Source organism: Trichomycterus rosablanca, chromosome 1 (assembly GCF_030014385.1).
Source record: "Trichomycterus rosablanca isolate fTriRos1 chromosome 1, fTriRos1.hap1, whole genome shotgun sequence".
Taxonomy (NCBI): domain Eukaryota; kingdom Metazoa; phylum Chordata; class Actinopteri; order Siluriformes; family Trichomycteridae; genus Trichomycterus; species Trichomycterus rosablanca.
In genome coordinates, this window is record NC_085988.1 from 8,856,950 (window position 1) to 8,929,038 (window position 72,089).

The window sequence follows — 72,089 nt, forward strand, 5'->3', positions numbered from 1 at the left end:
TAATAGCAGTGGTAATAATAACAGTAGTAGTAGTAGTAGTAATAGAAGTAGTAATAATAGTGATGGTAATAATAACAGTAGTAGTAGTAGTAATAGAAGTAGTAATAATAGTGATGGTAATAATAACAGTAGTAGTAGTAGTAATAGAAGTAGTAATAATAGTGATGGTAATAATAACAGTAGTAGTAGTAGTAGTAATAGAAGTAGTAATAATAGCAGTGGTAATAATAACAGTAGTAGTAGTAGTAGTAATAGAAGTAGTAATAATAGTGATGGTAATAATAACAGTAGTAGTAGTAGTAGTAATAGAAGTAGTAATAATAGTGATGGTAATAATAACAGTAGTAGTAGTAGTAATAGAAGTAGTAATAGTAACAGTGGTAATAAAAACAGTAGTAGTAGTAGTAATAGAAGTAGTAATAATAGTGATGGTAATAATAAGAGTAGTAGTAGTAGTAGTAATAGAAGTAGTAATAATAGCAGTGGTAATAATAACAGTAGTAGTAGTAGTAGTAATAGAAGTAGTAATAATAGTGATGGTAATAATAACAGTAGTAGTAGTAGTAGTAATAGAAGTAGTAATAATAACAGTGGTAATAATAACAGTAGTAGTAGTAGTAATAGAAGTAGTAATAATAGCAGTGGTAATAATAACAGTAGTAGTAGTAGTAGTAATAGAAGTAGTAATAATAACAGTGGTAATAATAACAGTAGTAGTAGTAGTAATAGAAGTAGTAATAATAGTGATGGTAATAATAACAGTAGTAGTAGTAGTAGTAATAGAAGTAGTAATAATAGCAGTGGTAATAATAACAGTAGTAGTAGTAGTAATAGAAGTAGTAATAGTAACAGTGGTAATAAAAACAGTAGTAGTAGTAGTAATAGAAGTAGTAATAATAGTGATGGTAATAATAACAGTAGTAGTAGTAGTAGTAATAGAAGTAGTAATAATAGTGATGGTAATAATAACAGTAGTAGTAGTAGTAGGGTTTTATACTGTTTCTCCACTTTTTGTTGAGCTGCATTAAACCACCACATTGTTGTTTATATTACACGTTCCATCATGCTTAATTCTTTACAGAACATGTTACTCTCTTCTCTTTTAGATACCACAACTTCAACCATAACAACAAACGGTAAATCCCAGAACCATTTCTTATTCAAACAACCAGATCATTTGTACAGTTGAACATCAGAAACACATTCAGAACTTGATTCCTGCAACACACTCAAAAGAAGCATGACAGGGGCATTACTGATACTTTTAATGGTTTTTTTTGCAAGTGAATTGTTTGTTACTCATCATACTGACCTGAAACAGGAATAATAAAATCTATTTTGTTTCTGAATGTGAATGATTTCAGGAGCTTTTAAACATTATTTTCTTAATTTTTTATTTTTCTTTTCTCTTTCAGCTATCACACCTTCAGTTCCAAAAGGTAAAAAAGTTTAAATCCCATCTCTAAAATTAGGTAGAAATATTGACAAAATAGAATCACATCAGAACGTATTATCCAGAGAAAAAAATAGAAAGAAACACTAAAACAGCTCTGCATGGATGGAGCTAAATCTGGACTATAAGCGTCTCTAAGTATCTCAGACACGACCGATTACTCCTCCTCCACCCTTACTGATTATAACCAAAATATAAAAGTGAGGAAACTTATTGAAGATCTCTCGTATATTAATATGTACGCCAAATTAAATTAAAGTTTTCATGCACCATCAACCAGTCTGGAAAGGAGGGTTACAAAGCATTGCTAAGCATGAACCTGTTCACACTGCTCAATACATTACGGGTGGTTAATCATTTAAAGAAGGATGATCACACCTGAGTAATGAATCGATCTGATACTGTATCCTCAAGGGTGCCAAATATTCTGAAAACATGTTTAAATAAATATTCAGCGGTATGACATTAAACTAGAAACAGGAACCAGAGTAACAGCTCTGGAGAATCAGTTCACTACTGTGAGTACAGCAGTACAGTGATCACAAGTCAGTGACTATAGTAATAGTAATAGCAGTAGTGGTGGTGGTAGTAACAGTAGGACTAGTAGTCATAGTAAAAGTACTAGTAATGGTAGTAGTGGTGGTAGTAACAGTAGGACTAGCAGTCATAGTAAAAGTGCTAGTAATGGTAGTAGTGGTGGTAGTAACAGTAGGACTAGTAGTCATAGTAAAAGTGCTAGTAATAGTAGTAGTGGTTGCAGCAGTAGTAGTAGTAGGATTAGTAAAATAAGTAGTAGTAATAGAAGTAGTAATAATAGTGATGGTAATAATAACAGTAGTAGTAGTAGTTGGATTAGTAAAATAAGTAGTAGTAATAGAAGTAGTAATAATACTGATGGTAATAATAACAGTAGTAGCAGTAGGATTAGTAAAATAAGTAGTAGTATTAGAAGTAGTAATAATAGTGATGGTAATAATAACAGTAGTAGTAGTAGTAGGATTAGTAAAATAAGTAGTAGTAATACCTAGAAGTAGTAATAATAGTGATGGTAATAATAACAGTAGTAGTAGTAGGATTAGTAAAATAAGTAGTAGTATTAGAAGTAGTAATAATAGTGATGGTAATAATAACAGTAGTAGTAATAGGATAAGTAAAACAAGTAGTAGTATTAGAAGTAGTAATAATAGTAATGGTAATAATAATAGTAGTAGTAGGATTAGTAAAATAAGTAGTAGTAATAGAAGTAGTAATAATAGTGATGGTAATAATAACAGTAGTAGTAGGATTAGTAAAATAAGTAGTAGTAATATAAATAGTAATAATAGTGATGGTAATAATAACAGTAGTAGTAGTAGTAGGATTAGTAAAATAAGTAGTAGTAATATAAGTAGTAATAATAGTGATGGTAATAATAACAGTAGTAGTAGTAGTAGGATTTGTAAAATAAGTAGTAGTAATATAAGTAGTAATAATAGTGATGGTTATAATAACAGTAGTAGTAGTAGTAGGATTTGTAAAATAAGTAGTAGTAATACCTAGAAGTAGTAATAATAGTGATGGTAATAATAACAGTAGTAGTAGTAGTAGGATTAGTAAAATAATTAGTAGTAATAGAAGTAGTAATAATAGCAGTGTTAATAATAACAGTAGTAGTAGTAGTGGACTAGTAGTCATGGTAAAAGTGCTAGTAATAGTAGTAGTGGTTGCAGCAGTAGTAGTAGGATTAGTAAAATAAGTAGTAGTAATAGAATAATAACAGTAGTAGTAGTAGTAGGATTAGTAAAATAAGTAGTAGTAATAGAATAATAACAGTAGTAGTAGTAGTAATAGAATAATAACAGTAGTAGTAGTAGTAGTAGGGTTTTATACACATTGTTGTTTATATTACACGTTCCATCATGCTTAATTCTTTACAGAACATGTTACTCTCTTCTCTTTTAGATACCACAACTTCAACCATAACAACAAACGGTATGGACTAAAGTCCAAAATTATTCCTCATTTAAACAGCCAGACAATTTCTACAGTCGACCATCAGAAACAAATAGAAACACATTCAGAACTTGATTCCTGCGACACAAGAGGCATGACAGGGGCATTACTGACACTTTTAATGGTTTTTTGCAGTGAATTGTTTGTTATTGGGGCAGTTGTAGCCTAGCGGTTAAGGTACTGGACTAATAAGCAGAAGGCTGCTGGTTCAAACCCCACCACTGCCAGGTTACCACTGTTGGGTCCTTGAGCAAGGCCGTTAACCCTCAGTTACTTAGACTATATACTGTAAGTGCTGACTGTCTGACTGCTAAGTGCTGAAAATGTAAATGTAATTCATATATACTCAATTATTGTGCAGGGCAGTGATAGCTCAGTGGTTAAGGTACTGGAGTAGTAATCAATCAATAAAGTTGTTACTGTTGGGTCCCTGAGCAAGGCCCTTAACCCTCAATTGCTCAAAATCGTGTTCAGTCATAATTGTAACTTGCTTTGGATAAAAGCGTCTGCTAAATGCTGAAAATGTAAATGTTAATTCTTGCTTGATCCGAGACTTCAGCAGCTCAACAGTCCTACTCCAGAACCCATGTGGCTATATTTCCTGCAGTTCCATCTGAGAGCTCAAAGGTCAAGTTTATTCAAAGGAGCTTTCCGGTCTTTCTGACCTTGCCCTACACTGACTGAGATTTTTCATAATTTTCAGAATGTTTGAATGTAAAATACCTGAATTATTTGCAATGTTGTGTTAAGAAACGTTTCTTTTAAACTGACAATTATTTTATGAAGTTTGGCAAAAACTGCTGAGCCACAACCCATCACTGCTTGTACTGATCCTTTAGTGGATCCTCCTTTGAGATCTATTCCTGAGTCACTCACCTGTTAGTAATTCACCCGCTTATTGTGGAATGTTTCTAAGCGGTGTTACCTGAATAGTCTATTGTAACAAATATGGGCTAGGACAAGACCAGAGAGGTGGATACACGCAGAGACGTTATTTAAACATTTATGTATAAGAACAACACACAAGACACAACAAGACAAACCAGACATCCCAAGTGTCCCAGAAGTTCCGGGAGTCTCCCGCATATACATAGCGGCTCCCTGATGGCCGCAAGTCAGATCAAATCTCCCGGAATCTATAACGAGCGGCCAAGAGCGACACGCACGCACGCACGCACGCACGCACGCACGCACGCACGCACGCACGCACGCACACACACACACACACACACACACACACACACACACACACACACACACAGGCGACACAGACTTTATTCCCTGATCGCTTATTAAATCCGTTTTCTGATATACAATCTAGTGCACTGTGTAGGGAACATAAATCAAGTGTCTAATATACTGTCTAGTGCACTAAGTAGTGAACATGAATCTATGATCGAATATACAAACTAGTGCACTATGTAGGGAACATAATTAATTATGTAATACACTATCTAGTGCACTATGTAAGGAACACAAATCATCATCCAATTATAATTTCTAGTGCACTATGTAGTGAACATGAATGCGTTATCTAGTACACTATCTAGTGCACTATGTAGGGAACATAAATCCACAATCTAGTGCACTATGTAAGGAACACAAATCCATGATCTGATATACAATCTAGTGCACTGTGTAGGGAACAAAAATCAAGTGTCTAATATACTGTCTAGTGCACTAAGTAGTGAACATGAATCTATGATCGAATATACAAACTAGTGCACTATGTAGGGAACATAATTAATTATGTAATACACTATCTAGTGCACTATGTAAGGAACACAAATCATCATCTAGTTATACTTTCTAGTGCACTATGTAGTGAACATGAATGCGTTATCTAATACACTATCTAGTGCACTATGTAGGGAACATAAATCCGTGATCTGATATACAATCTAGTGCACTGTGTAGGGAACATAAACCAATTGTCTAATTCACTATCTAGTGCACTATGTAGGGAACATAAATTCATATCTAAAATACTATCTAGTGCACTATGTAGGGAACATAAATCCGTTAACTAATACGCTACCTAAAGCATTATGTAAGAAACATAAGTCTATTATCTAGTACACTATCTAGTGCACTAAGTAAGGAACATAAATTATTTTTTAATATACAGTCTAGTGCACTATGTAGGGAACATAAATCTATTATCTTTCACACTATCTAGTGCACTATGTAGGGAACATAAATCTATTATCTTTCACACCATCTAGTGCACTATGTAGGGAACATTAATGTGTTTGTGACACGAACAGTTAGCACAGTAGCTCAGTTAGCAGCTCCTAAAAGTTCTGTTATCACCCATAATCCTTTGGTGTGTGCGAGAGGCGAGAGGTTTTTGAGCTTTCTTTCTTTTTTAAGGGGGAAGGGGGATTTCGGTGTCCGGGTCCGGGGGTACCTCCCTGAAATGAGTTTTTGCAACTTGGGATGTCTGACAAACCCCAAGACCTACTCAAGACCTAGGCTAAAAGCTAATCTAAATGCTAAAGGCTAATGCTCATCTAAACACAAACAATGCTAATGCTAACTAAATGTATGCTAACCGCTAATCTACACACATAACATGACTAAACTATCCTGAACCTAAGCTAACAATGCTAAACATGAACTAAGACAAAACACCTAACAAGACTTCTAGACAAAAACAGGATAATCAGACAAACCAGACAAACCTGAGCATTACATGAGAGAGAAAACCAGAAGCACGACAAAACCAAACCAACATAGCCTCCACCAACTGATCCACAGCTGCACCCTTATATACCATGAGATTTTCCCCTGAAATGTAGACAATCATTGCCTTCAGACTGAGAGCAAACTGAGTGCTCTCGGAGAGGTGGGCGTGGCAGGTGCACATAATGAATTCATAACATCTGTACACTTTTCACTATTATTTTGCTTCTTGTTTTGCAAGCATCAAATTTAACATTTGCTTATTTTTACAAAATACAATAAAGTTGATCAGTGAAAACTTACTTTTATCAATAAAATAAAACACATTAAATCAAAGATTCTTCTTCTTACTGCAATACAAAATGTCCCAACCTTTCTGAAAATTGGGTTTATACATTAATATTGTATAATAACAACATATTATATTCTTGATTTGTCTTTACAAATCACTGCTTTGTTTGTGCTTTATTAGTGAAACACAGCCGACTCATTTATTCACATTTAATCTCTGTTACTCATCATACTCACCTGAAACAGGGATGATCAAATCTATTTTGTTTCTGAATGTGAATGATTTCAGGAGCTTTTAAACATGTTTTTCTTTATCTGATTCTATTTCTCTTTTCTCTTTCAGCCACCGTACCTTCAGTTTCAAAAGACAAAGGTAAAAAAGTCTAAATCCCATCCTCAAAATTAGGTAGACATGTTGACAAACCAGAATCACATCAGAATTTACCATCCTGAGAAAACATCTGAGTTACAGCTGACTGGGAAAGTCCAACATCTAACAGATCCCTCACACTCACATGCACCAGTGTTACCAGATAGGTGTCACCATGCACAGTTTGGGGGTGGTTTCAATGTTTTGGCTCATCAGTGTATGTGGCCTATAGTTCTTCAGCTGTTCTTCAAACATGTTGTTATATAATAACATGATTGTTTTAAGACCTGTATAGGAAGTTTAATTTACAGATATTCTATAACATGAATATTTTATTTTATTTTATTTAGATAATTTAAATGATTCAGATGTTTTAGAGAAAAAAGGTTTGGATTACATATATCTATTACGTTATTAAGAATATACATTTATTTGAATCCAGAATAAGTGTTTTGTGTGACGTGATGTTGTGTTTCAGAACTGTTGATTGGTGCTGTAGTAGGAGGGATCTGCCTGGTTGTGATGGTGATGGTTCTGTTTATATGGAGATGTTTCTTCAGGAGGAAAGGTGATCCATGTCTCCTAATCTAAATCAGTTTTCTGTATTATTACCCTGTTTTATTTATTCTGATCATGTGATGCTGCACATTTTATGTATTCTTCTGTATCTCAGCAGTTACACAACATCAGAACAACTACTATGATTTCATTATGGAGGATCAATTCAGACCACAACCTGGTAGGTTCATTGTTAATACAAACTTTATCATTAACTATGTTAATCTAAGCATGAAAGTCTAATGTCAGCGATTACAAACACTAAAATTAGTGTTTTTGATCATTCAACAAACTTTACAGTCTTATATTGCATATGTTGGAACTTTTTTTTGGAATTTGAATTGCAAAAATCAATAAATTATAAGTTGATGAGGTGAAAAGACATTCCTGTAAAACACAGCTTATAAATCACTACTCTCTTTATTTGTACTTTATCTACTGTTCCATTTTGCACTAGATATTGGAGATGATTTTTGTTGATGGCTGTAAAACACTGAGGGAAAAGGCAGCAAAACGTCTTTTAAGCAAAAAATCACTATTACTGAGAGCTCTATCACAGCACCTGAGAGTAAAATCACATAATACCACTGATTCTAAATAACACTTAAATTGTTCTGATTGGACCAGGTCAGCAGCAGAGAGTGAATGAGGACGTTTATACCCTGGCACAAACTCCAACACCCCAAAACAACAACACAGGTACAATAAATCTAAAAGTCTATATATGTAAGTGAAAATGAAAATGATTGATTTAATAAAAACCGATCAGCCATAACATTAAAACCACCTTGTTTCTACACTCACTGTCCATTTTATCAGCTCCACTTACCATATAGAAGCACTTTGTAGTTCTACAATTACTGACTGTAGTCCATCTGTTTCTCTACATGCTTTTTTAACCTGTTTTCACCCTGTTCTTCAATGGTCAGGACCCCCACAGGACCACCACAGAGCAGGTATTATTTAGGTGGTGGATGATTCTCAGCACTGCAGTGACACTGACATGGTGGTGGTGTGTTAGTGTGTGTTGTGCTGGTATGAGTGGATCAGACACAGCAGCACTGCTGGAGTTTTTAAACACCGTGTCCACTCACTGTCCACTCTATGAGACACTCCTACCTAGTTGGTGCACCGTGTAGATGTAAAGTCGGAGACGATCGCTCATCTATTGCTGCTGTTTGAGTCGGTCATCTTCTAGACCTTCATCAGTGGTCACAGGACACTGCCTACGAGGCGATGTTGGCTGGATGTTTTTGGTTGGTGGACTATTCTCAGTCCAGCAGTGACAGTGATGTGTTTAAAAACTCCAGCAGCGCTGCTGTGTCTGATCTACTCATACCAGCACAACACACACTAACACACCACCACCATGTCAGTGTCACTGCAGTGTTGAGAATGATCCACCACCTAAATAATACCTGCTCTGTGGTGGTCCTGTGGGGGTCCTGACCATTAAAGAACAGCATGAAAGGGGGTAACAAAGCATGTAGAGAAACAGATGGACTACAGTCAGTAATTGTAGAACTACAGAGTGCTTCTATATGGTAAGTGGAGCTGAGAAAATGGACAGTGAGTGTAGAAACAAGGAGGTGGTTTTAATGTTATGGCTGATCAGTGTACATTATTGTTACCTAGTACTGCATTAATATGGTAGTTGGCACATAAATGTAAAATGTCTCTGATGTGATCAGGTCAGCAGCAAAAGCCGAATGAGAACGTTTATACCCTGGCACAAGCTCCATCACCTCAAAACAACAACAACAACAACACAGGTACATTCACCCTTTCACCATTAGTTTTACCCCTGCATGATCCTCATCCCATAGTTACACTACTACCACAAAGGGTGGCACCATTGCACAGCTGCTAAGAAGTGTTCTGCACAAGATACACTATATATAATATAACTAAAGTATGTGGACACCTGACCATGCTGTTGGATGTTTGCTAACATACTGTAAAAGACCAAATGTATCAAAGTTTGTAGTTTATTGTACACAATAAAGCCCAAATTGAACCCCCTGAACCTCAAACTGTTTTTCGATGTAGTTTTGTTAGTTCCTAATAAATATAAATTAAAACCAAGATTAAATGATGAAATAAAATGAACTGTAAACAAAACAAGCAGCAAATTTCTACACCCAATTTCAAATGTAGCTACATCAATAATGCTTCACCCTGGATTTAGGAATTGTTTTACTATGTCACTATCTAATACATTTGCTGCTAACAGTGATGTAGATTTCAGTCATCTGAATGCAAAAGACTCAAAGATCTTCTCCTTTTTTCAGACCAAGTCCAAATGGAGCTGCTTTACGCCAAGATCCAGAAACCCAGATAATAAGAGAAAAGATTTCCAATGCTGCTCACACTGCTTTGGATAAAGTCAAGTCAACTTTACTTATATAGCGCTTTTTACAATAGACATTGTCTCAAAGCAACTTTACAAGATCCAGGACCAGCAGATACAAAAACCCCTGTTGAGCAAGCCGAGGGCGACAGTGGCAGGAAAAACTCCCTGAAAATTACAATTAAGTACAAGGATTAAAGGACTCAGAACTTATAATTAGTGGTGCACTAGCTCACATTATTGGTCAGTCTGAGATGACACCTATACTCAGTGTAGAGTTTTACTTTAAATCCAGAGTGAATGGTATATTTTTGTTGTTCATGTTGTTTATTACTTTTTAGGCACTAATAACATTAATATATTCTGTAAAATTCTGTTATATTAAAAGGCTCACACACATGTTCCTCAGTGATCAAACAGCCAGCCAAGCTCTGGCTGTAAATAACAGAATAAACAAATGAAAAAATTAGGGAAAAATCGAGTTTTGAACCTGTTGTCTACCTCATATTGACAATAATGATCATGTGATGCAGTAAGAGACCAAAACTGAACCTCTGACATCTTTCTAATGACTTTTATTATTATTTATTCTGTTTTCCTTCCATTCCTATCAGTGATCCTCTTCTTCCTGCTTTTCCTTCTTTTTTATGATTCTCAATCATCTTGATCATCTACATGCTGATGGATCCTGTTTAGAGAGGAACAGTTTAGATCTACAGTTCTCTGTGCTTTATTTAGAAACTGATTGAAATTTCTGCATTAAAAAACCTGATATTTTTATTCTCACCTCTCTGTTCCTCTAAAGCACCTGAACACGTCTCACTTCTATTAGGAGACCTACGGTAGCTGGTGAATGCACCCCGAGTTCCCAGCGAAGTAGGTCTTACAGAGCAAGGCAAACAAAGGCCTTAAGTGGCAGGAGGACCAATTAGGGCTGATCACCCGCAGCTGTCGAGCTGGCTATTTAAGCCAGCTCTGCACAGCAGCGGGTGTCGCACCTTTGGTTTATTTCCCTGATCTTACGTGGCAGCTCGTCCACACTCTTTTAGGTTAGACGGTATCCCCTGGTGGCATGTGCCATTCGGGTGTGTAGACTGCAAGGTCGAGGTAACCGGTCTTCATTTTACCTATTAGGATTAGCGTGGTGCGACGCCGTGCAGCCCTCGCGCTGCTTTGTTTATGCGTTAGCATTAGCGGTGCTACTACACAACAAGCGTGTCCGCTTGGTACGGCATCCACGCAACCTCTTAGATTCAACCCTTAATTGGAGTCCTGAACCGCTGGGTGGCGACACCGCTAAGCTTTCGGTTCTCGCGCTGCATTCACCGGTTCGAATCCGCACTCTCAGCCTGTTGAATCTAAACCTGATATTTCTCTTTTTCAGATCGGCGAACTTCTTCAGCTGCGACTCTCAGCAAAGCAGACGCCGATCGCGTTCTATCCTAGCCTTCCGCTGTGCTGGGGCTAGTGATTGCCGGGAGTTATCTCCTCCCGTGTTTCAACACTGTAGCGCCTTAAGCGCTCTCCGTCTCTTATTCACCCGCGCCACAATAGCGCGGAGACAACGCACCCGGTTCGTACCGAGAATCTGGATCTCCGACTGTAGGACCTTGGTGAGTCCCAGTGAGCTTTTTCCTTCCAGATCCGCCTTTTTCTTCTCCTCCTCCTCTCTCACTTTCTTTTCTGCTTTTCTCTGGGCTCGTTTCTCCTCCCATGCTCTCCAGTGGTCCTCCAGCTCCTGCCTCATGTCCTCCCTCTTCTGCAGTCTCTCTCTTTTTAACTGCTGGTACCTCACCTCGGTGATCAGCATACCGGTGGACTCTGTTTGGAGAGGAAGATCTCAGATCTGATCGTTTTGTACGTTTTTGTGTCTTATTTACATGGAGAACGTGTTAAAGTCACGTGAGGTTCTGAGCAAAGTGCACGTTAATGATCTTACGGATTAATAAAACCTTGTGACCGTGTTGCTCCTCCTTCTGAATGCTTCTGGCCATCGCTTTCTGATGACTCTCCTTCACTTGCTTATTGATCCAGCCAATGATTCTTCTCCTCCTGCTCCTGTATTTTGGTTTCTTTGAACCTGTGTTTTGCTGGTTGTCCTGACTGGCCTCGTCCTCCATCTGCTCCTCTGTCTCATCATGAACATCTTCTGATCCATCAGTGAAAGAAGGAGCCTCCAGAACAAGATTCTCCAGAGTCTGAGGTTCAGATTCTTCAGAGATGTTGGAGCTCTCATCTCTCACACTCTTCTTCATCTCCTGGTCGTCCGTGTCCTGCTGGTCCTGATTAACTGACCCACCGGTCCAGTTTCCTTTAAATCTTGGGCGATCATCTTTCTTTTTCTGACAGGCAGTGCTCTCTCTCGGACCGAACAGCTTCATCCACCACTCTCTCTTACGCTCTTGTTGTCTTTCATAGTGCTTCTTTCTGGCCTCCTGTATCTTCTGGATCTCCATCAGTCTCTCACTCTTCACTTCTTCTTGATCTCTCTGGTTCTCCATTTTCTGAATCATCTCTTCCTTCAATGTTCTACAAATTTCCTGTTGATGTTCATGAACTTTATGAAACTGAAACTTTATAAAGATCTTTTACAATTAATCTCTTTAATGAATAAATAATAAAATGTGATGACACTCACCTGTGAGAATTAAACGTGTTTCTACTCTATTGTTCTCTGTGTAGAAATGTGAACTGATGCTGCTGGTTGTGTGTGTGTTAGATAATTCTACCTTCTCTCTCCTCTCACTTTATTTAAGCCTTTACTTTTCTTGGAAGGGCTTTTACAAGGTTTTTGAGTGCGTCTGTGTGAATTTGTGTCCACTTAGTCAAGAAAGTAATTGTCACTGATGTTGGAAGATAATTCCAATTTATCCCAAAGCTGTTCAGTGGATTTGAGGTCACGCCAAATATAACCAGGTGTTTATGAATTTGGCTTTGTGCAATGTGCACAATGACACAATCATGCAGGAGAAACAATGTTCTCCCTAAACTTTTGCCACAAAGTTTTAAGCATAATATCTAAGCATAATATTTAAACATAAAGGGTACGGACTCAAGAGGAAAGAAACGAGGACCTGGACATCTAAGACATCTAAAACAAACAGGGGAGCTGCAACACCACCCATGTACAATATTTAGGAACATTTAGGATGCCCTCTACAGCTACAGCACAGAAATAAAAGAATAGAATAGAATAGAAATAAAAAGCGCCTGCACGAGAGCAGATTCAGGTAGATAAACCCAGGTACGCTCATAAAGGGTACGCCCAGTTATAATGAGTAATGTACGATGAGGTGCAGGGAATGCTTTGCAATAACATTAAAAACATTAAAACCACCTCCTGTCCATTTTATTAGCTCCACTTACCATATAGAAGCACTTTGTAGTTCTACAATTACTGACTGTAGTCAATCTGTTTCTCTGCATGCTTTGTTACCCCCTTTCACCCTGTTCTTCAATGGTCAGGACCCCCACAGGACCACCACAGAGCAGGTATTATTTAGGTGGTGGATGATTCTCAGCACTGCAGTGACACTAACATGGTGGTGGTGTGTTAGTGTGCGTTGTGCTGGTATGATTGGATCAGACACAGCAGCGCTACTGGAGTTTTTAAATAGCGTGTCCACTCACTGTCCACTCTATTAGACACTCCTACCTAGTTGGTCCACCTTGTAGATGTAAAGTCAGAGACGATCGCTCATCTACTGCTGCTGTTTGAGTCGGTCATCTTCTAGACCTTCATCACTGGTCACAGGACGCTGCCCACGGGGCGCTGTTGGCTGGATACTTTTGGTTGGTGGACGATTCTCAGTCCAACAGGCACAGTGAGGTGTTTAAAAACTCCAGCAGCGCTGCTGTGTCTGATCCACTCATACCAGCACAACACACACTAACACACCACCACCATGTCAGTGTCACTGCAGTGCTGAGAATCATCCACCACCTAAATAATACCGGCTCTGTGGTGGTCTTGTGGGGGTCCTGACCATTGAAGAACAGGGTGAAAGGGGAGAACAACGCATATAGAGAAACATACAGTAAATAGACTACAGTCAGTAATTGTAGAACTACAAAGTGCTTCTATATGGTAAGTGGAGGTGGTTTTAATGTTATGGCTGATCTGCACTATTAATGCTGGAGGTACAATTTTTTTATAAACTGTTCAAATGGCTCCAGAAGCTCCTAGTTCATTTTAAGAACCGATGTGGAACCTTTCTGTGGGGGCCGAATGCCCCACCATTCCACATTAGTGTGGGAGGGAAGGGTTCAAGTGATGACGCCACCCCAAACAGCCAGGAGAGAGAGAGAGGGGAAAATCTAATGCCCATGGAGGATGCAGTGGGCAGTGATGGCTAATCTAATTTCCCCAACAAATCAATATTACAGATGCAGGTGCACTTGCTCCTTGTTGATGCTCCCCAGTTTAGAAATGACACCATCATGAATACCAGGTTTCTCATATGTTGCTTCTTTCTGGCCCTGAATAGAAAAAGTTAATGAGGGCAGAAAAGAAGGTATGAAACAGAAAACTGAAACAGAAACTTACCAGTCAGTCTGTCGGTCTGGATGCAGAACTTCCTCTTGTTGGTTTGTACTGAAAAACTCACAACCGTTTTCTTCACATCAGTTTCACATGAACATCAGATTGAGGTGAAAATCAGACGATGAAGCTTCTGATCTGTTTTCTGATCTCCGTACACACAGCTCAGTATGGTGAATACATGAATACTGATGTTTGTTTATATATGATGTATAAAATGATCCGTGCAGGTAAAATCTTGTAGGTTTTTGTGCTTTTTGAGATCTTCCCACTTCCAGCAGTGGTCAGTAGTCTGAATATGTTTATCTCTTAAGGCATTAAGATGAAATATGGGAATGTCTAAATGTGGTGGAGGGTTTATTGTTCAGCCATCACCAGAGGAGAGTTAACCTGCCTGTGGACCCAGGGGCTACGGCTGCTTGTGGGCCCCCACAGTAGTTTTCATAAAATCAGTACACAATGCAAGACAACAGAGTTCAGTGGCGTAACTAGGAGCTATATATATATATATATATATATATATACAGTGTATCACAAAAGTGAGTACACCCCTCACATTTCTGCAAATATTTCATTATATCTTTTCATGGGACAACACTATAGACATGAAACTTGGATATAAGTTAGAGTAGTCAGTGTACAGCTTGTATAGCAGTGTAGATTTACTGTCTTCTGAAAATAACTCAACACACAGCCATTAATGTCTAAATAGCTGGCAACATAAGTGAGTACACCCCACAGTGAACATGTCCAAATTGTGCCCAAATGTGTCGTTGTCCCTCCCTGGTGTCATGTGTCAAGGTCCCAGGTGTAAATGGGGAGCAGGGCTGTTAAATTTGGTGTTTTGGGTACAATTCTCTCATACTGGCCACGGGATATTCAACATGGCACCTCATGGCAAATAACTCTCTGAGGATGTGAGAAATAGAATTGTTGCTCTCCACAAAGATGGCCTGGGCTATAAGAAGATTGCTAACACCCTGAAACTGAGCTACAGCATGGTGGCCAAGGTCATACAGCGGTTTTCCAGGACAGGTTCCACTCGGAACAGGCTTCGCCAGGGTCGACCAAAGAAGTTAAGTCCACGTGTTCGGCGTCATATCCAGAGGTTGGCTTTAAAAAATAGACACATGAGTGCTGCCAGCATTGCTGCAGAGGTTGAAGACGTGGGAGGTCAGCCTGTCAGTGCTCAGACCATACGCCACACACTGCATCAACTCGGTCTGCATGGTCGTCATCCCAGAAGGAAGCTGACGCACAAGAAAGCCCGCAAACAGTTTGCTGAAGACAAGCAGTCCAAGAACATGGATTACTGGAATGCCCTGTGGTCTGACGAGACCAAGATAAACTTGTTTGGCTCAGATGGTGTCCAGCATGTGTGGCGGCGCCCTGGTGAGAAGTACCAAGACAACTGTATCTTGCCTACAGTCAAGCATGGTGGTGGTAGCATCATGGTCTTGGGCTGCATGAGTGTTGCTGGCACTGGGGAGCTGCAGTTCATTGAGGGAAACATGAATTCCAACATGTACTGTGACATTCTGAAACAGAGCATGATCCCCTCCCTTCGAAAACTGGGCCTCATGGCAGTTTTCCAACAGGATAACGACCCCAAACACAACCTCCAAGATGACAACTGCCTTGCTGAGGAAGCTGAAGGTAAAGGTGATGGACTAAACCCAATTGAGCACCTGTGGCGCATCCTCAAGTGGAAGGTGGAGGAGTTCAAGGTGTCTAACATCCACCAGCTCCGTGATGTCATCATGGAGGAGTGAAGAGGATTCCAGTAGCGACCTGTGCAGCTCTGGTGAATTCCATGCCCAGGAGGGTTAAGGCAGTGCTGGATAATAATGGTGGTCACACAAAATATTGACACTTTGGGCACAATTTGGACATGTTCACTGTGGGGTGTACTCACTTATGTTGCCAGCTATTTAGACATTAATGGCTGTGTGTTGAGTTATTTTCAGAAGACAGTAAATCTACACTGCTATACAAGCTGTACACTGACTACTCTAAGTTATATCCAAGTTTTATTTCTATAGTGTTGTCCCATGAAAAGATATAATAAAATATCTGCAGAAATGTGAGGGGTGTACTCACTTTTGTGATACACTGTATATATATATATATATATATATAGTCTAGTAACGTTAAGCAGGTTACAAATATTCCCAAAATCATTTGCTGTGCACTCACTTTGTAGTGTGATTACATGTATTCTGATATTTTATTGTCTTTTAGTTGCGGCACTTAGCATTAGTAACTTGCTACCGTAGAGGGTCGGCTCACCTAGCCGCTGTCCGGTGGGGATGTTACGGGTCTTTTGCTCCGTGCGGTGGTTGAGGTGTGGGAATAAAGACACACGACAGGGTCGAGTCACTTTAACTGTTTAGTCAGGACTTTAATGAGCATTACAGCACTTTACACCGTCTTGTTCCAGAACCCGAACTTCAATGCTGGGACCACAAAGCGAGACTCATATACAAAACTAACTGCAAAACGTCCAAACGCACATGTATAAACCTGGTGCTGCGTTCTGATTGGCTGAGCTGAATGTCACTCACATACTAGCTCTAACGTTCATGTTGCTTAACTGAAACCACCAATCAGAATTACAGCAGCTCGTTTATCTGGCCAATCAACTGTCAGAAATATGAATAACGCGTAAATGATTTACAAAATCATTGGTTTGTAAGCTTCCCCATTCTTATTAACCAAAATAACTAACAAAATAAAAAAAAAAATAGCCAATCCGGGGCCCCTGGGCCCGTACATTAAATCGCCCCTGGTCATCAGTATTGTAAACGATTCACTTTATCGCTGAGTGGAACCAAGCCGCCGGATGGTAGAGCTGAGATTCAATACAACATATTAGAGATCCCAGCTCTGGTTTGCTAGCGTATTTTAGTGGCTATGATGCAAATTCTTAAAGAATGGGAAAAAAAAGAGGGAACTCAGTGCAAACCAGGTTCGACTATTAAAAAAAGAGTGGCACCTACTCCACCAAACTAATGCAACCTGCATCTAGCAAGAATCCATTTGTTGGGCGTATTCATGAGAACTGTCATGCCGCCTGTAGAGGCAACCCATCAACTGTAGTTCCATAGTGTCATCACACAGAAGAAAGATAAAGATTGGTGATATGCACACCCCAGTCGCCTCATGGTTTTAGAAAAGATTGACAAAGCAGGTTACATTTACATTTTCAGCATTTAGTATATGCCTTTATCCAAAGCGACTTACAGTACTATTACATTATACAATCTGAGGGCCTTGCTCAAGAAAGGATCATCTGCACTTTCATGCCCCTTTTGCTGGCCAAAACATACATTGACTCGGCAGGTGGGCATGATACTGTAGAACCCCCCCCCCCCCCCCCCCCCCCCCCCCCCTTCCCCACCTGAGCTATATGGCAAATGGGCCTGTTACAGACAACCCCCTGAAAAAATGGCTTCCAAAGTTTCAAGATTTATATTAATATTAAATATCAGAAGCCTAATGCACCACCAATTTAAGGTGGGGAGAGAGGAGACGGACCAGCTGTCATTTTCCCTTGTGGATTTCTCTTCACTTACTGATGATAAAAATAATAATTTGTCTTTAATTCACTAAATAAAGTTGATTTTGTCATGTTGTGTGACTTTCATACTTTCTTCTGTTATTAGGAATACACAACCAGAGAGGAACAGTGGGGGGTGATATATCTCTCACCTGTGAAACTAGAGGGAACAAGTACTGGAGTAAAGGTGAAGCCAGAGGAAGAATGCTGATACTCATTGGTCGAAAAATTAATGGTCGAGAAATTTCTGACAGATACAGTTTATTACCTGATTTCACACTTCACATAAAGAATCTTACTCTATCAGACTCTGGGATTTATTCATGTAATGCTGATTCAGTGGTGAATCTCACTGTTACTCCATTACAAGGTGGGTGAACATCTAACTCTCTCTCTCTCTCTCTCTCTCTCTCTCTCTATCTCTCTCTCTCTGTGTGTGTGTGTGTGTGTGTGTTGTTATAAGCTGGTAGTTCTCTTTTTCTAACTGGACTGTGAGAGTCAACATGTATTAGTAAGTGAAGAAAGTTTGTAGTTTAATAGGTGTCCAAACACATTTGACCATATAGTGAACCCAGTGTTGTGTAGTTTTGGCCCTTACAAATGAACCACCCTGGTGAATTGCCTCAAATGTGGCATGACATCCCATTTCTGTGGTGAACCCCACCCGTAAATCCATGTTTTGTGTGGGCTGCACCAGTTAGTTGTGGTGGCAGTCGGCTGGAGAAGGAGTCGATTCAGGTGGAGGGTTTTCTATATATCACGGCTTCTCTCTGGCTTCTTTGCCAGCTCCTTTGTTGGCTCACTTGCATTTCTCTGAAGTCGTGGGGCTGAACCGCTCTGTCCAGTCTGGTTTTCCACTAATGAGGGTTGTCAACATTCTTTTGTGTTCTGGAAACTCGTCCCAGTTTTATGGTATGTTGGGCCCAGTGGTCTATAGTAAGAAGTAACAATACTACATAGAGCAGCTCAGTTTGTTGTGTATGGGGCTGCAAAAAGTGAGGTGGTCAAAATGTTATGCCTAATCGATGTAATTATGTTTTCTAAAATCTTATATTTAATATTTTTATGAAACTGGTCAGAAAAACATCCCGCATACAGGCGTAATAAATATTAGTTGGTAATAAGATGAGTTACCCAGATCAGTCTGATGAAGCCGGGATTTAAGGATCACCTCTGGCTGCAGCATTTTCAGTCACCTGCGCATTCATGCCCATTACCCGCTCATAATGGCATGGCAGCTGGGCATAATAATGTAATTTGTGCCCCCTGCTGGTGTATATGGCAGGTGATTAATAGAAACTGATGCAACACATTGGGTGTGTTTGAAAACCTAGTGATCTCTCTACATAGATGCATTTTACATCATCCTGTCTGTGCTCCCAAGAAGGAGACTGTTCAAAATCCTAGCTTCCCTAACATCCTCACCAGTAAGGTATCTCAAAATTTTAACGATATTTTGCCTTAGCGGCGAAAGCAATCCCAGCATTCATTGCAACACAACTTTTCTCACAGGAAAAAAAAAATATGGTGGACGGTGCAGAGAACCAAAGAGTTATTTTCAAATGTAAATAAATGATTATTGATTTTGTAGATGTCTGTGTAGACAGTAAGACAGCAAGGCAGCTCACTAGGTTTTCCAACACATTCTCACAGTCTTACGTGCTTCTGTCCCAACTCATTTATTTCACTAAATACAGTGTAGTCTGAACTTTGATAATGTTTCTGTACTTTTGTCAGTCGAAAAAAAGGTTCATGAGAATGAAGAGATAACAGACGTGGTGATGAAATAACGATTACTCCAGATTTAACTGAGCCACATCAAACCTACCAACTGTTCATTATTTCCTTATAACAGCTCAACACTTTATTCTTTCCTGTTTTAGATAAGACTCCACCCACAACACCAACAACGACAACACCACCAACAACAACACCAACAACAACACCAACAACAGGTAACATAAATACATGCTTTTTAAAAGAAATTATAACTGACTGTAGAAAACAGTTTCATTGTATCTAGATGTGAAGCGCGGTTAAGAGTTTTTTTAAACTAAATTTGTGTGAGCTTATAAAATAAATACATTTATATCAATTATAAGGATAAATATAATAATATTATAAACACAGCTCACAAACCTGATGCTCTGTCTTCATATTTGTCTCCTAGTTTCTTCTAAATGATTGATATTTATTTAATGTAAGTAAATTCATTATTATTTTATGGTGCCTCTAGAAGCTTTTAGACAACAAAAAATCCAAAAACACACTGACAGGTAAGGAGTAAATCCCACTACAGTATTTAATAAGAACAATATTAATAAAACAGAATTGTGACTTATGAATGGTTTATGAAGCTCATATGCTATGTGATCTGTAGAATTTAATGTGAATAAAACATTAGTGGAGATCATGAATACAGTGAGCATCATCTGTTTGCTCTACAATACAAGTCAGAAACAGTTAGAACAGAATGGAAAATGCAAATAAAATGCAATAAGAAAAAAAGAGAAAAGAAAAAACACAGGATAAAACCCAAGATATTTATATTCTTACTTTTTATACTATTATATTATAAATTACATTTTATATCTTACTTGTATTACATTTCTGTCTTAAATTTTTATTCTTTTCTTTACCTCATTGTTTGTTTATTTATTAGGATTTTAACGTCATGTTTTACACTTTGGTTACATTCATGACGTAGTTACTCATTACACAAGATTCATCAGTTCACAAGGTTATATCACACACAGTCATGGACAATTTAGTGTCTCCAATTCACCTCACTTCCATGTCTTTGGACTGTGGGAGGAAACCGGAGCACCTGGTGGAAACCCACGCACACACGGGGAGAACATGCAAACTCCACACAGAAAGGACCCGGACCTCCCCGCCTGGGGATCGAACCCAGGACCTTCTTGCTGTGAGGCGACAGTGCTACCCACTTAGCCACCGTGCCGCCCCCTTTACCTCATTGAAATGTCGTTGTGTGATGTTTGTAATAATTGTAATTGCTGCTGTGACACTGCAATTTCCCTTCAGGGATCAATAAAGTAATCATTCAATCAATCAATCAATATTTCATAATTTGTCTGGGCAACTTTTACCCATTGCTGCATTTCAGGCCTGTAACACTTGTGTTCTTGTACACAGTGTGTTCTAGAATCTTAATGTGTGATCATTGATTTTCATTTCAGTTATTATTGTGACTCTTGTATGTGTTTTGGCTGGAGTCGTGCTCATCATAATCATCTTCATCGCTCTGTGGAGGTGTCTCCCAACTAAAAGTGAGCGGCCATGTCTGGTCAACTTCATTTTATTTCTTAATAAACATCCATTTGTGCATTTTTCAGGATTTTCCATAATGCCCCAACTTGGAATTATTTGGGGTTGTTTATTATTAGTAGTAGTATTAGTAGTAGTATGAATATGAGTAGTAATAGTAATAATAATAATATTAATAATAATAGCAACAATAATAATAAGTTATCAAGCAGTAAATAACTTTCTGTACTAGAACCTACAGCCCAAAAAAAAAAAAAAAAAAAAAAACACGCCTGAAATAATCAGTGCTTAACGTTTTGACAGGTCGACATAAATTGGCTTTCTTTATTGGCTGGTCTTAGCGTGGAACCAGCACGATTGTAGCCCAAAGCTCATTATTGAAATCGAGTTAAGCTGATGTGTGTATATTTTAACCTACAATATAAAAAAAACCAATAAACTATTGACGTGTATGTGTTTTTAAGCATCTGCAAGAATCACTGAGGTTCCAGGACTCACTGTGTTGTTGTTCTATCATTTATTTTAGCTCAGAAGAACCAGACTGAAGTTTCCTCATCAATACCAAACACACAACCACCTAAAGACTGGGTAAATTCAATCCTCTTACATTCAATTACATTTTTTACTTCTACTAAACTTCAAACTTCTGCATTATATGGACAAAAGTATTGGGACGCCCCTTCTCATTTTTTAATTCATGTGTTTCAACCACAACAGTTACTGACAGGTGTAATAAATCAGTTATTCAAACAAAATGACATGATTCCAACTTTGCAGCAACAGTTTAGGGAATCTTTTGAAAGGATGGGTACAAATTCCCATAGACATACTTCAAAGTCCTTATGAAAAGCTTTCTCATTAGAGGCTGTAGTTCTGGCTGAAAAGATCACACAGAGGTCACTCAATGATGTCCAACAAGCTCTTGGTCAGGTGTCCAAACACTTTTGGCCATACAGTGTATATATGTTTTAGTTGCTAGTGGAAGTCTGAACAGGTGACATATCAGGACGTCCTTATATTTTAGAAGTAAGATTTGAGATTGGAGATACATCCAAGTGTTAGAAACCAGTAATAATAAAATAAGTAATAATTAAAATATTAGTAGTAGCAATAATAGTAATATTGCTAATAAGAATAGTAATAACAGTACTAATACTACTACTACTACTACTAATAATAATAATAATAGTAATGAGAAGAAGTAGTAGAAGAAAAATAAGTAATAATAAAAAATAAGTAATAAAAATATTAGTAGTAGCAGTTGTAGTACTATTATTATTATTATTATTATTATTATTATTATTATTATTATTATTACTATTATTACTACTACTACTACTACTACTAATACTAAATAAGTAATAAAAATATTAGTAGTAGCAGTTGTATTATTATATTATTATTATTATTATTATTACTACTACTAATAAAAGTAATAATAATAATAAAATATTAACAATAATAATATAACAGTAATACGAAAAAGTACAAGAAGAAAAAAAGGTAATAATAAAAAATAAGTAATAATTAAAATATTAGTAGTAGCAGCTGTAGTAGTATTATTATAAACAATAAAAATAATAATAACAGTAATAATAATAATAATAATAATAAAATAATAATAATGATAATATAACAGTAATACTAAGAAGAAGAAGTAGAAGAAAAGGTAATAAAAATAATAATAAAAAAGTAATAATTAAAATATTAGTAGTACCAGTTGTAGTACTATTACTACTACTACTACTACTAATAATAAAAGTAATAATAAAAATAATTATAACAGTAATAAAAGAGGTAATAATAATAAAAATAAGTAATAATTAAAATATTAGTAGTAGCAGTTGTAGTAGTATTATTACTACTAATAATAATAATAGTAATAATAAAAATAACTATAACAGTAATAATAATAATAATAATAATAATAAAATATTAACAATGATAATATAACAGTAATACTAAGAAGAAGAAGTAAAAAAGAGGTAATAATAAAAAAGTAATAATAAAAATATTAGTTGTAGTACTATGATTATTATTTTAATTACTACTACTAATATAAATAGTAATAACAGTATTAATAAAAATAATAATAACAGCAATAATAATAATAATAACATTCATAAAAACATTAATATTATTAATAATAACAATAAAAAAAAATGTTCTTCTCTGTACTTCAGGTGGAGGTGTATTACACAATACAACCAGACAATGTGACACCAGCTGATATCCATCAAACTCAGTGCTGAAGACACTGTCATAATTTCAGCCTCTGTGTGCTCCTGCTGAAGCGTCTATGTGCCACACCCCTCTCTCACTCTGCCCCCTCTTTGATAATTGGGTTTCTCTTTGCTAATTGGCTCCAGCTGTCCCTCATCTGAGGGTATTTAAGAGGGGTCATTGGAGACTATTTCCTGTAACTCTGTCGGTTTGGCTTGTATTTTAGTCTGTTTAGCCTGTTTACCCTGTCTGGTCCTGTTTAGCCTTTGTCCCTCATTTTATTTATTAATAAACATCCATTCCAAAAACTGGGATGGAGGCAATTTAGGGCTAGTAATGAGGTGAAAAAACTAAATAATGATGTGATTATAAACAGGTGATTGTAATCATGGTTTGGTACAAAAGCAGCTGTCCCAACCTTTTTTGGAATGTGTTGCAGGCCTGAAATACAGGAATGGATGTTTATTAATAAATGAAATGAAGTTGAGCAGATAAAACATGAAATATATCAGCTTCATCCCGTCTGACATCAAATAAAAGTCAAAGTAAATGTAAGACACTGTGTTTTTATTATTGTTTGTATTTTCTATGCTGTTCCAGCTTTTCCTAATTTGGGGTTGTGTATTCCTGTAAAACACAGCTTATAAATCACTACTCTCTTTTATTTGAATTTTATCTACTGTTCCATTTTGCACTAGATATTAGACATCAGATTTTTGTTGACTGCTGTAAAACACTGAGGGAACTCTGTTTAACATCACTATTACTGAGAGCTCTATCACAGCACCTGAGAGTAAAATCACATAATGTCTCTGATTCTAAATAACACTTACATTGTTCTGTAAATGTAATCGGGGGTGAATGAGGACGTTCATACCCTGGCACAACCTCCAACCCCCCAAAACAACAACACCGGTACAATAAATCTAAAAAGAAACTGAAAAATAAGACTTCAAATATCAAAATATACATGTAAGTAAAAATTGAAAGTAATTATTTATTGAAAAAAGGTTTCAGAATTGAACTGATTATATTTAATGCTAAGTCAAATTTCAAGTAAGTTGCTAAGTACATCATAGAAGCAGAGCTTTTTGTTGTTGCTGATACAATCACACACTTTACAAAACTACACGCTTTAATTTTAAGGTTTATTCACTAAAAACAATCATTTGGGAACATTTTGTCACAGAAAGGATAAATATATTTTATAAGTGTAGCATCCAGACCAAGAATAAAGCTAATCAATCAAAACCCACTTTTATCTGAATGTGATCTACAGAACCATCAGCAGTTTTACAAATATGTTGTTGTTGCTGACTCTCAAAATCTGTATAAATACACAATCTGTTTTATTTGGCTTTAGACATCGAATTTAGAGCTCATTTGAAAACAAATATATAAGAAGCATAATAAATGAAGTGAAAAGTATGATAGAAGTGTACCTGCAATAATTTGATTAAAGTATAACATGAATATATTTGACCATGTTTGATAAAAGTCCAGACTTTCTGTATGCTAGGTTATTTATAGAGAGAAATCTCAGTATATTTTAAATACACTTAAGTGCATTTTTTCACTAGGGCAGTGTACCAATAAGTCCCTTTCTAAACGAAATACACTTCATCAGAATCAGAATATCGTTATCGTCTCTATACCAGGTATAACGAAATTAGGGTGCAATACTCTCTAGTGTTATAAACAATACATTTATAATAAAAAAAAAAAACTAGAATTTACAAAATACCAGAAATTTGCATTTACAAAAAATGAACAGAATTACAATAACAAAAATGATAATAATGATAATGAATATTTTATATATATATATATATATATATATATATATATATATATACAGTATATATATATATATATAGATAGATAGATAGATAGATAGATAGATAGATAGATAGATAGATAGATAGATAGATAGATAGATAGATAGATAGATACACACACACAGTACCAGTCAAAAGTTTGGACACACCTTCTATTCAATGTTTTTTTTTTTATTTTATTTTTTTTATTTTCTACATTGTAGATTAATACTGAAGACATCCAAACTATGAAGGAACACATATGGAATTATGCAGTGAACAAAAAAAAAAAATGTTAAACAAACCAGAATATGTTTTATATTTTACCAACTCTACCTCTGCACAACACAACTAATGCTCTCAAACACATTAAAAAAGCAACAAATTCCAGAAATTGACTCTTGACAAGGCACAAACGTTAATTGAAAACCATTCCAGGTGAATACCTAATAAAGCTGGTTGAAAAAATGCCAAAAAGTGTGCAAAGCTGTCATCACAGCAAAATATGGCTACTCTGGTTTGTTTAACATTTTTTTTTGTTCACTACATAATTCCATATGTGTTCCTTCATAGTTTGGACGTCTTCAGTATTAATCTACAATGTAGAAAATTACATAAAAAATCAAGAGAAACCACAGGAATGAGAAAGTGTGTCCAAACTTTTGACTGGTACTGTATATATATATATACATATATATATATATATATATATATATATATATATATATATATATATATATATATATATATATATAACATTATTATTATTATTATGTGTTAGTATAATCTTGAGATAATGCTTATAAATGTGAGCATTTGGTGTTACTTAATGAATTTACTTTGTTTAAATAAATTGTCAGGTAAATTTGTGATGTTTGATTTGAGATAATGATGCACTACAAATACATTGTAATATAATTAAGCTGAAGTTGCTAATAAACTAATAAACAAAAGTAAACGTAACCTGATGCATAAAAATGAGTTGTTTTAACTTAAATAAATTAAGTTTAACTAAATTTATACTGAAGCATAATTAACATGATTAAGTATTGTAAATTTGTTTTTACTCAAAAACCACGTGTTTGTGACAATTTACATCATTTCATTAAGTTTGATGGACCTGGTTAAATTAGGGTAAAATGAGATATTTTGAAGTAAATAAAACATAATGAGGCTGAAATCGATTATAATGATGTTGTGTATAAAAGTGTTTACATCAGGATCTGATCCTGCAGTTTTATGTGTTTTTGAATGTTTATTAGTCGAGAACGAGACGAAAGAAACTGGAATATCCGATCTAAAACTAACTTTACCAGGTGAATCTGAAGAAGAGTAAGCAGGTGTAGGTGTGGGTTTGGTTTTATGCTGCTGATCTGGGTCGCGGTGCGCTTTCACTTTGCACTGATACCAAAAACATGATTAAACGTTTAACTTTTTCTGAATTTTTTATGCTCATTTATTTGAAGTAAAACGGACAGAATAAATAAATAAACTGTCAATATTAATACGAATGCAGCTGAATAATAATAGAAAATATAAACACTTTAATTCTGTGGGAATTTAGCAGAGCTACAGTATTTTGTGTTTTTAAGAGAACTTATAAACAAAATAAACTAGAATTATTTACATTACTAGAAAGTAGACATTTTAAATGGTACTTGTCTTTATTATTTATACTTTTATATTCAAATACATTTATATGTTCTGTACATGTTCGTTTTACATTTTTATATCCTAAATTCTGTGCTACCATGTATGAAAGCTTTCTTTATCTACTTTTAATCTCCATGTGAGCTCCCTGAAACCACATCTGCTTCTGCTGTACACTTGTGTATAATGAATGAGAATAAAGTCGAAGTCTTATTTAGCACTAAGGGACATGATGACGATAAGAAAACCTACAGATATCAGTCAGTTCTTGTTCATTTTAGAGCCGAGGGGAGCAAAGAGCTTCTCTTTTCTTCCTCTGTAAGTACTTTCTTTAGCGCCTAGGGGCTCCGGACACTCCGCGACACTGATACCAGTGCAGGGGTAATGTATTATTGGGCAGAAATACAGGAGATGAACTGGTCAGTAGAGCTTTGTTTTATTGCATCCTCACACTGAAACCACGCATGCGTATACGGCATCAGGCGGAACTCCAGACTCTGTGTTTAACCCTTTAACGTCTTAAAGGCAAATTACAACAAGGGCTTCGTCACTGAATTAGGATGACGTCAGGCCAGCGGGGTGACGTCAGGCAGGTGGAGGCTTTATGACGTAGTGAGGATTCCCCTGGCTAGAGTATAAATAGGACAGAGGGAGCGATTCTCCACCAGTCGCTTAAAGACACTCAGAGGAGACACAAGCAGTGATTGACTCTCTTGTATTTCACAGGCAGTGATTGACTCTCTTGTATTTCACAGGCAGTGATTGACTCTCTTGTATTTCACAGGCAGTGATTGACTCTCTTGTATTTCACAGGCAGTGATTGATTATCTTGTATTTCACAGGCAGTGATTCTTTTGTATTTCACAGGCAGTGATTGATTCTCTTGAGTTTTTCCAATAGGCTATGCCGATTATCGATTTTGCGTGCGAGGGCAGCATGCTCTCTGTAACCGTTGAGCTCGGTATTACAGCCGTTGCCACCGCCGCCGCCGGTTATCTGCTGTTTCAGAAGTGGAAAGAAGCACAGAAGCGCGCCCGAGATGTAGCGGAGCCAACCAACCCGGAGCAAGAAAGCACCAGCAGAGAACAGGACACTTCAGCTGCTCCTCCATCATCTACTGGTGGTCAGGGCACCGGTACTGGGGAGGGGAGCTGGGGACGAGTTCCCACGGTTGCTACCATCATTGGTGGCTTTTTCCGGGCCTTGAACATGGTCAACAATGCACTGCGTTATACAGTGTAGCTGTGGAGAGACACCTTGAAAATCATAAAAAAAAATAATTATAAATATAAATAAATATTTACATATTATGTCGGAACAAAGAATTTAAAACTAAAAATTGTGATCAGATCAAACTTCTGAAAAAAAAAGAAAAAGAAATGAAATGAAAACAGACAATCTTCATTGCTCAGGGGCCAAACAGTGGCAACTTTGCAGCAGTGGGACTTGAATCAGCAACCTTCCGATTACTAATAAAAACAAAAGAACAGACTGTGTTTAAGTCAATGCTCAGGGGCCCAACAGTGGCAACTTTGCAGCAGTGAGGCTTAAACCAGCAACCTTCTGATTACTGATAAAAAAAAAAAAGAACAGACAGTGTCATTGCTCAGGGGCCCAACAGTGGCAACTTTGCAGCAGTGAGGCTTAAACCAGCATCTGATCACTAATTAAAAAAAATAATAATTCAGATGATCTAATTGTGGTGACCCCTGTAAAAGGGGGGGTGGTGGAGAGGCCAAAAATATAATTTTGGTCCGGGACTAAAAAACTAAAATTGTAATTAAATGAAAGAGAACTGACAGTTCAGGAAATGTAAACAGTAATGAAACAGTGTAAAGACTGCAGACAGGGCAGAGAGGGGTCAGACGCAGAGGAGAGGATGTGACCTGACCGCTCAGCTGAACTTTGAAATCATGAATCTAAAAGGCAGCTGACTGACACCTGACAGAGAATACAACAAACCACAAGACAAGGCTTCGGCTCTAGTCTGGCGAATACGCTGCAGATGAGACGCCTACAGCAAATAACCTAAAGTATTGAGGCAAGGTGATGATGGATGCTTCATGCAACTAATAAATCCCCCTCACAGAGCCCATACGTGTGTTATGGAGATGATCTGTCTCATGGGTTACCAACAATGAGGATGTGACTGGTAAAGGAAGTGGTTTGTAAAAAGTTCAAACCACACTGTTATGGTGCATAATTAATGAGTGTACAACGTTCAAATATATTCGCATGTTTTAGCTTCAAAACCACAATGTATTATTAACTCAATGCTTACCCCGCCTATGAGGCTATAAAAAGGAATGTTCAGGAGTATACTTTGTCTTTAATTTCTTTGATTGCTAAGAGCATAGAATTATTGACCATTATATGTTCATTGCTTGAGATATATTGCTTATAGGGACATAGATATTGTTAGCCTATTTCTTAGCAACAGAGTGTGTAATAGAGTAAAATTCTCAGAGGAGACTTTAAGTTTTATTTTCAAGAATGGTTGTAATCAGTGTTTTATTTGTAACTGTTTATTGTATTACTTGAGAAAATAAAGCGAATGAGAGATTGCCTCTTAGATGCGATAAAAGAAAACTTCTGACTTAGTGTGAGTTTCTTACTCGTCTCAAAAAAACACACAGACCTAGAAGAAGCGGGATCAACCACTAACGCAGATCTTCAACTCCTCCTATAAAGGCATCTTGCCTTAAGGTAAGAGCTGTAATCAGTACAGGTGATTGGTATTGAAGGGACAGTTGATTTGTGTCTTTGAAAACAAGAGACAAGCACAAAACTAGTGAACAGTGTGTTTAGGGTGACCAGGTGGTCACCACCAATTACAATTGTTAACCAGCACACATTTTTATAGCACAAACAACAAAGATAAATCACACACTGAACATGCTAACAATAAGATAGAAATGAATGATGATGAGTGGAAGGACTTGGGTCCGCTCTGGATAAGAGCGTCTGCTAAATGCTGAAAATGTAAATGGAGTGATTTGGGTTCTTGAATGCTGGACCTGTTGTTGAACAGACATTGTGAATACTGATTGAGAATAAACGAACGTCTGATTACTGTATGAAGTTGAACTGGGTCTCTCATGTGGAGAGGAAAGTTGAGTTGTGTCCAGATGTGTACAAAGGACATGGTTGTTAGTGTCTCAAAGGTCTTGGTGGATGATTTTGTTTGTAGGAGCAACATAAGAGTGACAGAATAGTGAAAGTTTTAAAAAGACAATTTGTACAACTTGAAGTTAAATTCTTAGGTCAACTGGTTTCTGATGAAGGTAAAATATTAGAAAACAGTAGAAAAGAACTGATTCCCAAGCCAAAAAAAAGCAACGTTCATCCTTAAATATAAAGTTCTTAAGGCTCCTTTAAGCAGAATTGCTGATAGGAAGGGCCTGCAGGCCCAAAGTGCACTTAGTTGGAACACTAAAGCAGACAAGGCCTTTGAAACATCAGAAAGAGCTCTGCAGACAACACCAACACTGGGAATCCCAGATCCAAACAGACCATTCATCCAGATGGTGAATGAAAAAGGAGGATGTACATATGATGTTGTTGTTACTCCAGGGTCATGGAGTTATTTTATTATTTTTATTATATTATTATTTTTCAGGTAAATTAGAACTTGTAGTAGCAGGTCTCCCAGTGTGTTGGTAAGCTGAGCCAGCTGAAAGGAAAAAAAAATGACTGAGGGCAACGATAGAACAAACATGACTGAAAAGGCAGCAGCCAACGGCCAGTAGATAAAGATTTTATGTTGTGCAAAAAATGACATTTCTGTTTCAGTTCACCTAACAGCCATCCAATCCTTCACTTAGGCAGGAGAAAAGGCTGTGTGGAGGAAAGCAGGCTGCTCCATACGTGACGAGGTTTGGGTGGGACCAAACTGTAAGCCTCGTCTCCCCAAACATCTTTTTCCTTATTATGCTGAGTTGGCACATGAATTACACTATGTGTCCAAAGAGGAGATGCTATCTTCTATTGCACAACAGTGGTTTACAAAAGGTTTCACTAATTTTGCCCAGAAATGATGAGAAATGCACGATTTGTGCCACCAATAACGTTGGTAAAATAGTAAAAACCACTCCTGGGGCACACCCTCAATCTTACAGACCATTTCAGAATCAGAATATCTTCATTGTCATTATACCAGGTATAACTCTCAAGTGTTATGAACAATATTTAAGGAAAGAAAAATTAGAAATTACAAAATATCAGAATTTACAGAATTTACAATGACAATAACAATAACACACAAAAAATAGACTTTCTGTTCAGTAGCAAGCTGGAGGAAATTTGCACGTAACCCTTGTAAACAGTGAATTTGCCTGAAAATTGCACATTACCCTTCCCAAGTTGACTCACCTACCAATCAGATGGGTAAATTAATAGGTCAGGGGTTCAAGAAATGATGGTCAACAACAAATTGCCATGGTAACTTGACCCAATCAGGCAGCCACAGTGGCACCAAAACAGTCAATAAATTACCATGGTGGAAAGGACTATGATACTCCTTAAGTGGTACAGTACCAAAGTAGCCTGTAAGCATTAGCATTTTAATAATAATAGAATTATATTTTGTTGTTGTTTTGCTTACAAGAAAATATCAGAGGACTCATAGGATCCGGGTTAATAGAGATCTCGGACTCATGCTTCTTGATTCAGTACAAAGATTCAAATCATTAACCCGGGGGATTCAGGAACCGCCCAGCTCTAGCCAGTATACAAAACATTTGGTAGTAAATAATATGCTAAACCCTCTATGAGGAATATCTTATAATGTTTGTGTAGTATATTAGAATTGTATTTGGTGATATCTAACTGTAAGTTAGTTAACGGTCAGAAGGTGGCAGTAAATACTTAATGACTATATAAGATAACGATGATAGATTTAATTAGCATGACTGTGTGTGTATGTGTGTGTTGAGAGGAATTGTGCATAGTTAAACAGATTCTCTCTCTGCCTTCATCCAATATATCACAGTTTTGCCTTTGTGATTGATCAAACCCTGTTGGATAAGATCCCAGTGAACAAACTATAGATCACACAGATCTTTTCTATAGCTACAAACACATGGAATAAAGAACACATAATTAGAACTGAACTGACAACGGGAAAGCAACTAAATCGTTTTACATATACAAACAGCTAAGTAGAATAGAAGAGAATCTTTATTGTCACTATACACAGGTACAATTACTTTTTGTATGGCATCTCTCCAATAGAGGTAATAGCAGCAGTAAAGAAAATAGTAGCAGTAACAAACAATCACAAAAAATATTTACAGTCTTAAAGATTAAAAAAGTAAGAAATTTACACTCAATGTACATGTGCATTCATAAATATGAAATATTGTATTTGTGCAAATGCTGCATAGTCCGCATGTGAAGCATGGTGTGTGTGTGTGTGTGTCTTTCTCAGTCCTGCAGAACTTGTACCGATTGGCCAGACAGAGCAACAGATCTTATATGGATATACAGCAGGTTAGAATGATACAGGATACAGATGGAAATGTGCTGACAAAAGAGGAGAGTGTACTGAGAAGGTGGAAAGAGTATTTTGAGTAGCTGCTTGAATGAAGAAAATGAGACTGCCCTGTGGGCAGCGTCCTGTGACCACTGATGAAGGTCTAGAAGTTGACGACACTTTAGACCTTCATTCATAATCAAATGTACTTTTTAAAATATTTTCTTTATGAATTTTCTCCCTTTTTAGCGCATACAATTGCCCCATTGCATCATGCTTCCCCTCCACCAATGCCGATCCCTGCTCTGATTGAGGAGAATGAAGCTAACCCACGCCCCCTCCGACACGTGGGCAGCAGCTGTATGCATCTTATCACCCACACCTTGACGAGTGCAGTGCAGCTTAGCTGCGTGTACGAAGGGACTCACCCTAAGAGCACTCTTTTCCCATCTCTGTGCAGGCACCATCAATCAGCCAGCAGAGGTCATAATTACACCAGTTATGAAACAGAGAGACCCTATCCGGCTTAGACCCTCCCATATGAGCTACAGGCCAATCGTTGTTCATGTGGCCGCTCAGCCTCGGCCGACAAGGCAGAGCTGAGATTCGATACGATGTATTCGAGATCTCAGCTCTGGTTCCAGCGTGTGTTTTTACATGAACAAATGAAAATCGGTAGTGGGTTAAGTTTATGGCCAAATAAAGCCTGCTTGACTGTAAACACTTACAAAAGAAGACCAGATCCAGGTCCAGATACTTTGTAAAAGGGTGCAGTGAAATCAGGCCCAGTAAACTGGAAGCCAGGTATATCCAAGCCATGGGCAATGCCACAGTGTTAAACAATTCCACAGAATCTTCTGCACCATCTAAGTTGGTGTGTGATCAGCAACAAACTTCAGTGGAGCTTTAAGGTGTCAATAGGCAGGGGGAGCTTAGTGGTTAAGGTACAGGGCTAGTAATCAAAAGGTTGCTGGTTCAAGACCCACATCTCTCGGGTTGCCACTGTTAGAGCCACTTTGTATACAGTACAATTGTAAGTCTTTTTTGGATAAAAAGCGTCTGCCAAATGCCAAAAATGTACATTGTGGTTAAATTAATCAAGAGCCATTGGCTGATCTGCCCCAGCCACCCTGCCCCGCCCCACCCCGGATGATAGGAGGAAGAAAAACAGCCCTGTAGAATAAGCAGCAGTTTATTTACATGGATAATCTTTATATCTTCTATATAATAGTGTCATTCAGTCAAACACAGCCATGAAAACTTCAAGAGATTGAAATAATATTGAGAAAGCAAAGGAACCCGGGGCATTGTGAAATGGCTGAACCCTTCATTTACTTCATTTCCTGACCTGCACCCCGAACGTCTTCCTCATGGCTCTGACAAATGGGTGACAGTATCCAGGAAAATGAAACATAAAAACAGGCGCATCCAGATGGCTTGTACTGCAGGACACGTTTCAAATCCCATCATGCTTTGTGCTACGAATGAATCCCTTACTTTGAATCAGGGCGGTACGCAGAATGGATCTCGGTGACCTCGGTAAAAAAGGGGTTCTCTCGCAGAGACTTTTGTTTTCAGGTACCAAGAGAACAGCGAAAGCCTAAACTCTTGACCCGCTAGAGTAACACAGTTACGCTACAAGCATTTGTCCTTTTTTCCTGCTAAAGAGGACTCACTGTGACCTAGTAGTTAAGGTATTGGACTAGTAATCAGAAGGTTGCTGGTTCAAGGCCCTTACCCCTAAATTGCTCAGACTGTATACTGTAACTATAATGTAAGTTGCTTTGTCTGCTAAATGCTAAAAATGTAAATTCAAATCCATGCAAATCAGCAGCACGAGGTTATCCTGATGGATCGCTGTCCTGATGGGTGTGGTCTCTTCCAGTATGAAAAATGCTGTAAAACACGCCAGATCTCAACACTTGGATTTTGGTGTCTTGTGCACCATCATAAACACACCAGACAAGGGAAAATCTTTCAGACGACCAGTGTTCCATCAGTCCAGAACTGGTCCAGAGACTCGAATCGAAGCCCTGCTGGACTGAAGCTCATATTGATCCAATACCTCATAATGTCACATTTTCCTCTAATAATTAAAATCCTGTAACGTTTTGCTTACAGCTCAGTCAGTTTATTGATTGCCCCCCCCCCCCCCCCCCCAGCGATAGAAGCCGTCCAATCAGAGAAAACTATCCAGATGACATCACTTCTTCCAGACCAGTTGGCCAGTGATGTATATTTCTTTAACTGCCAGTGTGTCTTCCAGTATGATGAAATCTGCACACATTACTTCCATAATTCTTTACTCCAGCAGACTAGACTAGATAATAGATTCCATTGCAATACTAGTGGAACAGACAGTGTGGGTGCTGCAAAGCATCATGATCCCAGGGATGTGGGTTTGAACCAGTCACTGTCTGAGGGAAGTTTGGCATGTTTTCCCCACATTTCTTTGGCTTTAGCACAAACTGCGGCAAACAGTTCTTTTCACCTGCTGGTGCCTAAATCTTGGCAGAGAGACCACTGTTCCATCTACTTCTGTTATTAAAACTGCTCAGTTATGGTCAATCATGATCATTGTCACCGCTTTGGTGGGTCAGATTTACTGTACAGCAGTGCTACAGGACAGTCGGGCGTCTACACACAGACATATTTGACTATGTCTAAGAGAAGAGGACGGCCAAAGCCCTTTGAAGGATTAGCGTCCTGTCTGGAATGTGTGATGCTGGGGAAACTGGACCCACAGCAACCCTGACCAGGATAAAGTGCTGGTAAAACATAAAGGGGTGATTCTTCAATTGAGGGAACTTTTACGTCCCTAGGTTATAAATTTGTGTTTAAATACTTTATTACAAAACAAATATTTTAGGTATTAAAAAGATCATTCATTGCATTACTAAAAAAATGTATATACCAAAATAATTATGATTTTCATTTTTTATGATGATTTAAACATCAATATTTTGCTACTTTGGCCTTGTCCCCAACCCAGACTTTTAAACTTCTCTGCTCTAATAAAATGCTTAAAAAGAAATTTTTACAACATATTTGTACAACCTATGCATATTTTTGAGCAATATATTACTGTCCCCGGCATTATCGTCATTACCGCAACAGTGTACGGTTTCTGTAGGGAATCATTTGAAGGTAACACTTGTTTATGTTGTAACCATGGAAACATAGATTTGCAAGGAAGCACATGTCAGCCATGAGAGAAGATTAACATTTTAATGTCTGGAAATGTGAGTAATTTAATCATGTATTCCTCCTGATCATAAAGTATATTTATTCAGCGTCATTACCATTTACATCAATATGGCCGTACTTTACCAAAAAAAAAAAGAAAAAAAGAAATGTAAACATTATTTATATGTATTTAAAGTGCATCTTGTACTAGCTGTTGACTAGCTTTAGCAAATCAATGGCCTAGCTAGTTTTTTTCTTTAAAAAAGTAAAAATTGTCATTACCGCAACACATCATTACCAACACATAGATTTTGCTATGCCACTTCACAAATAAATATGAAATATTAAAATTCAATTGTAGCCATCATTAAGTCTTTGCTCTAAAGCATGTCAGCATTATCTTGACATAATTAAAACTAATTATTACTAATTTTATTTTTCAAAAGTTAAGATGGTCAAAAGAGCCCGCAATTGAAGAATCACCCAAAGATGAAATGAAATAAAATAAAATTAAGTGCCCAAGCACCACAGGTACACAAACCACCTTTCATTAGGGTTTATCTTAACACTAAACGAAGCTGTAAGTGTCTGAGGAGACAGCTGGATACACAGAGACAGAAGAGGTGTAAATGAGCCAATCACCGGTGTAGACAATGTCAAGTTGACCAATAGATGATGTTACTGATTTTACTGGCTGTACAGATAAATGTATAATGATTTATGTAAATATTCTTGTGTTTATTGCACTAAACATTCATCATTTTAAATATGTTTATTAATAATTGCTGCATAACTCCACTGGGGATTAGAACCGTGGAGCACAGAGGTAATAGTGGGCATGTGTAATTTACTGCTGAACCATCTGAGCACCTTATTATAATTATTACTTCAGTGGTTCCCAAATTTTTTCTGTCCCCCCCCCCTCCTTGGAAGATGAAAATCTGTCAACCTGCAAGTATATACTGGAAAGCCACCTGGAGATGAATCTCTGAGCACGAGAGAGGACATGAAGCCACAAATGATCCTGGATTACAACTCCACCAAAGGAGGAGTTGACAATCTTGACAAAGTCATAGCAACATATAGCTGCCAGCGCAAGACTGCCCGTTGGCCCTTGGTGGTTTTCTACAACATTGTGGACGTGTCTGCTTACAATGCCTATGTGCTGTGGATTGAGATCAACCAGCAGTGGAATGCCAGCAAACTGTACCGACGTCGACTTTTCCTGGAAAAACTAGGCAAAGCACTCGTCACTCCCAAGATCCAGAACCGGGCCAGGCCAGCTCGATCCCCAGCAGCTGCAGCTGTCATCGCAAAAGTCCAGGGCAGGGCATCTGACCAACCAACAATGGATCCTTTGGATATAGGTGCAAAGAAACGCAAAAGATGTCAAGTCTGTCCCTCCCGAGATGACAGTAAAACAAGTACCTGCTGTGTGAGGTGTAAGAAATACATCTGCAGAAAGCACACAGTCACATTCTGTCCATCATGTGGGGAACACTGAAAATGTTGAACATTGAAAACCCAAAAAAAGGGTTCGTGAAGAGGGAAAAATTTAAATCAGTTCTTTTCAGTTTGTGTCTTCTTAAATTGAAATTGAGTTATTTAATATAGAGTTGAAATTATATATCTCTTCTTCTCGTTTCTTCTAAATGTTTGTATAATTTAAAATAAAGTTCTTATTGGTTTAACTTCATTTTTGACTGTGTTGAGTGGATTTACACAATACGGGTAAAAATGACCCGCAACATAATCAATGTATTTTTTTCTCACCATAATACAAGGGCTAGAATCCACATCTTGGACTAAAGTTTTCTTCCCTGGACTGTAAAGATAAAACAAGGAATTACTGTTACTGCTGTAGAAATGTATATACAAGACTGGAGACTATGACAGTTTTGTTTATTCCTAACCTCCCATTAGAGATATCACATTAATAAACACATTCTACTATTAAAGATGTGCTGTTTAAAATTCTTACCTGTTTTGGGGCTCTGTTTTGCTTTGGTCCACTTCAGTAGGCTACTTACACATGCCTCACGGTAACTAGAAAAAAACGAGTGATGAGTTTCACCACATAGAACATGGAGCTACAGCACAGCCACATATACACACAAATGTTACGAACAGTGTTGTTACTCCTACATTCATTCAACTGATGGCGTTATCAACTAAATATCACCAGATAACAAAATATCATGTACAAATAGCTTACTTTGGTAATGTTATGAACGCTGGCTCTCTAGTGTATTACTTTTGGCTAGACCATTAGCTAGTTGTTTATCAACTGGCCGATTAGTTCTATGTTTAGCGAGCTAGCTCGCTTTCTGTCTTAATAGCGTTTTAAAAGAGTATCAAGTAATATCAAGTAATTCTAATTTCTGTACCTGTTACTGATGATATAAAGACGTCTTTCTGTCTGAGTGATAAAAAACTAGTATTTGTGTTAGATATAATGCAAACTGTACTATTACCAAAGACGGATTATTGTTTAAACTGACAGAAAAAGAAAAATCCCTCTTAAATTTACCGTATTGTGATTCACAGCAGAAATATGCTTACTGTAGAATTCACCCACCACTGAATCTTGACCATGATCCTTTGCAGATCTACAGTAAAATGCTGTGTACAGGTTCTACAGTAAGAATTTTATCATTCTACAGTAGTAATACTGTAAAAACTACAGAAATTTGTTACAGTGAAGGACAAAATGTTCACTTACTGCCTAATATATCCCCCCCACTAACAGAGAGGTGCCGTGATGAAGAGATAATCAGTGTTATTCACCTCACCTGATAGTGGTCATAATGTTATGCCTTGTCAGTGTATGTCATGTGTATGTCTGTTTGTATGTATATGTGTTATTTTGTGTGAACTATGCGTATACATTATTGTTACTTGGTACGGCATTAATATGGTAGTAGGCACATTTGTTTATCACATTTACCATCTTTATCCTGTTGTAATGTGACAACAAACCTATTTTATTGTATTTTTTAAAAATGTAAAATTGCTCTGCTGTGATCAGGTGAGCTGCAAAGGGTGAATGAGGACGTTTATACCCTGGCACAAGCTCCATCACCTCAAAACAACAACAACAACAACACAGGTACATGTTGAAACCCCAGTCTGCTTTAAATCTTTGCTTTGGAGAGACCTTGCCATGATGTATGACCTCACCATTGTAGCATAGTTTGACAACATCTGCAACATCTGACAGTCCCTCCTGAACGAAACAGGGTCCTTACACAATGTCAACGACCCGCCTCCAAGCAGACTAGTGGTTAATTTTGTTTGTTACAGGCTAACCAGTAGCACTGTGAGAGTTCAGAATCCCAGCGCTGAAGTGGCAGCAGAATATCACACTGCACCACCTGGGTGCCCAACTCAGGTGTTTAGTTTTTTTGTTGGCACTTGGGATAAGATGGTATCAACTGTAACCCTTCAAAAAAGCATGTAGGTGTGTACTACAGGACTACACTACATCATTCTCATTTATTTTCTTTTATTCTTTTCCCTTCCTTATTCTTTCCATTCCAATCAGTGATTCTCTTCTTCTTGCTTTTTCTTGTTTTCTGTGCTTGATTTGATCATCCTCACGCTGAAGGGGGGAAGGGGGGTTGGTGGGCGGCACTGTCGCCTTAAAGCAAGAAGGTCCTGGGTTCGATACCCAGGGTGGTCCGGGTCCTTTCCGTGTGGAGTTTGCATGTTCTCCCTGTGTCTGCGTTGGTTTCCTCTGGGGGCTCCGGTTTCCTCCCACAGTCCAAAGACAAGCAAGTGAGGTGAATTGGAGATACTAAATTGTCCATGACTGTGGGTGTGTTCGAAAAGCTACTGCTCTCTCTACATAGACGCATTTTACGTCATCCCATGCGCGATCCCGAGAAGGAGGATGTTTGAAATCCTAGATGCCTTAATATTCTCACTACTGAGGTATCTTAATATTTTAATGTTATTTTGACTCAGAAACGACGCTGAGCATCCGACGCTACCTTAGTGATCAAGGCAATCCCAGAATTTATTGCGGGTCGGGTGCTCTTCTCTCACAGAAAAATAAACATGGCTGACGGTGCGGACAAACTTGTATAAACTTGTACGGAGTGTTTTTATTTGCAAGTTCGAGCTTGTCAGGAAGTGTAACCGTTATCGGTACAAGAAGGGAGGCTATACTGACATGTTAGCGTGCTGTGCTACCTCAATCTATTGGTTTTAATAGCAAGATGCTAAATGCTAAACCAGATGGAATCGCTGTCTAAGTGGTGCGTTCGAATAATCTGACTTATAAGTCATTGACTTATTAGAATCCTCTCTACTGAGGCAGCTGCCTGTGTAGACAGTAAGACAGCAAGGCAGCTCACTAGGTTTTCGAACACACCCTGTGTTTGATATAACCATGTGAACTGATGAATCTTGTGTAATAAGTAACTACCGTTCCTGTCATGAATGTAACCAAAATGTAAAAACATGACGTTAACATCCTAATAAACAAACAAACAAACAAACATGCTGATGGATCTGTTTAGAGATGAACAGTTTTTTTTTATTAGAAACTGATTGAAATTTCTGCATTAAAAACCTGATATCTTTGTTTCTCTAAAACACCTGAACACGTCTCACTTCCTCTAACAGTCGGAGGTTTTTCTGGGGCTGAACCTCACTCTACCCCTCTGTGTTACGCTGCTGTTGTTGATCGCTCTGAATAAGCGCATCTGCTAAATGCTGAAAATGTAAATGTGAATGTGTGCAGGGATTGATGGGGCTTGTAGTTGTTACAGGTTCAAACACAGCAAAGTGAAAGCCAAATGTTATCAGCATACAGAAATGTTGTTGACTAGGTTCAACTAATCTGAGATATGAAATAATGGTTGTTGTGGCATGAGCACCTTGTGACAGAGGCACCAGATCTAACCCTGTACCTGCAACGTTTAAAGGTGAACCTAACCAAGGAAGAGCAAAACTGTCACTAAACCTAGCTGGGTTCAGGTAGTCCTTCTCAAAAAGTCCATGGTCATCCAACAGCTGTAAAGTTAGAAGGTGATCTTCAAGCAAGTCTGGAAACAAATGTACAAACATAAATCCACCAGCTACTCAATCCACCACAGTGACAACCCAAAACTTACCAAAAAACAAACAGGGCAGCAGAAACACCACACCCATACTAAATTTACAGTAACAACATGAATGATGCCTTTGACAGCTACAACACAGGTTCACTGACTGAGTCCCTGAAAACCAAAAATAAAAAGCGCCTGCACAAGAGCTAGTAAAAGAAGACGGTCAGGTAAACAAACCCAGGCCCGCTTATAAAGGGTACTCCCAGCTGTAGTGAGTAACGTCCGATAAGATACAGGAAAAGCTTGGTATGGTATAGGGGCACGTTGGTGACAATGACAGGGTAACTTGCACATACACTGATCAGCCATAACATTAAAACCACTCCCTTGTTTCTACACTCACTGTCCATTTTATCAGCTCCACTTACCATATAGAAGCACTTTGTAGTTCTACAATTACTGACTGTAGTCCATCTGTCTCTCTGAATACTTTTTAGCCTGCTTTCATGCTGTTCTTCAATGGTCAGGACCCCCACAGGACCACCACAGAGCAGGTATTATTCAGGTGGTGGATCATTCTCAGCACTGCAGTGACACTGACATGGTGGTGGTGGTGTGTTAGTGTGTGTTGTGCTGGTGTGAACTACTGGAGTTTTTAAATACAGTGTCCACTCACTGTCCACTCTATTATACACTCCTACCTAGTTGATCCACCTTGTAGATGTAAGGTCACAGCTGCTGTGTGAGTCGGTCATCTTCTAGACCTTCATCAGTGGTCACAGGATGCTGCCCACGGGGCGCTGTTGGCTGGATATTTTTGGTTGGTGGACTATTCTCAGTCCAGCAGTGACAGTAAGGTGTTTAAAAACTTCAGCAGCACTGCTGTGTCTGATCCACTCATACCAGCACAACACACACTAACACACCACCACCATGTCAGTGTCACTGCAGTGCTGAGAATCATCCACCACCTAAATAATACCTGCTCTGTGGGGGTCCTGACCATTAAAGAACAGGGTGAAAGGGGGCTAACAAGGCATGTAGAGAAACAGATGGACTACTAAACAGTCATTTCTGTTGATGCTCCTCAGTTTAGAAATGACACCATCATGGACACCAGGTTTCTCATATGTTGTTCATCATCTGTAAAGGGTTTAGAATCACATACTCATGAGAAAAGTCCAGTCTCTGTCGGCCCTGAATAGAAATACTTAATGAGGAAAGAAAAGAAGGTATGAAAGTGTGTTTCAGGGACAGAACTGAAACAGGAACTTACCAATCAGTCTGTCGGTCTGGGTGCAGAACTTCCTCTTGTTGGTTTGTACTGCAAAACCTCACATCAGTTTGACATGAACATCAGTTTGAGGTGAACATCAGACGATGAAGCTTCTGATCTGTTTTCTGATCTCCGTACACACAGCTCAGTGTGGTGAGTACATGAATACTGATGTTTATTTATATATGAGGTATAAAATGATAAAATCTTCCCACTTCCAGCAGTACTGAGGAATCATTATATCCAGATGTAGTGTGTATATGTTCCTCTGTTGATGCATTATGGTGGAATATATTAATGATTAAATCTGGTTGTTCAGCCATCAGTATTGTTAATGATTCTCTTTATCACTGAGTGGAACCTAGTTTGTTCAGGTTTATAAAAAAAAGCTTGGAATGCCACATGGTCCCAGGTTTGATCTTAGGCTCAGCTCAGTTTGGTATGTGCATTTGGCATTTATTCAATGTCAGTCTTTATATTTCCGTGGTCTCTACAACTGTTTTCATGTAATGAACTGATTGGAGCGTTCATTTACAGTCTGTTTGTGGTGGGTCTGATTTATTTGGTGACAGACCCTGGACAGGTCACCAGTCCATCACATGCCAAACAAACATCCACACTCACACTCAGCGCTTTAGTAGCTTCAGTTAACCTGACTGCATGTCTTGGTACTTGTGGGGGGAATTCGGAGCACCCGGGGAAAACACATGAAGACAAGAGGGAGAACATGCAAACTCCACACAGAATGGACTGGTCGGGGAATAGAACACAGGCCCTTCTTACTGTGAGGCGACAGCATTACCAACTGTACCGTACTCTGTCCACAGCAAAAACTACTTTTACTTCTCTTATAGGTCTAGTTTTGGCTTGAGAGTCTAAAATGTGACTCTGTGCCCATATAAACAGAGCTAAACAATGCATACCTTATGCTAAGAGGATATTTGTGTCTTACATGAATTAGATGCTACTACTGGCCACAGTGGCTCAGTGGGTAGCACCGTCGCCTCACAGCAAGAAGGTCCTGGGTTCGATCCCCAGTCGGGGCGGTCCGGGTCCTTTGTTTGTGGAGTTTGCATGTTCTCCCCGTGTCTGCGTGGGTTTCCTCCGGGAGCTCCGGTTTCCTCCCACAGTCCAAAAACATGCAGTCGGGTTAATTGGAAACACTGAATTGCCCTATAGGTGAATGTGTGTGTGTGTGTGTGTGTCTGCCCTGCGATGGACTGGCGCCGTGTCCAGGGTGTTACTGTGTGCCTTATGCTTATTGAAAAGCTGGGATAGAACCTCCAGCAGAACCTCCACCCCCTTGACCCTGATTGGATAAGCGGTTAAGACAGTTAATGAGTGAGTGAGTGAGTACTGTCCACAGTTACCAAAGTAACCAAAGTGTAAAACGTAATGTTAAAATCCTAATAAATAAACAGACAACAACAAGAGGAGCCTCTACTTAATGAATTAATGCTCATTGAGACACAGGTGACTGCTGGTCAAGAGAAAGTGGCACAGGCGGCAGGTGGGCATGATACTGTAGAACACACCCCTCCACCTGAGCTATATGGCAAATGGGCCTGTTAAAGACAACCTCCTGAACAAATGGCTTCCAAAGTTTCCAGATTTCTATTAATAATAAATAGCGGAAGCCTAATGCACCACCAATTCAAGTTGGGGAGAGAGAGGAAGGACCAGCTGTAATTTCTTTGTTGATTTCTCTTTACTTACTGATGATAAAAATAATGATTTGTCTTTAGTTCATTAAATAAAGATTTTGTCATGTTGTGTGACTCCCATCCTTCCTTCTGTTATTAGGAATATTCAGTCTGAGTGGCACAGTGGGGGGTGATATATCCCTTATCTGTGAAACTAAAGTGAACGCTTCCTGGAGTAAAGGTGGAGACAGAGAAAGAGTGGAGATCGTCAGTGGTCGAGATGGAGAAACCACCAATCACAAGAGAGACGACAGATACAGTTTATTAACTGATTTATCACTTCATATAAAGAATCTTACTCTATCAGACTCTGGGATTTATTACTGTAATAAGACTCCAGTGGTGAATCTCACTGTAACTCCATTACAAGGTGAGTGAACGTCTAACTGTGTGTGTGTGTGTGTGTGTGTGTGTTGTTATAAGCTGGTAGTTCTCAATCTTTTTCTAACTGGACTGTGAGAGTCAACATGTATTAGTAAGTGAAGAAAAAAGATGTAGTTTGATAGGTGTCCAAATACTTTTAGCCATACATTGTGTTTTTTTTTTTCTGGAAACTTATCCAGTGTTGCGGCATAAGCGTCACAAATGAACCACCCTGGTAAATTGGTCTCTCTGGCTTCTTTGTCGGCCCCTTTGTTGGCACACTTAAATATTTCTGAGGTCTTGGGGCTGGACCACTCTGTCCAGTCTGTTTTTTTTTGCTGATGAGGGTTTTTGGCATTCATTTGTGTTCTGGGAACTCGCCCCAGTGCCTGGTAGAGTGGATAGCCCATGGGGTGGTGTGACTTCCCTTTTCTGGAGCTGGATACGCCCATGAATCTACAGGTATGTGCACTGGTTTGCGGATTGATGTGGTAGAGGTTCTGCTCCAGTTTTGACAGACCTGGAAAGTTCGGACGGTTCTCTGTCTGTTCTATTGGACTGATTTGCTGCAGAAGGCTGAAGTAACCTCTTATATTGTGACATCCGAATCTCAATCATGCACTATTTCTTTTCTGTCCACTTGCGGGCAGCGCATGTTTTCATGTCTTTGTTTTTACTACAACCCCAAATCAGAAAAAAGTTGGGACAGTATGGAAAATGCAAATAATAAAAACACAGAGTTTCTAACATTTACTTTGACTTTTATTTGATCACAGACAGGATGAAGCTGAGATATTTCATGTTTTATCTGCTCAACTTCATTTAATTTATTAATAAACATCCATTCCTGCATTTCAGGCCTGCAACACATTCCAAAAAATGTTGGGACAGTAAAGCATTTACCACTTTGTAATGTTGCCGTTCCTTTTCACCACTTTAAATAAATTTTAAATAAATTTTAAATTCTCCACACATTCTCTATTGGGGACAGGTCAGTACTGCAGGCAGGCCAGTCCAGTACACGTACCCTCTTCTTCCGCAGCCACGCCTCTGTAATGTGTGCAGCAGGTGGTTTTGCATCGTCTTGTTGAAAAATGCTGGACGTCCCTGGAAAAGGCGTCTTGAAGGCAGCACATGTTGCTCTAAGATCTTAATGTACTTTTCTGTATTAATGCTGCATCACAGAGTGTAAATGACCTTTACCAAGAGCACTGACACACCCCCATACCATGATACACCCTGGTACTGACACACCCCCATACCATGAGAGACCCTGGTACTGACACACCCCATACCATGACAGATCCTGGTACTGACACACCCCCATACCATGACACACCCTGGAACTGACACGCCCGCATACCATGACAGACCCTGGTACTGACACGCCCGCATACCATGACAGACCCTGGTACTGACACACCCCCATACCATGATACACCCTGGTACTGACACACCCCCATACCATGATACACCCTGGTACTGACACACCCCCATACCATGACAGACTCTGGTACTGACACACCCCCATACCATGACAGACCCTGGTACTGACACACCCCCATACCATGACACACCCTGGTACTGACACACCCCCATACCATGACAGACTCTGGTACTGACACACCCCATACCTTGAAAGACCCTGGTACTGACACCCCCCCATACCATGATACACCCTGGTACTGACACACCCCCATACCATGAGAGACCCTGGTACTGACACACCCCATACCATGACAGATCCTGGTACTGACACACCCCCATACCATGACACACCCTGGAACTGACACGCCCGCATACCATGACAGACCCTGGTACTGACACGCCCGCATACCATGACAGACCCTGGTACTGACACACCCCCATACCATGATACACCCTGGTACTGACACACCCCCATACCATGATACACCCTGGTACTGACACACCCCCATACCATGACAGACTCTGGTACTGACACACACCCATACCATGACAGACCCTGGTACTGACACACCCCCATACCATGACACACCCTGGTACTGACACACCCCTATACCATGACAGACCCTGGTACTGACACTCCCCCATACCATGACACACCCTGGCTTTTGGACGTGTTACTGATAACAGTCTGGATGGTCTTTTTCGTCTTTGGTTCAGTGCACACAGCATCAAAGTAAATGTAAGAAACACTGCATTGTTATTTTATTTGCATTTTTCAAACTGTCCCAACTTGATTTGAAGTTGTATTTTGGCTGCATATTTTTTGGGGACTCCCCTTTTTGTTAGTGGCTTTGTGTTAGTGGGGTGATGATGTGGCAGCAGTGGGGTGATGTGGCAGTGTTTGGGCTGGTTAAAAACCAGATGGGCAGCTGCATTTTGAATGAGCTGCAAGGGTTTAATAGTGGACATGGGAGCTCCTGCCAGGAGGGAGTTACAGTCGTTCAGCCGTGAGATCACAAGTGACTGTACAAGAATCTGAGTGGCTTCCATGGAGAGAAATGGCCAAATCTTCCTGATGTTGTAGAGAAGGAACCAGCACGATCTTGAGAAGAGAAGGTCAGCTGGTTATCCAGGACGACACCAAGGCTTCTTACATTATCAGATGGTCTGATCTGGGAGTCATCCAGAGAGATGACTAGGTCCTGGGTTGGAGATCTCCAGGAATAAGTAACATCTCTATCTTGCTGGGATTAAGTTTTAGATGATGAGCTGTCATCCATTGTGAGATATCTCGCAGACATGCTGAGAAGCGAGCTGAGACTTGTGTGTCTGAAGGAGGAAATGAAAGAATGAACTGAGTATCATCTGCATAGGAGTGGTAGGAGAAGTCATGGGAGGTGACCTTACCCAGAGAGCGGGTGTAGATAGAGAAAAGAAGTTGGCCATGTACAGAGCCCTGAGGAACACCGGTTAAGAGAGTGCATGTAGGGGATATACAGTGTATCACAAAAGTGAGTACACCCCTCACATTTCTGCAGATATTTAACTATATCTTTTCATGGGACAACACTGACAAAATGACACTTTGACACAATGAAAAGTAGTCTGTGTGCAGCTTATATAACAGTGTAAATTTATTCTTCCCTCAAAATAACTCAATATACAGCCATTAATGTATAAACCACCGGCAACAAAAGTGAGTACACCCCTTAGTGAAAGTTCCTGAAGTGTCAATATTTTGTGTGGCCACCATTATTTTCCAGAACTGCCTTAACTCTCCTGGGCATGGAGTTTACCAGAGCTTCACAGGTTGCCACTGGAATGCTTTTCCGCTCCTCCATGACGACATCACGGAGCTGGCGGATATTCGAGACTTTGCGCTCCTCCACCTTCCGCTTGAGGATGCCCCAAAGATGTTCTATTGGGTTTAGGTCTGGAGACATGCTTGGCCAGTCCATCACCTTTACCCTCAGCCTCTTCAATAAAGCAGTGGTCGTCTTAGAGGTGTGTTTGGGGTCATTATCATGCTGGAACACTGCCCTGCGACCCAGTTTCCGGAGGGAGGGGATCATGCTCTGCTTCAGTATTTCACAGTACATATTGGAGTTCATGTGTCCCTCAATGAAATGTAACTCCCCAACACCTGCTGCACTCATGCAGCCCCAGACCATGGCATTCCCACCACCATGCTTGACTGTAGGCATGACACACTTATCTTTGTACTCCTCACCTGATTGCCGCCACACATGCTTGAGACCATCTGAACCAAACAAATTAATCTTGGTCTCATCAGACCATAGGACATGGTTCCAGTAATCCATGTCCTTTGTTGACATGTCTTCAGCAAACTGTTTGCGGGCTTTCTTGTGTAGAGACTTCAGAAGAGGCTTCCTTCTGGGGTGATAGCCATGCAGACCAATTTGATGTAGTGTGCGGCGTATGGTCTGAGCACTGACAGGCTGACCCCCCACCTTTTCAATCTCTGCAGCAATGCTGACAGCACTCCTGCGCCTATCTTTCAAAGACAGCAGTTGGATGTGACGCTGAGCACGTGCACGCAGCTTCTTTGGACGACCAACGCGAGGTCTGTTCTGAGTGGACCCTGCTCTTTTAAAATGCTGGATGATCTTGGCAACTGTGCTGCAGCTCAGTTTCAGGGTGTTGGCAATCTTCTTGTAGCCTTGGCCATCTTCATGTAGCGCAACAATTCGTCTTTTAAGATCCTCAGAGAGTTCTTTGCCATGAGGTGCCATGTTGGAACTTTCAGTGACCAGTATGAGAGAGTGTGAGAGCTGTACTACTAAATTGAACACACCTGCTCCCTATGCACACCTGAGACCTAGTAACACTAACAAATCACATGACATTTTGGAGGGAAAATGACAAGCAGTGCTCAATTTGGACATTTAGGGGTGTAGTCTCTTAGGGGTGTACTCACTTTTGTTGCCGGTGGTTTAGACATTAATGGCTGTATATTGAGTTATTTTGAGGGAAGAATAAATTTACACTGTTATATAAGCTGCACACAGACTACTTTTCATTGTGTCAAAGTGTCATTTTGTCAGTGTTGTCCCATGAAAAGATATACTTAAATATCTGCAGAAATGTGAGGGGTATACTCACTTTTGTGATACACTGTAGATTAACATTCCAGTTCATACTTCTTATTTTTCTTCTTTTGCTTGCTTTTCAGAGACTAAATCATTTCACTTCACTTGATTGTGTTCTCCAGATATTTCAAATCACTGCTAATATTAAGTGGAATAAAATATTGACAAGTGCACAAGACCAGATCAGAGCTGGAATTCCTCTCAGTGCTCTGAACTTTAAATATTTGCTGCTAAATATGTACCAGTTCTGCAGTTCATACCACTAAACAAAAGACCACATGTTGTGTATCTGTGCTGTGGAAACAGTAATAACATCACACTTAGCATGTAGCAACACAAAGCTAACCACAAATACCGCACCCAGTTGCTCTCGGTTGCTTTAGTTTTCATCAGCCCAGTTCTCATTTCTGTTTTAACCACAACAGGCACAAAAAAACCCATGAATACACAAAAATACACTCCCCACTCCCATTTTCACTAGCGAGCTGATGAACCTGCTATTTCCGCTGCTGCAGCATAACGAAGTTTTCGGGTGAGAGCTCTACTGGTGAGCGTTGGTGGGCGTGGGCCACTCACAAACCAAATCTGGTCTTCTCTGGGTCCATGGATACCTTATCTGGCCAGACTCGGCCCACTGCATTGGATTGAGTGACAGGTTGGCTTTTTCCACTCTCTGGTATATGGGCCACAGGGAAGCTGGTGACGTGTACCAGTAAGGCATCAGTGCTGGTGACAGGAGAGCCTAGCATTAGTGGTGAAGTCTGGAGTATCACCAGTATTTGTTGAGGAGAGCATGGAGCAAAACAGCTTTGCTTCTAAAGAACCTTTCGACCTCTGCAAGTCAAATATCACCAACACTAACCAATGTGTGGCAGTGACATGATATTGGCAAAAGGAAATGACCAGCTCAATTGTTTACATTGGGAAATTGTTCATGTTATCAGTTCAGATCTTCATCTGCTTTTATATTGTAGATACCAAAACAAAAGGTGTGACTGAGAGACCCCGAATAACCCAGACTGTCCCTATAAACACAACTGAGACCTTCATGAAAAACCAAGATGGAACCGGAGCTTCTGCATCACACATCAACAAGAAAAGTAACAAAAATAATAAACCTCACCGCAACAAGGCAAACGGCAAGCCCAAAAAAAAAACAGATGGTCTCTACTAAGACCCCTCTGAAAAGCCGAACTAAAACTTCTACATTACACACCAAGAAAGGTAAGAAACTCTCAATGACACAGACGGTCCCTATAAACCTGTCTAAGACCCTCATAGAAAATGGAACTGAACCTTCTGAACTAGTTAAACAATAACAACAAAAGTAAGAAGCAAAACAAAAAGAACAACCACACCGGGTATTAAAACATTGCTGGTTGTGTTTCTTTAGGCTGTTTAAAACCAGGTGTGTGTGTGTGTGTGTGTGTGTGTGTGTGAGTGAGTGTGTTTGCAGTACTGCACATAATATCTAACTGAGCTACACTGTGTTGCTTCAAGGCAACCACACATTCTAGCTCACTTAGTACCCACAATCAGCACAATTTATTAATGCATCAACACAATACTACACAACACAATACTGCACAATACAACACTACACAACACTACACAATAGTACACAACACTGCACAACACTACACAATAGTACACAATACTACACAACACTACACAATACTACACAATACAATACTACCCAATACTACACTATACAACACAATACTACACAATACAACACTACACAATACTACACAGTACAATACAGCACAATGCAACACAATACAACACAACACTACACAGTACAACACAACACTACACAATACTACACAATACAACACAACACTACACAATACTACACAATACAATACTACCCAATACTACACTATACAACACAATACTACACAATACAACACTACACAATACTACACAGTACAATACAGCACAATGCAACACAATACAACACAACACTACACAGTACAACACAACACTACACAATACTACACAATACAACACAACACTACACAATACTACACAATACAACACAATGCAATTCAGTACAATCATACACACTGAGGTACATACAGTCCAGATTGTTCTCTGCTGTGGTAGATAGAAATTAGTTGACTGAGGGTTTGCTGTTTAAAGCTTTGTGGGCTGTGGTGATGAGTTATGGCTGTGGGTTGATGGACCTGTAGATTGTGTGATGTTTGGGTTTATTTTAAACTCTTGATGTTTGGCTGGTTAACTGTGATTTTCTTTCTTGTTCCTTTATGCTGAACATTGAAACCTCTGTATTACTCACTGTGTGAGTGGATGTGATAAATCTGAGATCCCTGTGATCTTCTCTTGGTTCTTTCTGTTAAAGGATCAGTATGTGATCAGTACATGACTCCGACTGTCTCTACTGAACTAGTCTTTCTATCCTTTCTCTAGTCTATTATTCTTTCTCCGTGGCCCGCTAATAAATGACCTACAGACTGGTACTGGTCTGTGGCCATTTGGATGGGGACCACTGCGCTAAAAAACACAACAAGCACTTCTGATTCTCTTTAAATTGCTTACATCTTTTTTCACCTGAAATTACATGAACAATCCTAACATTTTGTCATCAGATGGAAAATAATTTACAATAAAAAAAGTGTTTTAAAGATTTACCAGAATTACTTGAGTTAAACTTGTGTTAATGAGCCAATTTTCACCCTGTAATTGCCCCTATTGTATTGTCACCCTATGCATCATCCATACTGTCTGAGGTAGATACAGTCCAGATCGTTCTTTAGCTGTGTAGATGGAGATTAGTTTACTGAGGGTTGCTGTCTTTGGCTTTGTGGGTTGTGGTGGGGTGAGATGAGATGAAATTGGCACTGGGGAATGGGATGGAAAAAGGTTCTGTGGAATGAGAGCAGTTGAAAAGGGGCTGGGGCTGGGAAATGGAACGTAAAGAGCTGTGAGTAGATGGGTGTGGGATGAACATGGGAAGGATGAAAAAGGGGTATAAGGGTAAGATGAATGTGGGCTATTATTATTATGTGCTGCCAAGGCGTTCTGACTCCTAGTGACCATTTAGGATAGTGTTTCTCCAGGACATCATGCTCTAATTGTATCCATCTTGTTGCTTGTCGTCCCTTTTCTTCTTTTACCTTGGGGGTAGAAGATGAGATAAATACAGGAGGAGGTTGGGTTGAATATGGAGGAGGTTAGCCAAATACTGTAGATTGTGTGACGATGTATGCCCATTTTGGTAGTCCTAATTAGTGCATGGCCTATGGTAGCATTTTTCTGGCCCCTGGAAAATACTGGACTCTATATAGTTTGGTGGAGACGTTAAATACTGTTAAAGAAGAAATTACGTGCCCAGGTGGAGCAGTGGGATATTCCGCTAGCATACCAGTGCCGAGCTTCTGAACTCCTTGGTTCGAAACTTGGCGTTGCCACCAGTCGGCTGGGCGCCATCTAGCAGGCATAGTTCTGTTAGGGTGGGATGACCGGACTATGTGAGTGGGGTCTTTAAAAGCTGTGTAAGGACCCTGATTATCAGGCAAGCCATAGCCTAGTGATTAACGTACTGGACTAGTAACCAGAAGGTCACTGGTTCAAGCCCCACTACTGCCAGGTTGCTGCTGTTGGGCCCTTGAGCAAGGCCCTTAACCCTCAATTGCTCAGACTGTATACTGTAACTGTAATGTAAGTCGCTTTGGATAAAAGCGTCTACTAAATGCTGAAAATGTAAATGTAAATGTAATTATCAGATAGAGAGGCGCATGTGCAGAGTGCATGGGTGAAGAAGGGTTCCACAAAGGGGCTGCACAAGGGTCGGAGGAGGCGTGAGCAGTAATATACCCACCTCAACTGCAATCAGGGATCCACCTGCAGTAGAAGACAAATTCACTGTGCTAAATGAAGAAATGCAGAAATAAAATAGAAAAAAAGAGGAAATGTTATCATTGCTAGAGCCGTCTGTGGGTGTTCTTTTGCCCAGGTGGAGATTTGTTCTCTGTGTGTAGATGTCATTGCATTAATGCATTGTCACGTTGGTCTGAAAAATGGGGGTCTGCTTTTATAGTTTTGTGTTTTATGTGAGATTTAATATGCTTGGAGCGGGCGGGGCGAATCCTTGTTCTTTGAATCCTTGTAGCTTGTGGCAGTCTAGGCCTGGGAGAGTTTAGGAAAGACTTGGATCCCAGGACTGTAGAAAGTTGTAAAGCATTAATGTTTGAAGCTGGAGCTTCTAGTTTGCGGACACGGGCTGGAGAAGAAGGTGGTGGAGCGTGAGATAAGGAAGTTGGAGAAACAGAAGTAGATAATGAGCACTGTTTGGCAGAAGTTGGTCATCGTATGCAGGTTAGATGTATAAACCAAAGTTAGAAGTGCTTAGTGTCTGATAGGAAGTTTACATGCTGAAATCCATCTTGTGAAACTGTCTGGTCTCTGATGTGAAGCGTGGGTGTTACAGACTGTTCAAAATGATTCATCAAGGAAGAAAGAAGGAAATGATGGATACATGTACAGTGTATCACAAAAGTGAGTACACCCCTCACATTTCTGCAGATATTTAAGTATATCTTTTCATGGGACAACACTGACAAAATGACACTTTGACACAATGAAAAGTAGTCTGTGTGCAGCTTATATAACAGTGTAAATTTATTCTTCCCTCAAAATAACTCAATATACAGCCATTAATGTCTAAACCACCGGCAACAAAAGTGAGTACACCCCTAAGAGACTACACCCCTAAATGTCCAAATTGAGCACTGCTTGTCATTTTCCCTCCAAAATGTCATGTGATTTGTTAGTGTTACTAGGTCTCAGGTGTGCATAGGGAGCAGGTGTGTTCAATTTAGTAGTACAGCTCTCACACTCTCTCATACTGGTCACTGAAAGTTCCAACATGGCACCTCATGGCAAAGAACTCTCTGAGGATCTTAAAAGACGAATTGTTGCGCTACATGAAGATGGCCAAGGCTACAAGAAGATTGCCAACACCCTGAAACTGAGCTGCAGCACAGTGGCCAAGATCATCCAGCGTTTTAAAAGAGCAGGGTCCACTCAGAACAGACCTCGTGTTGGTCGTCCAAAGAAGCTGAGTGCACGTGCTCAGCGTCACATCCAACTGCTGTCTTTGAAAGATAGGCGCAGGAGTGCTGTCAGCATTGCTGCAGAGATTGAAAAGGTGGGGGGTCAGCCTGTCAGTGCTCAGACCATACGCCGCACACTACATCAAATTGGTCTGCATGGCTGTCACCCCAGAAGGAAGCCTCTTCTGAAGTCTCTACACAAGAAAGCCCGCAAACAGTTTGCTGAAGACATGTCAACAAAGGACATGGATTACTGGAACCATGTCCTATGGTCTGATGAGACCAAGATTAATTTGTTTGGTTCAGATTGTCTCAAGCATGTGTGGCGGCAATCAGGTGAGGAGTACAAAGATAAGTGTGTCATGCCTACAGTCAAGCATGGTGGTGGGAATGCCATGGTCTGGGGCTGCATGAGTGCAGCAGGTGTTGGGGAGTTACATTTCATTGAGGGACACATGAACTCCAATATGTACTGTAAAATACTGAAGCAGAGCATGATCCCCTCCCTCCGGAAACTGGGTCGCAGGGCAGTGTTCCAGCATGATAATGACCCCAAACACACCTCTAAGATAACCACTGCTTTATTGAAGAGGCTGAGGGTAAAGGTGATGGACTGGCCAAGCATGTCTCCAGACCTAAACCCAATAGAACATCTTTGGGGCATCCTCAAGCGGAAGGTGGATGAGCGCAAAGTTTTGAATATCCGCCAGCTCCGTGATGTCGTCATGAAGGAGTGGAAAAGCATTCCAGTGGCAACCTGTGAAGCTCTGGTAAACTCCATGCCCAGGAGAGTTAAGGCAGTTCTGGGAAATAATGGTGGCCACACAAAATATTGACACTTCAGGAACTTTCACTAAGGGGTGTACTCACTTTTGTTGCCGGTGGTTTAGACATTAATGGCTGTATATTGAGTTATTTTGAGGGAAGAATACATTTACACTGTTATATAAGCTGCACACAGACTACTTTTCATTGTGTCAAAGTGTCATTTTGTCAGTGTTGTCCCATGAAAAGATATACTTAAATATCTGCAGAAATGTGAGGGGTGTACTCACTTTTGTGATACACTGTATATACAAAATCTTAAACCACCCGTGCCAGTTACAGCACCCCTGGTCAACACAGTCTCTCGGCAAACCCACATAAACCACAAATAATCCACGTGTTCATCATAGTACGTACAGAGGAGTCACAGATTAAGGAAGCAGTGAGCATAGCAAATTATTGACCTGCTACAAGTTACCAAACTCGTGCATTATGCTTTACCAAGTTAAAACAATAATGTGGCTAAAAAGCCACAAACAGAGGGGTTAGGAGTAAAATTATGAAGTGGCCAAAACAACAGAAACAAACAAAGTACAACCACAAATCAGAAAAAAGTTGGGACAGCATGGAAAAATGCTAATAAAATAAAAACTGAATTTTTTACATTGACTTTGACTTTTATTTGATGTCAGACAGGATGAACCTGAAATATTTTATGTTTTATCTGCTCAACTTCATTTCATTTATTAATAAACATCCATTCCTGCATTTCAGATCTGCAACGCATTCCAGAAAAAGTTAGGACAGGGGCAATTTATGGCTAGTAATGAGGTGAAAAAACTAAATAATGATGTGATGTAAACAGGTGATTGTAATCATGGTTTGGTACAAAAGCAGCATCCAGGAAAGGCTGAGAGTCTCTGATGAGTAAAGATGATCAGAGGATCCAGTTTGTCCACAACTGTGTGAGAAAATTATTAAAAAGTTTAAAAACAATGAACCTCAAAGAAAGATTGGAAGGGATTTGCATGTTCTCCCTCTACAGTGCAGAATATCATTAAACCATTCAAGGAAACAGGAGGAATTTTAGTGTGTAAAGAACAAGGATACAAGCTTAATCTGAATGCTCGTGATCTTCCATCCTTCAGACGGCATCAAGATCCACCACTCAACACTAGCTGATATAACCACATGGGTGAGGGATTAGTTTATCAAACCTTTATCAAGCTCTACAATACAGAGTTACTGCACTTATGATACTTAAAACTTTACTGTGTAAAAAAGAAGCCTTATGTTAACCATGTCCAGAAGCGACATCAACGTATCTGGGCTTGGAGGCATCTAGAATGGACCATCACACAGTGGAAACGTGTATTGTGGTCAGATAAATCAGCATTCCAGGTCTTTTTTGAGGAAAAATGGACACTGTGTGCTCCAGACCAAAGACAAAAAGGATCATCCAGACTGTTGTCAGTGACAAGTCCAAAAGCCAGGGTCTGTCATGGTATGGGGGGGGGTGTCAGTACCAGGGTCTGTCATGGTATGAGGGTGTGTCAGTACCAGGGTCTGTCATGGTATGGGGGTGTTTCAGTATCAGGGTGTTTCATGGTATGGGGGTGTGTCAGTACCAGGGTGTGTCATGGTATGGGGGGGTGTCAGTACCCGGGTCTGTCATGGTATGGGGGGGTGTCAGTACCCGGGTGTGTCAGTACCAGGGTCTGTCATGGTATGGGGGTGTGTCAGTACCAGGGTCTGTCATGGTATGGGGGGGTGTCAGTACCCGGGTGTGTCAGTACCAGGGTCTGTCATGGTATGGGGGGGTGTCAGTACCAGTGTGTGTCATGGTATGGGGGTGTGTCAGTACCAGGGTCTGTCATGGTATGGGGGTGTGTCAGTACCAGGGTGTGTCATGGTATGGGGGTGTGTCAGTACCAGGGTCTGTCATGGTATGGGGGTGTGTCAGTACCAGGGTGTGTCATGGTATGGGGGTGTGTCAGTACCAGGGTGTGTCATGGTATGGGGTGTGTCAGTACCAGGGTGTGTCATGGTATGGGGTGTGTCAGTACCAGGGTCTGTCATGGTATGGGGGTGTGTCAGTACCAAGATCTGTCATGGTATGGGGGTGTGTCAGTACCAAGATCTGTCATGGTATGGGGTGTGTCAGTACCAGGGTCTGTCATGGTATGTGGGTGTGTCAGTATCAGGGTGTGTCATGGTATGGGGGTGTGTCAGTACCAGGGTCTGTCATGGTATGTGGGTGTGTCAGTACCAGGGTCTGTCATGGTATGGGGGTGTGTCAGTACCAGGGTCTGTCATGGTATGGGGGTGTGTCAGTACCAGGGTCTGTCATGGTATGTGGGTGTGTCAGTACCAGGGTCTGTCATGGTATGGGGGTGTGTCAGTACCAAGATCTGTCATGGTATGGGGGTGTGTCAGTACCAAGATCTGTCATGGTATGGGGTGTGTCAGTACCAGCGTCTGTCATGGTATGTGGGTGTGTAAGTATCAGGGTGTGTCCTGGTATGGGGTGTATCAGTACCAGGGTCTGTCATGGTATGTGGTGTGTCAGTACCAGGGTCTGTCATGGTATGTGGGTGTGTCAGTATCAGGGTCTGTCATGGTATGGGGTGTGTCAGTACCAGGGTCTGTCATGGTATGGGGTGTGTCAGTACCAGGGTCTGTCATGGTATGGGGTGTGTCAGTACCAGGGTGTGTCATGGTATGGGGTGTGTCAGTATCAGGGTCTGTCATGGTATGGGGTGTGTCAGTACCAGGGTGTGTCATGGTATGGGGTGTGTCAGTACCAGGGTGTGTCATGGTATGGGGTGTGTCAGTTCCAGTGTGTGTCATGGTATGGGGGCGTGTCAGTACCATGGTGTGTCATGGTATGGGGGTGTGTCAGTACTAGGGTCTGTCATGGTATGGGGGTGTGTCAGTACCAGGGTGTGTCATGGTATGGGGGCGTGTCAGTACCAGGGTGTGTCATGGTATGGGGGTGTGTCAGTACTAGGGTCTGTCATGGTATGGGGGTGTGTCAGTACCAGGGTCTGTCATGGTATGGGGGTGTGTCAGTACCAGGGTGTGTCATGGTATGGGGGTGTGTCAGTACCAGGGTCTGTCATGGTATGGGGTGTGTCAGTACCAGGGTCTGTCATGGTATGGGGTGTGTCAGTACCAGGGTGTGTCATAGTATGGGGTGTGTCAGTACCAGTGTGTGTCATGGTATGGGGGCGTGTCAGTACCATGGTGTGTCATGGTATGGGGGTGTGTCAGTACTAGGGTCTGTCATGGTATGGGGGTGTGTCAGTACCAGGGTGTGTCATGGTATGGGGGCGTGTCAGTACCAGGGTGTGTCATGGTATGGGGGTGTGTCAGTACTAGGGTCTGTCATGGTATGGGGGTGTGTCAGTACCAGGGTCTGTCATGGTATGGGGGTGTGTCAGTACCAGGGTGTGTCATGGTATGGGGGTGTGTCAGTACCAGGGTGTATCATGGTATGGGGGTGTGTCAGTACCAGGGTGTATCATAGTATGGGGGTGTGTCAGTACCAGGGTGTATCATGGTATGGGGGTGTGTCAGTACCAGGGTGTATCATAGTATGGGGGTGTGTCAGTACCAGGGTGTGTCATGGTATGGGGGTGTGTCAGTGCCCTTGGTAAAGGTCATTTACACTCTGTGATGCAGCATTAATACAGAAAAGTACATTGAGATCTTAGAGCAACATGTGCTGCCTTCAAGACGTCATCTTTTCCAGGGACGTCCAGCATTTTTCAACAAGACGATGCAAACCCACCTGCTGCACACATTACAAAGGCGTGGATGAGGAAGAAGAGGGTACGAGTACTGGACTGGCCTGCCTGAAATGCAGGAATGGATGTTTATTAATAACTGAAATGAAGTTGAGCAGATAAAACATGAAATATCTCAGGTTCATCCTGTCTGACATCTAATAAAAAAACACTGTATAATGTAGAAGTTCCTCATCTGTGATGTAAAACCACATTCTTCTAAACATAAAAGCTACTACTCTGAAGTCCTCTTTCTGCCCCTAAAAGGAAAAGAGTAGAAGCTAGTCTGAACCTCTGGTACGATGACATACGTGCAAAAGGAAAAGAGTAGAAGCTAGTCTGAACCTGTAGGGGGGGGGGGGGGGGAGCCTATCCCAGCTTTTCAATAGGCGCATAGCACACAGTAACATCTTGGACGGGGCGCCAGTCCATCGCCGGACAGAAAGACATACACACATATACAGTACTCATACACACACCCATTGACCTATAGGGCAATTCAGTAAGAATCTCCAATTAACCTGAATGCATGTCTTTGAACTGTGGGAGGAAACCGGAGCTCCCGGAGGAAACCCACACAGACACGGGGAGAACATGCAAACTCCACACAGAAAGGACCCAGACCGCCCTACCTGGGAATCAAACCCAGGACCTTCTTGCTGTGAGGTGACAGTGCTACCCACCGAGCCACCGTGCCACCAAGTTTACATGCACCTGTAAGGAACACGGTCTCTATGACTGTTTTGGGATGGTTTTAATGGGTCTGGGAACTTTTTCTTTCCTGTGACTGAATGATTGGAACACAAGTGCCAACTTCTTTTGTGCCAACTGCCATCAGACTGCATAACAATAGCAGAATACACAGGCTGTCCTCACACTGATGAGCCAGCCCCCCCACAATAACTCATATACAGTATATTAGATATATATAGTGTTTGTATTATATTGTAGTAACTGTATTTATAATAGTAGTAGTTTTTCCTTATTTTCTTATTTTTATTCCACTTTTATTTACTCTACTTATTGTACTTACACTGTACTGGAGCTGCTGTAACACTTGAATGTCCCCCATGGGAATCAATAAAGGAATCTTATCTTATCTTATCTTATCTTATCTTATCTTATCTTATCTTATCTTATCTTATCTTATCTTATCTTATCTTATCATCTTATCTTATCTTATCTTATCTTATCTTATCTTAAGTGAAGTAAAATTTATTTGAATAGCACTTTTCACAATGGACAATGTCTCAAAGCAACTTCACAGAATCTACGACCAGAAACCCCCTTCTGAGCAAGCCGAGGGCGACACCGGAAAGGAAAAACCTCCCAAATATTACAAGGAAGGAACCTTAATAGGAACCAAACCTAATAGGAACCCAAAGTTCATTGGGGGTTTATTGAAAATACGACCATAATATGACAACTGCTGGGGACTTTATGTTTGTGCCCATATAAAGAGGGTTAGTTTAGCTGTGCCCATTACAGGCTGCTATGCTATGTTTACTTTTATTGCATTTAGTAGATGCTTTAGTTTAAAGCAGCTTATTAAACTCAGAAAAAAACACCGAACATTTCAATGCACAAGTGCATGTTTTACTGTCCATTGACATGGACACGTCCCTTTCAAGTGTACACAAACGCTTGACCTCAACTGTGTATCAGCTCTAAGCCAATAAGATAATTGGTTAAGAACAAGCATACAGGGTTTTTCATTGCATTTCATCGTGGTAAGGTCCAGTCTTTCTGAGAAATACTGGACGCAAGACAGGGGTCCCCTGGACAGCGCACCAATCCATTGCAGGGCTTTAAACCCCTAGATTTGCTCTACTAAACTTAACACACAGTTTTGTGGGTATGTGGACACCCTTGCTATTTATTGGGCTCTGGTGTTTTAGAGCATTGCAAATAAGTGTAAATAAAAATAAATAATATGCTTCCATACTATGCTTTGTGGCAACGGTTTGGATGGCACATTAAGACTAAGATTAATAGTTTTGTTGTGGAGGACTTCAAGAGCTCCATGCTGGGATCTGACCTTAACCCCACTGATCACCTTTGGGATAAATTGGAATGTTGATCGTGAGTCGGTCCTTCTTGTTCAACATCAGTGCCTGCAAAAACTTGTGTAGAGTCTTCTCAGAAGATCGGAAGCTGTTATAGCCTCATATTTTTGGCTTTATTGATGTCCATCTAGCTTAAGATTAGGTGTCTACATATTTATGGTCATGACGAGAATGTCTGGTTTGATAATGTGGTAGTTAAGGACAGAATGAAACAATACAAACTGAAGAAACGAAAGCAGGTCTTCCAGCTGAAGAGGGTGATTTTCGCTGACGTAAACTCTCCGTGGTTACTGTGGTTTGGTAGCTGCTCAGAGCTTCTAGCATAAACCATGAGAAACAATAGGACGGATTAACTAAACAAAAGTATGTGGACACCTGATCATGAGCTGATTGGACATGTCATTACAAAACCACAGGCATTAATATTTATTCCAGTTGTAGATCTAACAGTCTAAACTCTTCTAGAAAGGCATCCCAGAGGACCATTCCAGATGTCAGGTCATGATCTGCAACTGACTTGTGAAGAATTACGCTGATTTCTGGAATCACCTGAATAAAATTATCAATGCTCATACACAAATGCATCTGGCCTTTCCTTAAATGTGTTGAAGGTCCTTCAACACCTTTCCTTATAGGGTTTTTCCTTATACTGTAGGGTCGAGGTCAAGACCCTATAAACTCTAAAACACTAGAGTTTTTGTACACCCAACTCATCAAGCCTTGCCTTTAAGGACAAGCGAGGCATACTGGAACAGGAAAGGGCGTTCCCCAAAAGGTTGAAAGCCTATTATTAGCAATGGGTGTGGAGCCTCATCTAACTAGTGACCACACTTCCTAAGAGCCAGTTTTAGAGCAAACAACTCCCACTCACTCATGTTCTTAACGGCAATAGGTGCAAGGCACACGGTAACACCCTGGACGGGGCGCCAGTCCATCGCAGGGCAGACACACACACGTACACACATACATTCACCTAAAAGGTAATTCACTGTCTCCAATTAACCTTGGTGCAAACATGCCAGGACCCGTCACATCTAGCAGGAGCAGCATTGTTGGCATGGTAGTCCCGACAACCTCGGGTGGGTGAACAGGTTTCCGTCAGAACCACCTCGGGGTAAAACAACAGAAAATGGAGTTCAAATGTGAATCATTAAGAGTAAAATATCAGTTTTACAGAGAGTTTTAGACTCCGGCACCCCTATTTATTACAGCATAACTAAAAGGGAGAGCGAGCAGGTAACACAGTCATGAAGGCTTTTACCACCACCATCAAACCTGAGTGATCGGACAAGAGAGGCAGAACGACAGCAACCCAACATCCCTGATCACCACAAGTTTCTATTATGTAGAACCCCCAAGCTCTGCGCCTTTGTCTATAATCTGGGTGGGCAGCTCCGGTCCCAGGGCTCAGAGATTGCCAGCACAAACATGAGAGCACTAGACTACCCAGACCCCAGACCCCCAGGATCTGAGCCACACGCCCCTAGTTTGGAAAGACTACTGCTGCTCAGCAACCCATCAACATGGGTTTAGAGTCTGTTGTTAAAACTGGTCCCTTAAAGCTCAGCCAACATAAACAAAGAAAAAGAGACGTTCATTTTGGAATACAATGTCCCCCGAGCTCATGCTCACCTGTCTACATACTTTTGGTCCTACAGTGTATTCCTGATTTGAGAATGCTTTCTGATGGTAGCTCAGGACAGACTGAAACAGGAAATGACGAAATGTTCCATCTGAAGAGGTTGGCGTTCATTGTCTGGAAACTTTCTGTGGTTATTGTGGTTTGGTACCTCTGAGCTTCATGCATGAATCACAAGCAATGACAAAAGTATGTGGACGCCCGATCATGAGCTGGTTGGACATGCCTTCCAAAACCATTGAGCATTATTGGAGTAGAAACGCACCACCTTGTTGCGGCTATAACAACCTCAACTCTTCTAGAAAGGCATTCCAGAAGATATTGGAGTATCTCTGTGGGAAATTGTGCCCATTTAGTCAAAGAGGATCAAACACTGGACGTGTAACGTAGCGTTCTTCACCATGATGATGTACACGCTCTTCTTCTTCCTGTTTCTGTCTTTGCATGTTTCTGTAACCCCTGACGTTTGCCTGCTCACAACTGACTCATTTTCTTTGATTAGGCTGCATGACCCAGCGTTCTTTGTTGCGTTCCCAGCGTTCCTTCCTCAAATGCTTGTTATTAGATTGGACACAGTTATTTTATACACCTTTAGCTATGAGTGTGGCTAAAACACCTGGTGTAAATAATTAGAAGGCATGTCCACATAATTCAGGCATATGATCATCTCTTTGGCCATATAAATAATTAAAAAATGTATAAATATCAACATATGCTGCTTAAACTCAGCACCATGTTGTTCATTCCATGATATCCGTTCGGTTGGCTAACATACGTTGCTGTGGAAAAGTATTTGCTGGTTCTGAATAGCCTGAAAAATCTCTTGGTTTTTCACCCCGGCCAAGACACCCCTTTTCCATGTACATTGTAATGGGTGCAGTCAAACTAGCCTCATATAGGTACATATGGGCACAGAGAAGTCATCAGCTGTAGTCAATCAAATACCTGCTCGAGTCTGTGGCTCATTGGGTTGTATGCTTTGCTCAGAAATGTCTTTAAAAGGTCTTAATGCTCTACTAAGCCCAGCACAGATTCAGGGCACCCAGTGTATGAGGCAGGAAATCAACCCCAAAACATCACTGAGCCTCTTTCATCATGTACATTGTGAGCTGCACAAAGAATTAACCGGCTGTAGTTAATCATGATGGCTAACCGGGAACTAGGTGGTTGGGTCCCAAAGTTACGACACAATACTCATAATAGAGAAAATCTAATACTAATAAGAAAAATAATAGCTATTATTATTATTATTATTATTATTATTATTATTAGTTACATTTTCTAAATGATCTCTAATGATTGCAGACGAGGACAGCAATGAAGAAGGTATAGAAGCTAAAATAACAGCAATAAATGAGAGCTTCGTATTTAAATAATACAAATAATAACAATAACAGCATTTATTATTATTATTATTATTATTATTATTATTATTAGTTACATTTTCTAAATTATCTCTAATGTTATGTTTATGATTGCAGACGAGGACAGCAATGAAGAAGGTATAAGAAGCTAAAATAACAGCAATACATGAGAGCTTCGTATTTAAATCATACAAATAATAATAACAATAACAGCATTTATTATTATTATTATTATTATTATTATTATTATTATTATTATAAGGTACATTTTCTAAATTCTCTCTAATTTTATTTTTTTATGATTGCAGAAGAGGACAGCATTGAAGAAGGTAAATAAGCTAAAATAACAGCAATAAATGAGAGCTTCAAATTTAAATAATAATAACAATATTAATAATAATAATAACATTTATTATTATTATTATTATTATTATTATTTATGTTTTCTAAAATCTCAAATTTTATTTTTTATTACTGTAGATGAAAACAACAACAGTGATGGCGATGATGATGACGGTAAAGAAGCTACAATGGATCATTAATCTTACTCTCCCAAATATTCTCCTCTGTCACCCCAACATGCATATCCTCCCTCACTGCATTCATAAACCTCCTCTTTGGGCTTCCTCTCTTTCACCTGCCTGGTGGCTCTACCCTCATCACTCCTCTCCCACTATAACTCTCATCCTGTATAGCATTTTCAGACTGTCTTGATCTCTCTCCTCTCTAACTTTGTCTCCAAAACATCCTACCTACACCTACCTACCTCTAATAAACCCGTTCCTAATCTTGCCAACCTCATCACTCCCAACGAGAATCTCAGCATCTTTATCTCTGCTTCCTCTCTTGTGCCACCACCGCCAAGCCAGATAACCAAGCAGTCCTCACTACTGTGTTGTAAACCTTTCCTTTCTCTCTGGCAGAGACTCTTCTATCACAAATCACTCCTGCCACTCTACGCCAACCACTCCAACCCTGACTCACTTCTAAAACTCTCGACATTACTTTGTATGATGGATCCCAAGTATTTACCACTTTTGTCAACTCAGCTGACTTTCATTCCCCTTCTTTCTGATGCATACCTCCATCTCCCCAGGTTCTCCTCAACCTGCTCCCTACTCTATCTACAAATCACAATGTCATCCATGAACATCATATTCTAATGAGACTTCTAACCTTGTTTGTCAACCTGTCCATGATTATTGTAAACAAGAAAGGACTCAGAGCCGACCCTTGATGTCCCTGTCCCAGTTCCATTTTAAACCAGCCCATCATTCCTGCTGGACATCTTACTTATTGCATAGATCTTTCACCACCCTCAGATACTTCTCTGCCAATACCACAGATCTCCTCATACAATTCCACCGCTCTCCTGGCACCCTATTATAAGCTTAATCTAGATCTAAAACACAATGTAGCTGCTTCTGGCCTTCCCTATACTTCTCCATGTTCTCAATGCAAACATCACATCCGTGGCTTTCACTTCTCAAATCTTCATGCTGGCTGATCAACTGTATGCTTCTGAAACTGCTGCAGCTCTGCACGTCACCCTCATTCTTAAAAAATAGAACCAGTAAACTTATTCTCCATTCCTTAGGCATCCTCTCACGTTTCATGATTTTGTTAAACAATCAAGTTTAAAACTACACTTTTTACTCTTCATTCTCTTTATAGCTGCCCTCACTTACTCAGCTTCTAAAATAACTTTCATCTCTATTATTTCCATTCTACATCTTTCTCTTCTTAATATTATTATAATCATCATTGTAGATGATGATGATGCTGACGGTAATTATTATTATTATTATTATTGTTGTTATAGTACTTATATACTATAAGTATTTATCTTTTCTAAAATCAAATTTTCTGATTGTTGATGAAAACAACAATTGAGTTGTAATAATCAGGAGATGGATATTTTATTATTTAATTATAATTATAATATGTATTGTATAATATGTATAATAATATATATTATTATTATTTATGTTTATATTATTTATATATTATTTATTTTCTTAAATATCTTTTATGATTGTTGTCAATGGTAAAGATGATAAAAAGGTTTAGGGTTATCAGGAGCTGTATATAAAAATATAAATAATAATTATAGTAGAAGCAGAAGAATAAGAAAAAGAGCAACAATTAGTGTTATTAATATTAATATTATTATTAATGTAATTATTTATGTTTTCTAACATTTTATATTTAATATTTTTATGAAACTGGGCAGAAAAATATCCAGCATACAGACGTTGTAAACGAAAAAACAAAGGTCACACACTGTAATATTTGGTTGGACCGCCTTTAGCTTTGATTAGGGCACACATTCACTGTGGCATCGTTTCCACAAGCTTCTGCAACGTCACAACATTTATTTCTGTCAAGAGTTGCATTAATTTTTCCCCCAAGATCTTGTATTGATGATGGGAGATTTGGACCACTGCGCAAAGTCTTCTCCAGCACATCCCAAAGATTCTCAATGGGGTTCAGGTCTGGACTCTGTGGTGGCTAATCCATGTGTAAGAATGATGTCTCATGCTCCCTGAACCTCTTTCACAATTTGAGCCCCGATGAATCCTGGAATCATCTTGGAATATGCCCGTGCCATCAGGGAAGAAAAAATCCATTGATGGAATAACCTGGTGGTTCAGTATATTCAGGTAGTCAGCTGACCTCATTCTTTGGGCACATAACGTTGCTGAACCTAGACCCTGACCAACTGCAGTGACCCCAGATCATAGCACTGCCCCCACAGGCTTGTACGGTAGGCACTAGGCATGATGCATCACTTCAGCCGCCTCTCTTCTTACCCTGATGCGCCCATCACTCTGGAACAGGGTAAATCTGGACTCATCAGACCACATGACCTTCTTCCATTGCTCCAGAGTCCAATCTTTATGCTCCCTAGCAAACTGAAGCCGTTTTTGCTGGTTAGCCTCACTGACAAGTGGTTTTCTTAAGGCTACACAGCTGTTTAGTCCCAATCCCTTGAGTTCCCTTCACATTGTGCGTGTGGAATTGCTCTTACTGTCACTATTAATCATCCCTGAGTTCTACTGGAGTTTTTCTACGATCTGATTTCACCAAACGTTTAAGTGATCGCCGATCACCATCATTCAAGATCGTTTTCCGACAACATTCCTAATGATTCCAAATGATGAGCTACTCACTGCATCAGTTAGGGTTAAATAACTTGTTGCCAGCTGAAACATAATCACCCATGCAGTAACTATTCAATGGAAGACTCTCACCTATTTGTTAAGTTAAATCCAGGTGGTGACCTTTTTTTGGCCAGGCAGTGTATAAGCTGGTAATAAGATGAGTTACCCAGATCAGTCTGATGAAGCCGGTATTTAAGGATCACCTCAGGCTGCAGCATTTTAACACTGTCAGTCACCTGCGCATTCATGCCCATTACTCGCTCATCATGGCATGGCAGCTGGGCATGATACTGTAATTAGTGCCCCCTGCTGGTCTGTATGGCAGCTGGGCCCATTACAGGAACATAAAACTAATAGAGACTGTGGTGGAACATATTGTCTTACGTGCTTCTGTCCCAACTTTTTTATTTCACTAAATACAGTGTAGTCAGAACTTTAACCTTTTTTTCGTCTGACAAAAGTACAAAAACATTATTAATGAGAATGATGAAATAACGATTACTCCAGATTTAACTGAGCCACATCAAACCTACCAACTGTTCATTATTTCCTTATAATAGCACAACACTTTATTCTTACACTTAATTCTGTTTTAGATAAGATTTCATCCACAACAACGAAAACAACAACGAAAACAACAACGAAAACAACAACGAAAAAAACAACAAAAACAATGACGACAAAACCAACAACACCAACAACGACAACACCAACAACAATGACAACACCACCAACAACAACATCACCAACAACAACAACAACAACAACAACATCACCAACAACATCACCAACAACAACAACAACATCACCAACAACATCACCACCAACAACACCACCAACAACATCACCAACAACAATGACAACACCACCAACAACAATATCACCAACAACAACAACATCACCAACAACAACAACATCACCAACAACATCACCACCAACAACAACATCACCAACAACATCATCACCACCAACAACAGCATCACCACCACCACCAGCAAAAACAACATCACCACCACCACCACCACCACCAACAGGTAACATAAATACATAATTTACATTTACATTTTCGGCATTTAGCAGACACTTTTATCTAAAGCCACTTACAGGTACGATTGAACACACTTTTGAGCAATTGAGGGTTAAGGGCCTTGCTCAGGAGCCCAACAGTTGCAACTTGGTGGTGTTGGGGCTTGAACCGGCAACCTTTTGATTACTAGTCTAGTACCTTAACCACTGAGCTATTTGCCCTAAAAGAAATTATAATTGACTGTAGAAAACAACACATCTAGATGTGAAGCGCGGTTAAGAGTTTTTTTAACTAAATGTGTGTTAGCTTATAGAGTAAATACATTTATATCAATTATAAGGATAACTGTAATGATATTATAAACACAGCTCACAGACCAGCCTGATGCTCTGTCTTCATATTTATCTCCTAGTTTCTTCTAAATGATTTATATTTATTTAATTGATATTTATTTAATGTAAGTAAATTCATTATTAATATTTCATGGTGCCTCTAGAAGATTTTTTATTATGTTTTTTTTCTTTATTTTAGACAACAAAAATTCCAAAAACACACTGACAGGTAAGGAGTAAATCCCACTACAGTATTTAATGAGAACATTATTATCAAACCAGAATTGTGACTTATGAATGGTTAATGAAGCTCCTATGCTATGTGAATATTTTAAAACAGTTTAATATTTTACAATGAAAATCTGTAGAAGTTAACGTGAATAAAACATTAGTGGAGATCATGAATACAGTGTACATCATCTGTTTGCTCTACAGTACAACCCAAGTCAGAAACAGAACAGAATGGAAAATGTTCGGCGAATAAAAAAATTGGGACGGGGACAATTTAGGGCTAATAACAAGAAATGAGGTTAATGTTTTCTAAAATCTTCAATTTTATTATTTTTTATTATTGTAGATGGAGACAACAATGGTAAAGATGTTAAACAAGGTAAATATAACAGTAATAATCATGAGCTGGATACTAAAATAATAATAATATTAATACAAATAATATAATAATAACAATAATAATAATATTGACTAATAATAATAATAACAACAACAATAAGAATAATACTAATAACAACAATAATATAATAATAATAATAATAATAAAAAATAATATTAACTAATAATAATAATAATAATAATAATAATAATATAATAATAAAGTAATAAATAACAACAACAATAATAATAATAATACAATAATAATTATACTAATAACATAAATAATATAATAATAATAACAATAATAGTATAAATAACAATATTAATATAATAATAACAATATACAGTAATATAATAATATCAATAACAATAACAACAACAATAATAATAATAATACAATAATAATAATAATATAACAACAATAATATAATAATAATAATAATATCAATACTAATAATAATAATATAATAATAACAATAATAATAATATAACAATAATAATAATAACAATCATATAATAATAATAATAATAATAATAATAAAAATAATAATAATAACAATAATATAATTATAATAATAACAATAATAGTAATTATGAGAACAAACTGGTTTCACTGTAAAAGTTACGTGTATCTACGAGGATCTTCAAAAAGTTTTAGCATATTTTTAAACTCTATTTATTAAGCATTTCCATAACAAACTATATCGCTTTTCTACATTGTCCCTTCTGATGCATTTTCCCAGCGTCGTACCAACTTTTTAATGTTTTTGGTTGAGCTTGTAGCCACCAATGCTCCGCTGCTTCCACATCTTCATCACATGAAAATTGTCTACGCCTTAAAGCTTCTTTAAGTGTCCAATCTTAATGTGTGGTGATACATTTTCCCTTCATCTCATATTTTAGCTCATGTTGTGATTCCTGCGTGTGTTTCGGCTGGAGTCGTGATCATCATAATCATCTTCATCACTCTGTGGAGGTGTCGCCGAACTAAAAGTGAGGAAAGTTTTTATAGAAAGAAATAAACCGGTCGTGTCTTAATACTATTGGAATACATGAAGTTCCTTCAACCTCTGTGTGTGCTGATCTGTGTTGTTGATTGTGCTCTTCTCAGCTGCTAAAGCCAGAGAGACTGAACATCTGTACGAGACCATAAAGGACATGGAACCATCGACATCACCCAGTGAGCAACATTGTTCTATTCTTGTACTTAAGAGTTCAAGTACTAAATGTGCAGAAACCTGTCATTTGGGGGAAAACACTCTATTTGGCTAAATAATGTAAACTAAAGGCATTAATATGGAGTTACCAGAGACTAAATAAGTCTCAACTCTCGCTCAACCTCTTGAGAGGTCTTCAAACAAGATTTTGGGGTGTGTCTGTGGATACTACAGTAGTACCTATTCAGTCAGAAGCGCATTTGTGAGGTCAGACACTGATTTTGGACGAGAAGGCCTGGCTCACAGTCTCCGCTCTAATTCATCCCAAAGCTGTTCTATTGGGTTGAGGTCAGGACTCTGTGCAGGCCAGTCAAGTTCTTCCACACCAAACTCGCTCATCCACGTCTTTATGGAGCTTGTGCTTTGTGCCCTGGTGTGCAGTCATGTTGGAACAGGAAGGGGCCATCCCCAAACTGTTTCCACAAAGTTGGGAGCATGAAATTGTCCAAAATCTCTTGGTATGCTGAATCATTAAGAGTTCCTTTCACTGGAACTAAGGGGCCGAGCCCAACTCCTGAAAAACACCCACACACCATAATCCCCCCTCCACCACACTCTACACTCGGCACAATGTAGTCAGACAAGTACCGTTCTCCTGGCAACCGCCAAACCCAGACTCGTCCATCGGATTGCCAGACGGAGAAGCGTGATCGTTACTCCAGAGAACACGTCTCCACTGCTCTAGAGTCCAGTGGCAGCGTGCTTTACACCACTGCATTTAGTGATGTAAGGCTTGGATGCAGCTGCTCGGCCATGGAAACCCGTTCCATGAAGCTCTACACACTGTTCTTCAGCTCATCTGAAGGCCACATGAAGTTTGGAGGTCTGTAGTGATCGACTCTGTAGAACGTTGTTGACCTCTGTGCACTTTGTGCCTCAGCATCCGCTGACCCGCTCTGTCCTTTTACGTGGTAACACTTCGTGGCTGAGTTGCTGTCGTTCCCAATCGCTTCCACTTTGTTATAATAGCACTGACAGTCGACTGTGGAATATTGAGTAGTGAGGAAATTTCACGACTGGACTTGTTGCACAGGTGGCATCACGGTACCACGCTGGAATTCACTGAGCTCCTGAGAGCGACCCATTCTTTCACTAATGTGTGTAGAAGCAGTCTGCATGCCGAGGTGCTCGGTTTTATACACCTGTGGCCATGGAAGTGATTTGGAACACCTGAATTAAATGATTTGGATGGTGAGTGAATACTTAACGAGGTTCCCGGGGACTTTGGAGGAAAAACAGCCCCACAATGTCATAAACCCTCCACCAAAGGCACCAGGGATACCAGTTTAGCTCTCTGTATAGATGTCAATCCCATAATGTTTAGCAAAAGAAAATGAATAGTAGAAGAGGAAATGACATATCTATGTGTTAATTATTATAGATATTTGAGTGTGTATGTGTGTGTGTGTGTGTTTGTGTGTGTTTACAGCATGTAAGAAGAAATCTGAAGGTATCTACGTTCTGGCAGGAGATCCAGCGATACTGAATCTGGGTAAATCCACAATAAATACATATTTAACGTATTCATGGAATCTGGGGCTGAGGTCCGGGTTCTGTTAGGGCCGCTGGAGTTTCTTTAAACCACATGAACGGTCATGCTGGAACAGGGATGTCTGGACGCCCCCTAGCAGACACAATTGGCAGTGCCTGGAGCAGACAAAATTGGCCACTAGTCTGCTGGAATAAGAAGGGTTTGGGGTCTTCAACGCTGTGTAAGGACCCTGGTTAGTAGACTGTGCATGCATTAGAGGGAGCGTGTGTAAGGCACATATACCCCCTCGAGCGCCACTGGGGTCCCCATCAGTGGAGGAGTCCTTGGCTACGATAAATTTGGAATAAAGGGAAGAAAATGAATAAATAAAATAAATAAATAGCCATGTTGTGGATGCTATAAGTAGATTTATTTTCTTTATCATATATGGAAGTCCGAGTGTTGGGCAACAAATATATAGACAGAAAAGATATATCAGGCATAACATTATGACCACCTTCCTAATATTGTGTTGGTCCCCCTTTAGCTGCCCCATACAGAACAAACTGTGATGCTCTGTGTATCCTGACACCTTTCTATCAGAACCAGCATGAACTTCTTCAGCAGTTTGAGCTACAGTAGTTTGTCTGTTGGATCGGACCACACGGACCAGCCTTGAGCCTTTGCTGCCCATGACCCTGTCGCTGGTTTACCTCTGTTCCTTCCTTGGACCACTTTTGATAGATACTGACCACTGCAGACCGGGAACACCCCACAAGAGCTGCAGTTTTGGAGATGCTCTGATCAGTCGTCTAGCCATCACAATCTGGTCCTCGTCAAACTCACTCAAATCCTCACACTCGCCCATTTTTCCTGCTTCTAACATCAACTTTGAGGATAAAATGTTCACTTGCTGCCTAATATATCCCCCCTACTAACAGGTGCCGTGATGAAGAGATAACCAGTGCTCAGAATGTTATGTCTGGTCTGCATATTATTAGAGTTTATTTGTTTGTGTGTGTTTACAGCATGTAAGAAGAAATCTGAAGATATTTACGTCCTGGCAGGAGATCCAGCGATACTGAATCTGGGTAAATCCACAAATGCACACATGGGAATATATCCAAACATGAGAATCTGAGTTCAGTGCAGATGTTTCACTTCCTAATTTCTTTAAAATATATAACATAAACTTAA

The 72,089-nt window shown here is 39.6% G+C and overlaps 1 protein-coding gene and 3 long non-coding RNA genes across 4 annotated transcripts in view; all 4 read left to right on the forward strand.

Moving 5' to 3' along the window:
* Positions 1–7,997: 7,997 nt before the first annotated feature.
* On the forward strand, positions 7,998–9,775 carry LOC134318528 (uncharacterized). Its single transcript, XR_010013387.1, has 3 exons — positions 7,998–8,048; positions 9,041–9,121; positions 9,641–9,775. It is a non-coding gene; the product is annotated as an uncharacterized LOC134318528 (long non-coding RNA).
* Positions 9,776–17,155: 7,380 nt separating this feature from the next.
* On the forward strand, positions 17,156–23,820 carry LOC134324312 (hepatitis A virus cellular receptor 1 homolog). Its single transcript, XM_063006492.1, has 6 exons — positions 17,156–17,207; positions 17,905–18,168; positions 19,682–19,753; positions 20,999–21,088; positions 21,613–21,674; positions 23,270–23,820. Exons 1-6 carry the CDS (start codon positions 17,156–17,158, stop codon positions 23,336–23,338), a joined length of 609 nt encoding a protein of 202 aa, XP_062862562.1. The 3' UTR covers positions 23,339–23,820.
* A 3,611-nt stretch (positions 23,821–27,431) lies between these two features.
* LOC134318533 (uncharacterized) lies at positions 27,432–29,365 on the forward strand. Its single transcript, XR_010013388.1, has 2 exons — positions 27,432–27,592; positions 27,677–29,365. It is a non-coding gene; the product is annotated as an uncharacterized LOC134318533 (long non-coding RNA).
* Positions 29,366–70,864: 41,499 nt separating this feature from the next.
* LOC134318539 (uncharacterized) overlaps positions 70,865–72,089 on the forward strand; it is a 3,129-nt gene continuing 1,904 nt past the window's right edge. Inside the window, exons 1-2 of the long non-coding RNA XR_010013389.1 lie at positions 70,865–70,913; positions 71,921–71,983. This is a non-coding gene — a long non-coding RNA (uncharacterized LOC134318539). The remainder of the gene's footprint in view (positions 70,914–71,920; positions 71,984–72,089) is intronic.

What these genes read in the sequence shown, in the direction of transcription:
- LOC134324312 (XM_063006492.1), top strand. Translation starts at nt 17,156, where the DNA reads ATGCAAATTCTTAAAGAATGGGAAAAAAAAGAGGGAACTCAGTGCAAA. An exon ending in CACTGTTACTCCATTACAAG is followed by an intron (nt 18,169 to 19,681) that starts GTGGGTGAACAT and finishes TTCCTGTTTTAG; the next exon opens with ATAAGACTCCACCCACAACA. An exon ending in CACAACCACCTAAAGACTGG is followed by an intron (nt 21,675 to 23,269) that starts GTAAATTCAATC and finishes TCTGTACTTCAG; the next exon opens with GTGGAGGTGTATTACACAAT.